General features: G+C 45.2%; 2 protein-coding genes across 2 annotated transcripts; one reads left to right on the top strand and one right to left on the bottom strand.

Annotated features, from left to right (window-relative positions):
* Window positions 1-30,071: 30,071 nt before the first annotated feature.
* LOC309357346 (eosinophil peroxidase-like) lies at window positions 30,072-54,578 on the top strand. Its single transcript, XM_081889473.1, has 14 exons — window positions 30,072-30,330; window positions 30,614-30,691; window positions 37,592-37,685; window positions 38,605-38,780; window positions 41,378-41,504; window positions 41,910-42,039; window positions 43,124-43,330; window positions 45,382-45,700; window positions 47,995-48,155; window positions 49,184-49,427; window positions 51,116-51,289; window positions 52,046-52,283; window positions 53,281-53,486; window positions 54,361-54,578. The coding sequence occupies exons 1-14, from the start codon at window positions 30,324-30,326 to the stop codon at window positions 54,378-54,380; spliced, it is 2,181 nt and encodes a 726-aa protein (XP_081745599.1). The 5' UTR covers window positions 30,072-30,323; the 3' UTR covers window positions 54,381-54,578.
* Window positions 54,579-55,807: 1,229 nt separating this feature from the next.
* LOC309357388 (myeloperoxidase-like) lies at window positions 55,808-71,373 on the bottom strand (the record flags this gene model as incomplete). Its single annotated transcript, XM_081889521.1, has 12 exons — window positions 55,808-56,982; window positions 59,268-59,505; window positions 61,417-61,587; window positions 62,136-62,388; window positions 63,936-64,096; window positions 64,555-64,870; window positions 65,951-66,154; window positions 67,402-67,531; window positions 68,293-68,416; window positions 69,321-69,496; window positions 70,449-70,545; window positions 71,298-71,373. 12 exons carry the CDS (start codon window positions 71,371-71,373, stop codon window positions 56,784-56,786), a joined length of 2,145 nt encoding a protein of 714 aa, XP_081745647.1. The 3' UTR covers window positions 55,808-56,783.
* Window positions 71,374-71,688: the final 315 nt, after the last annotated feature.

The raw sequence follows: 71,688 nt of genomic DNA, 5'->3' as shown, positions 1-71,688 counted from the left end.
GAAACCCTTTGAAATTGTGCACACAGACGTGTGTGACCCTATGCCAGTCAAATCGCTTGGAGGTGCGAGATTTATGCAAATTTTGGTGGATGATTTTTCAAGGGCTAGTTGGGTTTTCTTTCTGAAAGAAAAATCGCAAGCAGCTTCCATCCTGATGGATTGGATTGAAGAAGTCGAATGTAAATTTGACACCAGGGTACGTAAAATACAATCAGATTATGGTGGGGAATATGTGAACCACACGCTGGAGACATGGTTAAAAAGGAAAGGTATAGTTCATAGACTTACCAATCCCTATTCACCACAGGAGAATGCAGTTGCCGAAAGAAAATTTCGAACATTACAGGAAGCCATTGCTGCTTTGCTGTTTGATTCTGGACTTCCACAGCGTTTTTGGGCTGAGGCTGCACTGTATGCGAATTATACTTTTAACAGAGTGTACAATAGCACAGTAAGCAACACTCCTTACTTCATGCTATTTGGAAAAAAAACAAAAATTGATCATCTAAGAGTTTTTGGATGTTGTGCTTATGTGCTGGTGCCTAGGGCACAACGTAGGAAAGGCGATCCTAGGTCTAAAGAAATGTTTTTCTGTGGTTATCAAGCAAACACAAAAGGTTGGAGATTTGTGAATGTAGAAGGCAATCAAACGAAAATCACAATCAGCAGAAGTGCGGAATTTTGTGAACAGGATGGTTGGAATAAAATTCATGGAAATCCTGACATACTATTTGATGTGGTGAACAGTAACAATGAAACTCAGGCCCCAGGGCAGGTATTAGTTCCAGAACAGGCTGAGGAATTTGAGTCTGAGGACGAGGGTGAGAAATCGTCTAGTTCACCCAAGTCTGTAAATCAGAATCTTCTAGCTCTAAAAGTTCACCTGTACAGCAAGAGAGACGTGTAAAGTCAGAATCAGAAAGTTCTTCAACTACTAGTGACAAACAGGTGACGACTAGTGATTCTGGGTCAGAGGGGGAAACTGAAGGAACATCGCAGGAACTGTTAAGGCGTTCTAAGCGTACCAACAAAGGTAAACCTCCTGAAAGGTACCAAGCTATTAGTGTTTGGGCTGGTTTGGCAAATTGTGAACCAGAAAGTTTTGAGGAGGTTGAGCAATTACCCCAGGAGGAGGCCAGTAGGTGGCGTGAGGCCATGCAAAAGGAGTTGAATTCTATGAAAGAACTGGGTGTGTTTTCCATCACCAAACTGCCAGAAGTTACCAAGGCAGTAAGTTGTAGGTGGGTGTACAGGATAAAGACAACAGCGATGGGGAAACCAGAGTACAAAGCAAGGCTTGTAGCTCGAGGTTTTACGCAAAGAAAGGGGTTACATTATTCCAAAGTCTATGCACCCACTTCAAGGAGTGAAACCCTACGGGCACTATTAGCAGTTGCTGCTCAGAAAGGGTTCAAAGTGAATCAATTTGATGTCTCTACAGCTTATCTTCATTCAGACTTGGCTGAAGAGCTCTATATGGAGCTACCGCCAGGATTGAAAGTTGGTAAATAAAATCAGGTATGGAAACTACATAAATCTATTTATGGACTCAAGCAATCTGCTCATAATTGGAATGAGTGTTTGAATGACGTTTTGGTAAGCATTGGTTTTAGCAGGAGCAAGGCTGACAATTGCTTATATTCAGGAGATGCTCAAGAATCTTTGCTTGTTTATGTAGATGACCTGATTTATACTTCAAAGACACAAGAACAAGTAAAAAAACTAGCCAAAGTGTTAAATAAACACTTCAAAGTTAAGAATCTTGGTGATGTGAAGGTCTATCTTGGTGTTCAGATAGATAGGACCAAAAATGGCAGTTTTCTACTGAATCAAAAAGGCAAGATATTGCAAATGTTGAAAAAGTTTGGCATGACGGAGTGTGCAGGTGTTAGAACACCAATGGAAATGGGTTTTGTAAAAGACAATGAGTTCAAGGATAGTGCTGAATTCAAGCGTGCTGAAATCTTTCAGTCAGCACTGGGAAGCTTACTTCATCTTTCGCAATGGAGTAGACCAGATATTGCTTACGCTGTTAACTTACTCAGCAGAGAAGCTTCAAAACCTAGTGTAAATGCATGGAAAGGAATTCAAAGAGTGTTAAGATATTTACAATACACCAAAGATTTTTGCCTTGAATTATCTTCGGAAGGACAAGCACAGATTACTTGTTGGGCAGATAGTGATTGGGCAAATTTAAAGGATAGAAAATCAGTGTCTGGCTGTGTAATAAAATTTGGTAACTCTCTGATTGGGTGGAGATCCAAGAAACAGAACCTGATTGCTTTGTCGTCAACAGAAGCTGAGTTCTGTGCCTTATCTGAGTTATGTAGAGATCTAGAATTTTACAAATGCTTGGCACAAGAGATGTATGAAAAGGCCATCACTCCAATCACTGTATGGGGTGATAATCAACCGTGTCTTAAGTTAGCACAAAATGTGCAGTTTAAAGGTCGTACAAAACATTTGGATATCCGCTTTCAAAATGTTTGTCAAACGGTAAAAGCAGAAATTGTTAAATTAAATTACTGTCCCAGTCATGAAAATCAAGCTGATGGTTTTACAAAACCGCTTGGGTTTCAGCAGCATGAAAACTTTTGTGAAGAAATGGGTCTGAAGTAATTTTTGTTTTTTGTATTGCCAGCGAGAGGGGGTGTTAGGGTGTGAAACCTAAGACGCTGGCAAGTTAGCAATGTCATGTGACTTTAAGTAGTCAAGCTCGTTAAGTTGCTCAGTATATAAAGAGTGTTTGTTTTCTCTGCCTGTGGGGGCGTGAAGCAAAAATGTCCGAAAGCTCCGGAGGTGTTTCTGTTATCTTTCTGCAATAAACCTGTCTTTGGAAAGACAGGCTTCCCTGTGTTGTTATTTCTTTGCTGCTGAGACTTTGAAGCTTGTACTGCAACAAGAATCTCTGCACTGGACTTAATTAATGCTCTGCAAAGAGAGCTGTTGCTGGTGGCGCAGCGGAAGCGCTTACTGGACCAGTACACAAACTTCTTATCTTCTTCTTCTTCTTCTTCTTCTTCTTCTTCTTCTTCTTCTTCTTCTTCTTCTTCTTCTGTATTACATATCTTCATATTACAGCAAGAACTCCTGGATAATCTGCCTAATGTTTCTATTGCTCTAAGGATCCTTCTCACACTTCCAGTGCCAGTGGCAAGTGGTGAAAGCCATTTCTCAGAGCACAAACGTGCAAAACCTGATATACGCTCAGCAGTGTTGCTAAAGAGACTAGTTGGCTTGGCAACTATATCCACTGAACATGTCCAAGGAACATGTCCAAAGGAATTGGTGACGAAATTTGCAAAGGAATGGGCACACAAAATGAAACCGAATCTTTTCAGGGACATAAATTTTTTACATCACAAGTCACAAGTTATTCAATACGGTTTACATGCTGAAACATTTTTTTTTGTATTTGAGAAAGATAATCAACGATTGTTGCATTACTTATTCTTGCAATTTAAAATAAATTCAGCAGCTTCGACTTGAATGCGTTTTCAATTTTTCTACAAGACATTTGTTTTAGAAAATTGAAGTCACCAGTTATTTTGGAGGAGCGCGAGTCTTGCCCTGGATGCCTGGTACTGGCACTGCATGTACAGCCATACGAAGTAAGAATGCATTATCTAGTTCAGACAGTCAGTCAGTTTTATTGCACATAGCCAAAGGCTGCCGCAATGTACACAGAATCATTCAACAATTAAAAGAAAATATGCTGGATTAATACAAAAAACTTAAAACATTTATATTATCAAGACATTACCTACTCTAAACAAAGCTATAAAAGTACCTTAATATACAGGTTAAGACATTAAACAATTAAATTTGTAGGCTAAAATCGTCACATGGCCACTAATATATTAAAAATAATGTTAATTAATACAATGTGCAATTATATTTGGAGTTTGGTGATAAAGATAGAATATAGCTTGATGTAGATAGGGTCAAATAAATTCATCTCCTTTACAGTTGGTGGCTATCTTGGCTATATAATTTGCTCTAATTTTCCTAGCAGCAGTTGCAAAGAGTGCTACACGCCAGGTCACATACTTATCTGTGTCTGCAAGGAGCTATAAAATCATGTCAGAGGGGTTCTGGCCAGGGGATCATGTCATTATCTAGTTATAAATCTCAGTACATGATAATATATTATGTTGTATGTTGTTTTTCTTGCCTTTTTAAAAGAAAGAACTCAAACTGATGATGGAATGAGACATGGTTAGAGAAGGAGAAGCAGCTAAAAGACAGTGTTGCCATCTGAATAGAAAACACAACTTAGCCTGCTCTTGTGCTTTCAATGTGTAACATAAACAAAACCCCTGTGTTGCAATACAGAATAATCTGCTCAAATACAGCTGCAACATGTGGCTAATAAGTATGGTAAATGAATTATTAGTAGTAGTTAGAATATAATCCAAAATTTAACAATCATAAACTTCATTATGCTGGGAGTGTGCTCTGGTGACTAACCAGAACTGCATGTGCTACAATTGGATCCAGCCCAAATGACTTGATTATTGCAATTAATTAAATAAATTTTAATTTTAATTAAAGCAACATGTCTATTGCTTTAAATTAATTAAAGCAATGCATTGTTTTGGAGCAGAATCTTGCAGCAGAAATTCATGTGGGAACTCTAGCACTATGAAATAGCAATGGAAAGGTGCCAATTGAGGCTTGCGACAATTCCCTGTATTAAGCGAACATCCGTGCAATAGAATATGCTGCAAAGGTGGGGATATGGCCTGGGGGAAATGACTGCTGAGATTCCTAGCTCCATTCCTGGACAGAGCTTTAATCCGCCCAAAATGTATTATTACAGTCATACCTCAGGTTGAAGTAGCTTCAGGTTGAGCGTTTTTGGGTTTACTCTGCAGCGACCCAGACGTAACAGAACTTGTTACTTCCAGATTTCGCCCTTCTCGCATGCGCAGACGCTCAAAATGATGTTATGCGCATGCATGGAAACGGCGAATCGCCAGGTTAACCTTTTGTATAACTCTATGAAGGCCACCTTCAGGAGAGTTTGTATTAAAGAAAAATAATTGTAAAATAATCATAACTAAGATCAGCCACAGGTCCTCGAATAGACGATTTTTGATCTTACAGAAATGTACAAGGTTACTTACTGGCTCTCAACAATCTACGTACAGTGGTACCTCGCAAGACGAATGCCTCGCAAGACAAAAAACTCGCTAGACGAAAGGGTTTTTTGTTTTTTGAGCTGCTTCGCAAGACGATTTTCACTATGAGCTTGCTTTGCAAGACGGAAACGTCTTGCAAGTTTGTTTCCTTCTTCTTAACACCATTAATACAGTTGCGACTTGACTTCGAGGAGCAACTCATAGAACGCGGTGTGGTAGCCTTTTTTTGAGGTTTTTAAATACTTTGGTGATTTTTGAAGCTTTTCCAAAACTTTCCCGACACCGTGCTTCGCAAGACGAAAAAAATCGCAAGACGACAAAACTCGCAGAACAAATTAATTTCGTCTTGCGAGGCACCACTGTATAAGGAACGGGAATGTAAGAGGAGGGAATTAAAAGGCCTGGAGGTGAATTCATAGAATTGTAGAGTTGGAAGGGACCATGAGGGTCATCTAGTCCAACCCCCTGCAATGCAGGAATCTTTAGCCCAATGTGGGGCTCAAACCCACAACCCTGAGATTGAGATTCTCATGCTCTACTGACTGAGCTTTCCTGTTGGTTTCAACTGTGGTTAATTTATTGCATATAAAATAGTGTTTCGGATTTGGTGGGAAAGCTTCTTAGTTGATGGCTAACAGAATATGTAAACAGGAAAATACATCTAGAACAGCGGTTCCCAAATGTTTTCAAGCCACCATCCCTTGGTTTCTTAAATTTATCCCCCGTGCCTTCTACCCTTGCCAACAAAAAGCATTGTTCAGAAGAGCACTTTGCACGACCCTCTAAGGAAGATAATAACACAATTATAATTCCTTAAACTTTGACTTCAGCTCAATGTCATTTTGTAACTCAATCAGTTCTTCCTTCACTTCCTCAGTATCTGAAAATTGAATTATTTCATTTCATGATCGTGAATTTTCACAAATCCGAAGCAATGTTTTTTGACATACCCCTGAAGGTTCAAAATGATTTTCCTCGATTTCTCCTGGCTGGAAAGAGTTGTTGTTACTTGGGAACTCTGCTATTATTTTAAATCGACATGGGTTGCATAAGGTAGGGGCACATGCAGGTGTACGAAACATTTCTCTTCATTTTGATGCATGCCACATTATTATGTATAATACTTAAAGAAATTCCTTGACCCTCCTGCAGGGGTAGGCACCTAAGGCCCGGGGACAGAATGCGGCTCAATCGCCTTCTCAATCTGGCCCGTGGACGGTCCAGGAATCAGCGTGTTTTTACATGAGTAGAATGTGTCCTTTTATTTAAAATGCATCTCTGGGTTATTTGTGGGGCCTGCCTGGTGTTTTTACATGAGTAGAATGTGTGCTTTTATTTTAAATGCATCTCTGTGGGGCATAGGAATTCGTTCATATTTTTTTTTCCCAAATACAGTCTGGCCCACCACATGGTCTGAGGGACAGTGGACCGGCCCACGGCTGAAAAAGGTTGCTGACCCCTGACTTAGACCCTTAGATCCTTTTCATGTGTACTACTGGCAATTCAGGTGTCCCCCATCTTATATTTGAGAACCTGCAGTACTTCACCTCTGTCTTCACCCAAAAGGAAAGCAGTGTCCAACCTGGTGATTACAGAATAAATGATGCAAGGAGGAAACTGCAGCCCAACACAGGAAAAGTGGTGGCAAGGGAACAGCTTGCTACTTTAAATGAATTCAGAACTCCAGAGCCTGATGAGTTGCACCCAAGCGTACCGAAGGATACTAAAGGAGTTTGCGGGTGTAATCTTAGAGTCTCTGAGGTCCAGCTCCGAGGACCTTCCGGCTGGTCCCTCACTGCGAGGCCACAGGAAACAATGCAGAGGGCCTTCTCGGTAGTGACGCCTGCCCTGTGGAACGCCTTCCCATCAGATGTCAAGGAAATAAACAACTATCTGACTTTTAGAAAACATCTGAAGGAAACCTTGTATCAGGAAATCTTTTATGTCTACTGTTTTGCAGTTTTTTATTTATTTTTATTTTTTATAATGATTTTTATTGGTTTTTTAACACATATTTAACACAAACAATACACAATACAAAAACAAACAAACAAGTATAGTTTCAAAACCTTCTTTTCTTAAACCTTGTTCCTCCGACTTCCCCATACCTTCTCTTTCTGCATCTCTGTTTTCAAATTTCTTCAGCAAATCCTCACTCTCTGATTGGGTGGAGATCCAAGAAACAGAACCTGATTGCTTTGTCGTCAACAGAAGCTGAGTTCTGTGCCTTATCTGAGTTATGTAGAGATCTAGAATTTTACAAATGCTTGGCAAAAGAGATGTATGAAAAGGCCATCACTCCAATCACTTGTTGTTATTTCTTTGCATGAAAACTTTTGTGAAGAAATGGGTCTGAAGTAATTTTTGTTTTTTGTATTGCCAGCGAGAGGGGGTGTTAGGGTGTGAAACCTAAGACGCTGGCAAGTTAGCAATGTCATGTGACTTTAAGTAGTCAAGCTCGTTAAGTTGCTCAGTATATAAGGAGTGTTTGTTTTCTCTGCCTGTGGGGGCGTGAAGCAAAAATGTCCGAAAGCTCCGGAGGTGTTTCTGTTATCTTTCTGTAATAAACCTGTCTTTGGAAAGACAGGCTTCCCTGTGTTGTTATTTCTTTGCTGCTGAGACTTTGAAGCTTGTACTGCAACAAGAATCTCTGCACTGGACTTAATTAATGCTCTGCAAAGAGAGCTGTTGCTGGTGGCGCAGCGGAAGCGCTTACTGGACCAGTACACAAACTCTCTTTTCTTCTTCTTCTTCTTCTTCTTCTTCTTCTTCTTCTTCTTCTTCTTCTTCTTCTTCTTCTTCTTCTTCTTCTTCTTCTGTATTACATATCTTCATATTACAGCCAGAACTCCTGGATAATCTGCCTAATGTTTCTATTGCTCTAAGGATCCTTCTCACACTTCCAGTGCCAGTGGCAAGTGGTGAAAGCCATTTCTCAGAGCACAAACGTGCAAAACCTGATATACGCTCAGCAGTGTTGCTAAAGAGACTAGTTGGCTTGGCAACTGTATCCACTGAACATGTCCAAGGAACATGTCCAAAGGAATTGGTGACGAAATTTGCAAAGGAATGGGCACACAAAATGAAACCGAATCTTTTCAGGGACATAAATTTTTTACATCACAAGTCACAAGTTATTCAATACGGTTTACATGCTGAAACATTTTTTTTTGTATTTGAGAAAGATAATCAACGATTGTTGCATTACTTATTCTTGCAATTTAAAATAAATTCAGCACCTTCGACTTGAATGCATTTTCAATTTTTCTACAAGACATTTGTTTTAGAAAATTGAAGTCACCAGTTATTTTGGAGGAGCGCGAGTCTTGCCCTGGATGCCTGGTACTGGCACTGCATGTACAGCCATACGAAGTAAGAATGCATTATCTAGTTCAGACAGTCAGTCAGTTTTATTGCAAATAGCCAAAGGCTGCCGCAATCTACACAGAATCATTCAACAATTAAAAGAAAATATGCTGGATTAATACAAAAAACAAAATACAGGTTAAGACATTAAACAATAAAATTTGTAGGCTAAAATTGTCACATGGCCACTAATATATTAAAAATAATGTTAATTAATACAATGTGCAATTATATTTGGAGTTTGGTGATAAAGATAGAATATAGCTTGATGTAGATAGGGTCAAATAAATTCATCTCCTTTACAGTTGGTGGCTATCTTGGCTATATAATTTGCTCTAATTTTCCTAGCAGCAGTTGCAAAGAGTGCTACACGCCAGGTCACATACTTATCTGTGTCTGCAAGGAGCTATAAAATCATGTCAGAGGGGTTCTGGCCAGGGGATCATGTCATTATCTAGTTATAAATCTCAGTACATGATAATATATTATGTTGTTTTTCTTGCCTTTTTAAAAGAAAGAACTCAAACTGATGATGGAATGAGACATGGTTAGAGAAGGAGAAGCAGCTAAAAGACAGTGTTGCCATCTGAATAGAAAACACAACTTAGCCTGCTCTTGTGCTTTCAATGTGTAACATAAACAAAACCCCTGTGTTGCAATACAGAATAATCTGCTCAAATACAGCTGCAACATGTGGCTAATAAGTATGGTAAATGAATTATTAGTAGTAGTTAGAATATAATCCAAAATTTAACAATCATAAACTTCATTATGCTGGGAGTGTGCTCTGGTGACTAACCAGAACTGCATGTGCTACAATTGGATCCAGCCCAAATGACTTGATTATTGCAATTAATTAAATAAATTTTAATTTTAATTAAAGCAACATGTCTATTGCTTTAAATTAATTAAAGCAATGCATTGTTTTGGAGCAGAATCTTGCAGCAGAAATTCATGTGGGAACTCTAGCACTATGAAATAGCAATGGAAAGGTGCCAATTGAGGCTTGTGACAATTCCCTGTATTAAGCGAACATCCGTGCAATAGAATATGCTGCAAAGGTGGGGATATGGCCTGGGGGAAATGGCTGCTGAGATTCCTAGCTCCATTCCTGGATAGAGCTTTAATCCGCCCAAAATGTATTATTACAGTCATACCTCAGGTTGAAGTAGCTTCAGGTTGAGCGTTTTTGGGTTTACTCTGCAGCGACCCAGACGTAACAGAACATGTTACTTCCAGATTTCGCCCTTCTCGCATGCGCAGACGCTCAAAATGATGTTATGCACATGCATGGAAACGGCGAATCGCCAGGTTAACCTTTTGTATAACTCTATGAAGGCCATCTTCAGGAGAGTTTGTATTAAAGAAAAATAATTGTAAAATAATCATAACTAAGATCAGCCACAGGTCCTCGAATAGACAATTTTTGATCTTACAGAAATGTACAAGGTTACTTACTGGCTCTCAACAATCTACGTACAGTGGTACCTCGCAAGACGAATGCCTCGCAAGACAAAAAACTCGCTAGACGAAAGGGTTTTTTGTTTTTTGAGCTGCTTCGCAAGACGATTTTCACTATGAGCTTGCTTTGCAGGACGGAAACGTCTTGCAAGTTTGTTTCCTTCTTCTTAACACCGTTAATACAGTTGCGACTTGACTTCGAGGAGCAACTCATAGAACGCGGTGTGGTAGCCTTTTTTGAGGTTTTTAAAGACTTTGGTGATTTTTGAAGCTTTTCCAAAACTTTCCCGACACCGTGCTTCGCAAGACGAAAAAAATCGCAAGACGACAAAACTCGCAGAACAAATTAATTTCGTCTTGCGAGGCACCACTGTATAAGGAACGGGAATGTAAGAGGAGGGAATTAAAAGGCCTGGAGGTGAATTCATAGAATTGTAGAGTTGGAAGGGACCATGAGGGTCATCTAGTCCAACCCCCTGCAATGCAGGAATCTTTAGCCCAATGTGGGGCTCAAACCCACAACCCTGAGATTGAGATTCCCATGCTCTACTGACTGAGCTTTCCTGTTGGTTTCAACTGTGGTTAATTTATTGCATATAAAATAGTGTTTCGGATTTGGTGGGAAAGCTTCTTAGTTGATGGCTAACAGAATATGTAAACAGGAAAATACATCCAGAACAGCGGTTCCCAAATGTTTTCAAGCCACCATCCCTTGGTTTCTTAAATTTATCCCCCGTGCCTTCTACCCTTGCCAACAAAAAGCATTGTTCAGAAGAGCACTTTGCACGACCCTCTAAGGAAGATAATAACACAATTATAATTCCTTAAACTTTGACTTCAGCTCAATGTCATTTTGTAACTCAATCAGTTCTTCCTTCACTTCCTCAGTATCTGAAAATTGAATTATTTCATTTCATGATCGTGAATTTTCACAAATCCGAAGCAATGTTTTTTAACATACCCCTGAAGGTTCAAAATGATTTTCCTCGATTTCTCCTGGCTGGAAAGAGTTGTTGTTACTTGGGAACTCTGCTATTATTTTAAATCGACATGGGTTGCATAAGGTAGGGGCACATGCAGGTGTACGAAACATTTCTCTTCATTTTGATGCATGCCACATTATTATGTATAATACTTAAAGAAATTCCTTGACCCTCCTGCAGGTGGAGGGAATTCAGGTCAGAGCCAAACAGTACAAACTTAAAGCTTTTGCAGATGACCTAGTTCTGACAATACAGGAGCCAGAATCTAGCACGAAAAGAGTATTACAATTGATTCATGAGTTTGGTCAGGTGGCAGGGTTTAAATTAAACAAGCAGAAAACCAAGGTACTGGAAAAAAATTTGACGTCATTAGAATTGGAAAGGTTTCAGAAAGAAACAGGTTTAAATGTGGTTAAAAAAGTGAAATATCTAGGGGTAAATATTACAGCTAAGAATATGAGTTTGTTTAAAGACAACCATGAGAAATGCTGGTCAGAAATCAAAAGGGACTTAGAAAGTTGGTCCAGATTGAAACTTTCCTTGTTGGGTCGAATTGCTATTATAAAGATGAATGTATTGCCAAAAATGCTGTTTTTGTTTCAGACTTTACAAATTATGGATAAAATGGAGTGCTTCAAGAGGTGGCAGAAAGACATTTCGAAATTTGTCTGGCAGGGCAAAAAGCCCAGAATCAAGTTTAAGATTTTAACTGATGCTACAGAAAGAGGGGGGTTTGCCCTGCCGGACTTAAGGTTGTATTACGATGCAGCAGCGTTTTGCTGGCTGAAAGATTGGCTACTTCTTGAAAAAACTGATGTTTTGGATTTGGAAGGTTTTAATAATGCTTTTGAATGGCATGCATATTTGTGGTACGACAAGGTTAAAAGTCATAAGGCTTTCAAGAACCATATTGTTAGCAGAGCACTGTTCAATGTTTGGATAAAGTATAAAGATTTACTAGAGAATAAGACTCCAAGGTGGCTGTCACCAATGGAAGCAAAGGCCCCGAAAAGACTCAATATGGAGGCCAAATGGCCGAAATATTGGGAAATATTAGAAAAAGATGGAGATTCTTGGAGGCTGCAGAGTTTGGAAAAACTAAAAGACAAAGTGCGAGACTGGCTACACTATGCTCAGATTAAAGAGGTTTTTAAATCGGATAAAAAGATAGGATTCCAGGTGGAAAAATCGAAGCTAGAAACAGAACTGTTAGAACCTAAGGTAAAGGTTTTATCTAAAATGTACAACTTGCTGCTAAAATGGAATACACAAGATGAAACGGTTAAATCAGCTATGATAAAATGGGCACAAGACATTGGGTATAACATTATGTTTGCTGACTGGGAAAAGTTATGGACCACCGGTGTGAAGTTCACAGCATGTAATGCCTTAAAAGAAAATATTATGAAAATGATATACAGGTGGTACATGACCCCAGTCAAGCTTGCAAAGATATACCACTTGCCTGATAATAAATGTTGGAAATGTAAAGAACCTGAAGGAACGTTCTTTCACCTTTGGTGGACATGCCCCAGGGTTAAAGCCTTCTGGGAAATGATATATAACGAGTTGAAAAAGGTATTTAAGTATATTTTATGTATGCAACAACGGCAGCAAGGATATTGATTGCTAAACATTGGAAAACACAAGATTTGCCCACGCTGGAAGAATGGCAGACGCAACTGATAGACTACATGGAACTGGCAGAAATGACAGGCAGAATCCGCAACCTGGGAGAAGAAGCAGTGGAAGAGGACTGGAAAAAATTCAAGGACTACCTACAAAAATACTGTAAACTGTATGAATGTTAAGAAAGTGAAAGAGTAAAAATAAGTGTGGCATCAGGAAATCAGTTAAAAAGAATGTGAGATTATAGTGAAATTTGAGCTAAAGTTAATTTTTGAATAATATTATGTTTAAATCAAGGTTTCAAATTTTTGGGAGGCAAATTTAAAATGGGAAACATAATAACTGGAAAATACAAATAAGTATCTGAAATAAGGTGATAAATTGCTGTTCAGAACTTTTTAAATTTGGAAAGCAGGAACGAAAGATGTGAGGAAGTCCAAATAGTAAAGAAAGTAAGATTTGGATTAGGATATTATATTTTTGTTTTATTTTACATTTTCTGTATGCTTTTTTCTTTGTTTGTCTTTTCTTGTTCTTTTTTTCTCTTTATGTATGTTGAAAATTTTGAATAAAAATCTTTATTATTAAAAAAAAATAAGTATGTAAGCAAGATGCCAGATTTAGCTGAGGAGTGTAACATTAAACCCTGTCCAAATTTTCTGGATTGTTGTGCTTGTAAACATGCTAAGGTTAAGACATGTAACTATCCTAGATCTGATAGAGTAAGCAAGAAACCCTTTGAACTTGTGCACACAGACGTGTGTGGCCCTATGCCAGTCAAATCGCTTGGAGGTGTGAGATTTATGCAAATTTTGGTGGATGATTTTTCAAGGGCTAGTTGGGTTTTCTTTCTGAAAGAAAAATCACAAGCAGCTTCCATCCTGATGGATTGGATTGAAGAAGTCGAATGTAAATTTGACACCAGGGTACGTAAAATACAATCAGATTATGGTGGGGAATATGTGAACCACACGCTGGAGACATGGTTAAAAAGGAAAGGTATAGTTCATAGACTTACCAATCCCTATTCACCACAGGAGAATGCAGTTGCCGAAAGAAAATTTCGAACATTACAGGAAGCCATTGCTGCTTTGCTGTTTGATTCTGGACTTCCACAGCATTTTTGGGCTGAGGCTGCACTGTATGCGAATTATACTTTTAACAGAGTGTACAATAGCACAGTAAGCAACACTCCTTACTTCATGCTATTTGGAAAAAAAACAAAAATTGATCATCTAAGAGTTTTTGGATGTCGTGCTTATGTGCTGGTGCCTAGGGCACAACGTAGGAAAGGCGATCCTAGGTCTAAAGAAATGTTTTTCTGTGGTTATCAAGCAAACACAAAAGGTTGGAGATTTGTGAATGTAGAAGGCAATCAAACGAAAATCACAATCAGCAGAAGTGCGGAATTTTGTGAACAGGATGGTTGGAATAAAATTCATGGAAATCCTGACATACTATTTGATGTGGTGAACAGTAACAATGAAACTCAGGCCCCAGGGCAGGTATTAGTTCCAGAACAGGCTGAGGAATTTGAGTCTGAGGACGAGGGTGAGAAATCGTCTAGTTCACCCAAGTCTGTAAATCAGAATCTTCTAGCTCTAAAAGTTCACCTGTACAGCAAGAGAGACGTGTAAAGTCAGAATCAGAAAGTTCTTCAACTACTAGTGACAAACAGGTGACGACTAGTGATTCTGGGTCAGAGGGGGAAACTGAAGGAACATCGCAGGAACTGTTAAGGCGTTCTAAGCGTACCAACAAAGGTAAACCTCCTGAAAGGTACCAGGCTATTAGTGTTTGGGCTGGTTTGGCAAATTGTGAACCAGAAAGTTTTGAGGAGGTTGAGCAATTACCCCAGGAGGAGGCCAGTAGGTGGCGTGAGGCCATGCAAAAGGAGTTGAATTCTATGAAAGAACTGGGTGTGTTTTCCATCACCAAACTGCCAGAAGGTACCAAGGCAGTAAGTTGTAGGTGGGTGTACAGGATAAAGACAACAGCGATGGGGAAACCAGAGTACAAAGCAAGGCTTGTAGCTCGAGGTTTTACGCAAAGAAAGGGGTTACATTATTCCAAAGTCTATGCACCCACTTCAAGGAGTGAAACCCTACGGGCACTATTAGCAGTTGCTGCTCAGAAAGGGTTCAAAGTGAATCAATTTGATGTCTCTACAGCTTATCTTCATTCAGACTTGGCTGAAGAGCTCTATATGGAGCTACCGCCAGGATTGAAAGTTGGTAAATAAAATCAGGTATGGAAACTACATAAATCTATTTATGGACTCAAGCAATCTGCTCATAATTGGAATGAGTGTTTGAATGACGTTTTGGTAAGCATTAGTGTCACGGCCACCCAGGACGGGTCCCAGCTCACAAGAGACCTCACTCCGTTGCAGTTTATTTACAGGAAAAGTTTATTAAAGATTGCTGCTTCTCGTACAGTTCAGCATCGTGGCCGTACGTCTGTCACGTTAGACCGCTGAAGTCCCCTCTGACTCCTCCCCTCTTCCACACCAACTTAATAGCCTGGCTCTAGACCACCTCTTCCTCTCCTTTCTTTTCCGCAGGGTCTTCCTGCCCCCCTGGGTTCCCTCTCTCCGTGACTCGCCTGAGGCTGAATCCTCTGCCGCCTCTTCCCCCCTCCTTCTGGCTTTAGGGCCGGGCTCCTCCCCTGAGCTCTCTCCACTTCCGCGCGCCTCTACGTTTGAACTTGGCGCGCGTACGTTGCTGCTGACCTTTCTTTCGACCGCTACACCACCCCTTGTTCTGCTCTCCACCCTTTCCGGCTGAACACCTTGCTCCAACCCCCTTTCTCTGTTCTCTCCTAATCCTGCTCCCTCCGAGAGGCTGACGACTCCACCCCCTTTACTCCGTTCCGGCTGAGACGCCTCTTGCTGCGTCTGTCTTCCACTGGGCTCCTCTCCGCTTCTCCCTTCTCCTCCCTTTTGCTTGATTAAGGTAACCCCCTTTTGAGAATCCTCTGACTCGCTGCTCAGACTCGTGGATTCCCTCAGAATTCCGTCATCTTCTTCCTCATCCTTCTGCCCCTCCTCCCACTCGCTCTCCGTCTCCTCTGTCATCTCCTCCTCTCTCCCAGAAACCCTGACATCCATCCCCCCCTCGAAGCCCCCCCTTCCCCCCTCCCGCTCGCCGGGTGCAGGTTGAGGAAAACGTGGTTCTTCCGGGGTCGGTTCAGGATACAAGTTGTCCACTTCAACGTTCTCCTCTGTCATCTCCGTATATGTGTGTTCGAACTCGGGTTCCCCACCCACAGACATCACAGTCTCTTCCTCCATCACTGCTTCTCCTGGCGCTGCCTGCCAAGGACCTACCATCCATCTCTGACTCCATGCCTCCCTTGGCTGATCCACCCACCAACAAGGGCCTGTCTCCTCCCCCCCCAGTCTCGGATCCCTGGTCGGGCTTGTTTCGGGCGTATGGCCCTCGGGTGAGGAGAAACCCTCGAACGTGCTGTCTGACAAAGTGGGCGTGAAAAGCCAATCCTCAAAATACTCCTCGGGCATGGGCTTGTGCGGAAAAAGTGCATGGAACTCCTCCTTCAACAGGGGTTCGTCCAACGCGTAACCCGGCACCCAGCTATTGGCAGAGGCCGGAGTGCCTTCCCTGGCTAGAAAATATTCAACTCCCTCCTCCCCCCATCTCGAGTCCAGTATCTCTGTGACCTCGTTAAGAGGTTCTGGTCTTGGCGATTCCCCCCCCCAGGCGCCCTCCTACGTGGCTCTGGGAGTGCTCCTGACTCTTGAAACCTGTGTGGGGTTTTGTAGGGAGTGAGCACCGACCTATGAAAGACCGGGTGCACCCTGGAACCCTCCGGCAGGGCTAGACGAAAAGCCACCGGATTGATCTTAGCCTCAACTTGATATGGCCCTAGCTGCCTGTGTCCTAACTTCTTCTTGGCCAATGACCTGGCCGGCATCGCGTGGGCTGCTAACCACACCCAGTCCCCAATCTGGATGTCCTCTCCCGCCCTCCTGTGCTTATCGGCCTGCACCTTATACGCCTGTTTTGCCAGCTCCAAATGTCTCCGCAGCTCCTCGTGCACCTCTTGCAACTCCGCTGCAAACTGGTCGGCATCTTGAGGCCCCCCCCCTCCTGGTGCCGCAAATCTCGGGAAGGTTCTGGGATGACGGCCATTGTTCGCGAAGAAAGGCGTCACCCCGGTGGATGCGTGTTTCGTGTTGTTGTAGGCGAATTCAGCCATCGGCAGATAGTCCACCCACGCCGCAGGTCGCTGGTTGGCGTAGCACCGCAGGTACTGCTGCATGATCGCGTTGACCCTCTCCGCTTGACCGTTGGTTTGTGGATGTCTCGCCGATGTCAGGTTGATTTTGACGTGCAAGATGCCCAGAAGCTTTCGCCAGAAAGTGGAAACAAACTGGCGCCCCCTGTCGGACAAGACGGACTGCGGAAGTCCATGCACTCTGAAGACGTGATCGATGAAGAGCTTTGCGGTCTGTTCTGCCGTCGCCACCTTGGCACAAGGGATGAAATGCGCCATCTTGGTGAACAAGTCCACCACCACTAACACCGCCGTCTTACCTCTGGAGCTGGGCAGGTCCGTAACAAAGTCCAACGCTACCCTCTCCCACGGTTGCTGCGGTGTCTCCAGCGGTTCTAGCAATCCCGCCTGCTTCTGGTGCACTGGTTTGGACCTCTGGCAGATATCACACCTGGCGACGTAGTCCGCCACCTCTCCTCTCATCTGGGGCCACCAAAAGTCTCTAGCCACCAACTCCATCGTCTTCTCTTTGCCGAAATGGCCTGCACTAGGGGCGTCATGCAATTGTTGCAGAACCTTGGCTCGAAGATCGTCGGTGGGCACGTAAAGGGCACCCTTACGAGTCAAAAGTCCATCTTGCAATTGGAACTCATCGTTGTCTCGCGACCCTCCGCGTAGCTCCTCCATCTTGGACTGTGCAAACTGATCCCTTTGCAACGCGCGTCGCACCGCGTCCAGGTCGACTGCGATGGTAGCGCACGTCCACGCCTGCGGTGCGAAAATGTGCTTTGCTGCGATTGGAGCTGCTTCCTCCAAGTATTGCGGCTTTCGGGACAGCGCGTCTGCAATAACATTGGAGTCTCCTGGGATGTATTCTATTTTGAAGTCGAAATCCGCAAAGAACTCCGCCCAGCGCATGTGTCGCTGGGTCTGTAACTTAGCCGTCCGCCAATACTCTAAGTTCTTGTGATCCGTGCGGACTTGCACCGTGTGCTTGGCTCCTATTAAGAAGTGTCGCCACGCTTTGAAAGCTGCATGAATGGCCAACAACTCCCTGTCCCATATGGTATAATTGCGCTCCGTCTTGCTGAGCTTCCGGGAGTAGAACGCACCCGGTCTCCAGTTGCCTTGTGAATCCTCTTGCAAAAGAACGGCCCCAACCGCTCTGTCTGACGCATCGGTCTCTACCCGCATGGGTCTGCCGGGATTCACGTGGAGCAGCTGCTCTTCGGAGGCGAAAAGACCTTTAAGCGTCCGGAAGGACCGCTCCGCTTGTTCGGTCCAGACGAACTTCTTCTTCTTGGAACTGAGGGTGTCAGTGATAGCCGCCGTCGCGTTCGCAAAACCTTTAATAAACTTGCGGTAAAAATTGGCAAAGCCGATGAACCTCTGGACCTCTTTCCGATTTCGAGGGCTTTTCCAGTCCAACAGCGCTTGAACCTTAGCCCTGTCCATGGCCAGTCCCTCGTCGGACAACTTGTAGCCAAGGAAATCAACCTCTCTGACATCAAACTGGCATTTTTCCAACTTGGCGTACAGCCTGTGGTCCTTCAGCCTCTGCAGGACCTCCCTCACGTCCTTATTGTGATCCTCCGGCGATTCCGAGAAAATCAGGATATCGTCGAGAAAGCAGACACACTTCTTGTAGAGGAGACCTGCTAGCACGTGGTGCATAAATGCTTGAAAAACGTGGCTGCCATTTTGGAGACCGAAAGGCATGACTCTGTATTCGTATGTGCCCAGAGGGGTGAACATGGCGGTCTTCCACTCATCTCCTTTCCGGATGCGGATGAGATTGTAAGCTCCACGTAGGTCCAGCTTGGTGAAAATCTTGCCCCTCCTGACGGTCGCTAAAAGGTCGTCAATCTTGGGCATGGGGAAAGCTTTGGGCTTAGTCAAGCTGTTTATGAACCTGTAATCCACTATAAGCCTTTTTTGGGGCGTGTTTTTCTTCTTCACAAAGAACACAGGGCTGCCACCCGCTGCTTTAGATTCCTGGATGAAACCTCGCTTGAGGTTATGGTCTATGAACTCCCGAAGCTCTTGCATCTCGTCTTCCGACATGGAGTACAGCTTGGCAGCAGGCAGTTGCGCCCCTGGCACTAAATCAATCGCGCAGTCGTAAGGTCTGTGAGGCGGCAACTTGTCAGCTTCCTTCTCACAGAAAACCTCCAAGAAGTCCTGGTACTTGTGAGGCACTGTTTGCACCATACCCAGATGCAACTGCTGCTCGGCTTCTCCTCCCTGATCGGTCTGAAAGCAATGCTGAGCACAATACGATGAACAAAAGGTGATCTGCCGCTGGTACCACGCAACCGCGGGACTGTGCCTCTCCAGCCAACTCATGCCTAACACGATGGGTGTGTCCGATAAGTGGGTGACATTGAAACTAATAAGTTCTCGATGGTTGCCAATCTGCATCATCATGGGAGGGGTTTGCTGCACCACTTGCCCCCCCAGCAACTTCCTGCCGTCTACCGTGACCACGTTTAGAGGCGTCGTTGCAGGCAGGAGCGCCATGTTGTGCTGCTTAACGAACTGCAGTCCCACGAAGTCGGCGTTGCTTCCCGAATCGATCGTTATTGGAACCTCGAGGAGTCTCCCATCAGGCAACTGGAGTGTTGCTGTGAGCAGAACTGCCGGTCTGGGAGGCAAAGGGTCCACGCTCTGCAGTGATGCTGGGGGCTTGTCTACAGATCCGCCTGGCTGAGCCCCAGTAGCTCTGCTTCCAGCCAGGCACTGTCGTTTCCCTGAAGCTGCTCCCCTGGTTGCACCTCTGCTGTTACAGTTGCCAGTGCTGCAGTGTGCTTCTGGAGCCTCTGGGGGCACTCTTTCGCCATATGGTGCGCACTGTCACAGATGTAACACTTCCTGGTTCCTCTAGGAGGCTTCGCTTTGGCTGCACCAGGGACAGGGCTCTGGGATGGCTTCTGAGCCCTAGCACCACCAATCTCCATTGGCTCCTCGCTGTCCTTCCCCATTGGCGAGGGGTGCGCACGGCTGAAATCCCTGTGCACAAAAGGGAGAGTCCTCGCTTGCGCACGCGCTTGGGGCCCGTCCTCCTCGTGCCACGGACGTCCCTCATGTCGAATTCCAATAGCTAAAGCCCGTTGCACCACGTCTTCTAGGGTCTGGGGTCTGTCCCCCCTAGCGATCTCATCCTTGATGGGGGGGCTCAATCCCTCCCAAAAAAGATCTCTGACCGGCTTACTGTCCTTTGGCCAATCTAAGGCGGTGAGCAATGCAAAAAATTTAGAGTGGTATTGGCGCACAGTCGCTTTCCCCTGCCTCAGCCCGTGCATTTGACGGCGCGCAATGTCCACATCCACAGAGGATTGAAAACAAGAATCCATCGCTTTGATGAACGCAGTTGAATTGCGACGGGCCGGTCCATCTTCGCGCCACAGATTGCGTAGCCAAGCCCTGGCCTCCCCATGCAGGTGCGAAACAATGAACCCCACTTTCTCCTCCTCATCTTTAAAATCGTGACGGAGTAAATGCAGTGCATATACGACGTCCGCTCTGAAATTGGGATAGTCTTGCAAGTTGCCATTAAAATGCGGAACCAGGGCACCCCCCCTCCGTCCAAGCGCAATGCCCTCCGCTCTGGAACCTGGGGCCCCCGCCCTGTCCGCGTGTTCCCACCTTGCCTGCAAATCCTGGCACGTCTTCTCCAAGTCGTCATTCTTCTTCTGCGAAGCAATGACTGCCGATGTGAGAGCGGTAACCTGATCCCGCAGTGCAACCAGCTGCTCCTCAGCGCTCATGGCTGCTCCCGTTCGTGAGCTTCGCAAAAAAAATTTTTTGCTTTCTGAGAGGGGACTTACTGTCACGGCCACCCAGGACGGGTCCCAGCTCACAAGAGACCTCACTCCGTTGCAGTTTATTTACAGGAAAAGTTTATTAAAGATTGCTGCTTCTCGTACAGTTCAGCATCGTGGCCGTACGTCTGTCACGTTAGACCGCTGAAGTCCCCTCTGACTCCTCCCCTCTTCCACACCAACTTAATAGCCTGGCTCTAGACCACCTCTTCCTCTCCTTTCTTTTCCGCAGGGTCTTCCTGCCCCCCTGGGTTCCCTCTCTCCGTGACTCGCCTGAGGCTGAATCCTCTGCCGCCTCTTCCCCCCTCCTTCTGGCTTTAGGGCCGGGCTCCTCCCCTGAGCTCTCTCCACTTCCGCGCGCCTCTACGTTTGAACTTGGCGCGCGTACGTTGCTGCTGACCTTTCTTTCGACCGCTACACCACCCCTTGTTCTGCTCTCCACCCTTTCCGGCTGAACACCTTGCTCCAACCCCCTTTCTCTGTTCTCTCCTAATCCTGCTCCCTCCGAGAGGCTGACGACTCCACCCCCTTTACTCCGTTCCGGCTGAGACGCCTCTTGCTGCGTCTGTCTTCCACTGGGCTCCTCTCCGCTTCTCCCTTCTCCTCCCTTTTGCTTGATTAAGGTAACCCCCTTTTGAGAATCCTCTGACTCGCTGCTCAGACTCGTGGATTCCCTCAGAATTCCGTCATCTTCTTCCTCATCCTTCTGCCCCTCCTCCCACTCGCTCTCCGTCTCCTCTGTCATCTCCTCCTCTCTCCCAGAAACCCTGACAATTAGTTTTAGCAGGAGCAAGGCTGACAATTGCTTATATTTCAGAAGTTCAGGAGATGCTCAAGAATCTTTGCTTGTTTATGTAGATGACCTGATTTATACTTCAAAGACACAAGAACAAGTAAAAAAAACTAGCCAAAGAGTTAAATAAACACTTCAAAGTTAAGAATCTTGGTGATGTGAAGGTCTATCTTGGTGTTCAGATAGATAGGACCAAAAATGGCAGTTTTCTACTGAATCAAAAAGGCAAGATATTGCAAATGTTGAAAAAGTTTGGCATGACGGAGTGTGCAGGTGTTAGAACACCAATGGAAATGGGTTTTGTAAAAGACAATGAGTTCAAAGATAGTGCTGAATTCAAGCGTGCTGAAATCTTTCAGTCAGCACTGGGAAGCTTACTTCATCTTTCGCAATGGAGTAGACCAGATATTGCTTACGCTGTTAACTTACTCAGCAGAGAAGCTTCAAAACCTAGTGTAAATGCATGGAAAGGAATTCAAAGAGTGTTAAGATATTTACAATACACCAAAGATTTTTGCCTTGAATTATCTTCGGAAGGACAAGATTACTTGTTGGGCAGATAGTGATTGGGCAAATTTAAAGGATAGAAAATCAGTGTCTGGCTGTGTAATAAAATTTGGTAACTCTCTGATTGGGTGGAGATCCAAGAAACAGAACCTGATTGCTTTGTCGTCAACAGAAGCTGAGTTCTGTGCCTTATCTGAGTTATGTAGAGATCTAGAATTTTACAAATGCTTGGCACAAGAGATGTATGAAAAGGCCATCACTCCAATCACTGTATGGGGTGATAATCAACCGTGTCTTAAGTTAGCACAAAATGTGCAGTTTAAAGGTCGTACAAAACATTTGGATATCCGCTTTCAAAATGTTTGTCAAACGGTAAAAGCAGAAATTGTTAAATTAAATTACTGTCCCAGTCATGAAAATCAAGCTGATGGTTTTACAAAACCGCTTGGGTTTCAGCAGCATGAAAACTTTTGTGAAGAAATGGGTCTGAAGTAATTTTTGTTTTTTGTATTGCCAGCGAGAGGGGGTGTTAGGGTGTGAAACCTAAGACGCTGGCAAGTTAGCAATGTCATGTGACTTTAAGTAGTCAAGCTCGTTAAGTTGCTCAGTATATAAAGAGTGTTTGTTTTCTCTGCCTGTGGGGGCGTGAAGCAAAAATGTCCGAAAGCTCCGGAGGTGTTTCTGTTATCTTTCTGCAATAAACCTGTCTTTGGAAAGACAGGCTTCCCTGTGTTGTTATTTCTTTGCTGCTGAGACTTTGAAGCTTGTACTGCAACAAGAATCTCTGCACTGGACTTAATTAATGCTCTGCAAAGAGAGCTGTTGCTGGTGGCGCAGCGGAAGCGCTTACTGGACCAGTACACAAACTCTCTTTTCTTCTTCTTCTTCTTCTTCTTCTTCTTCTTCTTCTTCTTCTTCTTCTTCTTCTTCTTCTGTATTACATATCAATCAATCAATAGATTTTATTGCATTAGCCGTGTGGCCATAGCATGATATACATAGAAATAACAACATAAAATGGGGGTGGGGAGGTAAAGGTAGATTTGTCCTGGGCGAATACTTAAAGAAAAAAAAAGAAAAAAAGGGATAACAAAAGTGACAGGGGATTTAAAACATTGAGTGACCGATAGTACAAAAACAAAAAGACAAAAAAACTGCTGAGGCTGGAGGAGGATCGTTAAAGGGTCCTTTAGCTCCTCAGATTTGTCCTAGCTCCATTGTCCTTGTACAATAAGGCTACTTGGAACTTCGTTCGATTGTGCGGCGTATCGACTGCAGCTGTGGTGTTAAAGAAGAAGTTACTGCCGCTTTCCTCTTCATCACACTGAGCAGGAAGTTAGCTGTCATCTCGGTTATCCAACAATCAGAATTCTGCAAAAAAAAGGGACACTATCCAGGGCTGGATTGGGAGATGAAGCTTGTTCACGAGAGGAGTTAAAAACCGAGATCTTTCATCTGTCCAGTTGGGACAGAAGAGCATTACATGTTCCATAGTCTCCAGAGCCGTGTCATTACAGGTGCATGTTCTATTTGCGATGGGAACTCTGGAATAACGACCCGACAGAACTGCTGTAGTTGAGACGGGCACAGGTAAAGGCCCTTCGCTTAGCCTCCGAAGAAATTGTGAAGCAGTATAGAGGGATCCCTTCAGGGGGTGGAATAGCTAGGGCTAGGCCTGAACACGGCCCTCTTGCATGGGCAGCTGTGTTAGAGAAGTCAAGTTGCTGTAGCTTCTTTTTAATTGGAGGTAGGGCCGCCGGACTGATACACTCTAAGTTAAGAACAGTTTTGCAATTCAGATTGAGAAGAGAGCGGAGTTTGAGGTTAATTGTAGTTTTCCAAGGGGAGTTATGAATATCTCTTAGGATCAGATTGGAAAAACCACCTCTAATTCGAGCATCCGATGCTAATAGGTGGGAGCTATAGGAAATGGCTCGGCTCCATGCTCGTTTTACAATTGAGGGCTGGGCGAACTCAAGTCGTAGGGCTGCACCTGAGACACATCTCGGGACGCCGGAAAGAGATCTCAGAAACATATGAAGTGGGCGATCCAAGTTACCTGATATTGCTGTAGTCCATACTTCACAGCCATATAATAATTTAGGGACAACTTTGGCATTAAATATTTGAATTGCTGCTGGAAGGTGTTTGCCGTCCTTCTGGTGGTAAAATCGGACAATGGCATTAGAGGTCGTGGTTGCAGCGAGAAAGGCAGATTGTAGATGGGTGGTCCAGGAGAGATTATAAGTGAATATTAAGCCTAGATATTTAAAGGCTTTTACCTTTTCTAAGTAGCCACCTGTGATCTTAAGCGGCTCCAGCTTGAGTTTGCGGGAACGAGTGAAGTGGAGGACTTTCGATTTTTTATAATTAATATTAAGAGCTTCCGCCTTACAATAGGCGATAAATGCATTAACTGCATTTGCTAGGTCCGCAGCTGTTCTGGATAAGATGACGGCATCATCTGCATAGAAAAGGGAAGCAACGGGGTGGCCTGCTAAGTGAGGAGGATACTTAGATGCTAGCTTCAAAGGGGAAATTGCATCATGAAGATAGAGATTAAACAGTAAAGGGGCCAAGAGACAACCTTGTCGGACGCCCTTGGCCGTTGGAAATGGAGTGGTAAGGGAGCCGTTGGGACCACTTCGGACGCAAGCTGTGGTGTTTGAATAAAGGGAAATAATTAGGGAGAGGAGGTGCGGATCAATTCCCAGATGGGCAAGTTTGGACCATAATCTCTGCCTAGGAATGGAATCAAAGGCGGCCTCCAGGTCCATGAAAGCGGCAAATAGGTGGCCTTGCCTTGGTGCAGTGTATTTACTGGCAAGGTGATAGAGAGTTAGACAGTGGTCCATGGTTGATGCTGACTTTCGGAAGCCAATCTGTTCTAGCGGTAGAATGTTCCTCTCCTGGACCCATGAAAGAAGTTCTTCCAGTAAAACAGCGGCAAATATTTTCCCCGGAATAGATAATAAACTGATGGGGCGATAGTTCCTAGGGATGTTTGGCTGGCCGCCTTTGAAGATCGGAACTATTATAGCTTCTCTCCAGGAGTCGGGTATGTCTAGGGCGGAGGAGATAGCGGTGAATACAGGAGTCAGCTGTTCGCTCCACCAAAGAGGATCAGTCAGGAAAAGGTCCAACGGGACCATGTCTGGGCCGGGGGCCTTATTCCTTCGCATGGACATTATGATGTTGAAGATGCGAGTTGAGGTAAAGTTTATTGAGGAAGTGGGACTAAGAGAACAGGGACAGAGGTCCGGCGGGGATTGAAGGAGATCTGTAAGATGATTTGGAGAAGCGAAACTGGTTGAATAATAGGCAATCCACTCATCAGCGGAAATCTGGGTAGCTGAATTGAGTGGTGCCGAAGGTCTAACTAAGCGCCAGAAGGAGCGGGAGTCATGCCTCTCTACAGCCGAACGAAGAGTGGACCAAGCCTCAAGGATGTGCTGCTGTTTCTTGCAATGAATCATGTTTCTGTATGTCCTTTTAATATCTATGAGCTTTGCACGGGTTTGGGGGTCGTTGGAAAATTTGATGATTCTGACCATTTTCCTAATTCGCCTTCTTAGGGCTTTACATTCCTTGTCAAACCAAGGTGATTCAGAGAAGAGGCGTTGGTGGATAGGCGAGGTGGTGGTTGTGTAAGTTGTTGAGAAAGCATCGATTAATTTCCGGTATTGGTCAGCGGGCAGAATTGGGTTAGAGGGAACTGCAGACATATCAAATGATTTTTGTATGTCCAGGGCAAGAGAGGAACTGAGGCTTGTCCATTTCTTTGTTTTGTATACAGGGTGGCTTTGTGCCGTGGAACTATAGTTTGAGGGGGCTGAAAATGGCTCTATTGGGTTTAACAATAGAGTCAATGGAAGGTGGTCACCACCAAAATATTCAGCCACTTCCATTTTTGTAGAAATTGAGAATAGCTCCGGCGTCAATAAGATGTAGTCTACAACACTGGTTCCCCGGGAAGTGATGCACGTTAACTGCTGCGAGGACAAGGGAGTGATGTTACCATTCGCGATGCAGAGATCGTTTTCCATGGCCAATTGGGCCATCAGCCTCCCCGACGCATTTGTTATAGGATCAAGAGAGCATCTGTTTCCCCAGGGGGGCCGCAGGGGATTGTCCAGGAGTGCTGCGGGAGATAATATATCATCGTCGTTGGGACCTATTCTTGCATTAAAGTCGCCTAAGAGGATTTGAGGAAGTCCTGGGTTAGTTGTTTGAAGATCATGAAGCCAAGACAAGAGTTCAGACCACCTTTCATTGCGGTCGAAATCATTAATTACTGGGGGCAGATATACTGTAGTTATCAACCATGGACTTTTGGTCTTTGGAAGATGGATCTTTATAGTGAGAAAGTAAGGGGAATATTTAATTTCCTCGCAAATAGTGAGGGATAAGCTGGTTGAAATAAGACAGGCGAGGCCAACTTGGGGGCGACTCCTGTTGGTTAGTTTACGAGCACAGGAGCTAAAGGAACAATAATTTGGGAGAGCGATACTTTGTTGGGACCAAGTTTCTTGGAGGCACACAATGTCAAAAGAAGAGATGAAGTTTATTGCCTCAGGATCCATTTGCTTTGTCGCCCAGCCGTTAACATTCCAGGAGACAATTTTAAGGCTCTGGGATGGATTGGATGCGTCTTTCAAGGAAAGAACTGCTTTTGCTTGATTTGTGAGTGAGGATTGAGTCTGTTTATATCTAACGATGTCGAATTTCCGCGGAGATAGGGAGCCGGCTGGTGTTTGCCTCTGGTCTGATCTTTGTCAATTATTTCCCAAGGTGCTTTTAGGGATTACTCCTTTATGAGCCGGCCCATTGCTCTCCATACATGGCAAACTAGCCAAGTGTTCTATAGTTTCGGCTGTTAAGTGTTGAATACTGACATTAGTGGTCACCGGGCCTTTGAAGTATGCTATCTCTTTCCGTAGGTATTCTTCCAGTACCTGATTGTGGCCTAATTCTGCCTCGTCTAGGTACCTAGGTACAATTGGATCCAGCCCAAATGACTTGATTATTGCAATTAATTAAATAAATTTTAATTTTAATTAAAGCAACATGTCTATTGCTTTAAATTAATTAAAGCAATACATTGTTTTGGAGCAGAATCTTGCAGCAGAAATTCATGTGGCAACTCTAGCACTATGAAATAGCAATGGAAAGGTGCCAATTGAGGCTTGTGACAATTCCCTGTATTAAGCGAATATCCGTGCAATAGAATATGCTGCAAAGGTGGGGATATGGCCTGGGGGAAATGGCTGCTGAGATTCCTAGCTCCATTCCTGGACAGAGCTTTAATCCACCCAAAATGTATTATTACAGTCATACCTCGGGTTGAAGTAGCTTCAGGTTGAGCGTTTTTGGGTTTACTCTGCAGCGACCCAGACGTAACAGAACATGTTACTTCCAGATTTCGCCCTTCTCGCATGCGCAGACGCTCAAAATGATGTTATGCGCATGCATGGAAACGGCGAATCGCCAGGTTAACCTTTTGTATAACTCTATGAAGGCCACCTTCAGGAGAGTTTGTATTAAAGAAAAATAATTGTAAAATAATCATAACTAAGATCAGCCACAGGTCCTCGAATAGACGATTTTTGATCTTACAGAAATGTACAAGGTTACTTACTGGCTCTCAACAATCTACGTACAGTGGTACCTCGCAAGACGAATGCCTCGCAAGACAAAAAACTCGCTAGACGAAAGGGTTTTTTGTTTTTTGAGCTGCTTCGCAAGACGATTTTCACTATGAGCTTGCTTTGCAAGACGGAAACGTCTTGCAAGTTTGTTTCCTTCTTCTTAACACCGTTAATACAGTTGCGACTTGACTTCGAGGAGCAACTCATAGAACGCGGTGTGGTAGCCTTTTTTGAGGTTTTTAAAGACTTTGGTGATTTTTGAAGCTTTTCCAAAACTTTCCCGACACCGTGCTTCGCAAGACGAAAAAAATCGCAAGACGACAAAACTTGCAGAACAAATTAATTTCGTCTTGCGAGGCACCACTGTATAAGGAACGGGAATGTAAGAGGAGGGAATTAAAAGGCCTGGAGGTGAATTCATAGAATTGTAGAGTTGGAAGGGACCATGAGGGTCATCTAGTCCAACCCCCTGCAATGCAGGAATCTTTAGCCCAATGTGGGGCTCAAACCCACAACCCTGAGATTGAGATTCTCATGCTCTACTGACTGAGCTTTCCTGTTGGTTTCAACTGTGGTTAATTTATTGCATATAAAATAGTGTTTCGGATTTGGTGGGAAAGCTTCTTAGTTGATGGCTAACAGAATATGTAAACAGGAAAATACATCTAGAACAGCGGTTCCCAAATGTTTTCAAGCCACCATCCCTTGGTTTCTTTTCATCCCCCGTGCCTTCTACCCTTGCCAACAAAAAGCATTGTTCAGAAGAGCACTTTGCACGACCCTCTAAGGAAGATAATAACACAATTATAATTCCTTAAACTTTGACTTCAGCTCAATGTCATTTTGTAACTCAATCAGTTCTTCCTTCACTTCCTCAGTATCTGAAAATTGAATTATTTCATTTCATGATCGTGAATTTTCACAAATCCGAAGCAATGTTTTTTAACATACCCCTGAAGGTTCAAAATGATTTTCCTCGATTTCTCCTGGCTGGAAAGAGTTGTTGTTACTTGGGAACTCTGCTATTATTTTAAATCGACATGGGTTGCATAAGGTAGGGGCACATGCAGGTGTACGAAACATTTCTCTTCATTTTGATGCATGCCACATTATTATGTATAATACTTAAAGAAATTCCTTCACCCTCCTGCAGGGGTAGGCACCTAAGGCCCGGGGACAGAATGCGGCTCAATCTCCTTCTCAATCTGGCCCGTGGACGGTCCAGGAATCAGCGTGTTTTTACATGAGTAGAATGTGTCCTTTTATTTAAAATGCATCTCTGGGTTATTTGTGGGGCCTGCCTGGTGTTTTTACATGAGTAGAATGTGTGCTTTTATTTTAAATGCATCTCTGTGGGGCATAGGAATTCGTTCATATTTTTTTTTTCCCAAATACAGTCTGGCCCACCACTGAAAAAGGCTGAAAAAGGTTGCTGACCCCTGACTTAGACCCTTAGATCCTTTTCATGTGTACTACTGGCAATTCAGGTGTCCCCCATCTTATATTTGAGAACCCGCAGTACTTCGCCTCTGTCTTCACCCAAAAGGAAAGCAGTGTCCAACCTGGTGATTACAGAATAAATGATGCAAGGAGGAAACTGCAGCCCAACACAGGAAAAGTGGTGGCAAGGGAACAGCTAGCTACTTTAAATGAATTCAGAACTCCAGAGCCTGATGAGTTGCACCCAAGCGTACCGAAGGATACTAAAGGAGCTTGCGGGTGTAATCTTACAGTCTCTGAGGTCCAGCTCCGAGGACCTTCCGGCTGGTCCCTCACTGCGAGGCCACAGGAAACAATACAGAGGGCCTTCTCGGTAGTGACGCCTGCCCTGTGGAATGCCTTCCCATCAGATGTCAAGGAAATAAACAACTATCTGACTTTTAGAAAACATCTGAAGGAAACCTTGTATCAGGAAATCTTTAATGTCTACTGTTTTGTAGTTTTTTATGTGCTGTAAGCTGTCCAGAATTGCAGGGTATAAATAATAATTTATTTATTTATTTATTTATTTATTTATTTTTATTATTATTTTTATTATTATTATTATTATTATTATTTCTATAATCTTTAAGGATTATTGAAGAATAGATGAGGTCCCTGCAGACTGGTGACTGGCAAATGTCCCCATCTTCAACAAGGGGAAGAAGAAAGTTGTTGTTAAAGGTAGGGGATTAGCCACTGTCTTATCCAGATGCTTTCATATTCTCAAAACAAGCTCTTTCTTTCCTTTCAAACAGATTCACCGTTTCCCTTAAAATATCCCTTAACAAGACTTTACAAAATTAGATGACAGTGCCAAATTGGCACAGCTCAGTCCCAGGAAGCCTTTGGTGAGGAAACACTCTGGGACACAGAGTTACTCAATTCCGGTGGCGAAGCCTGCAGAGCATCATGTATCCCGGCTGCAATTGTCAATCACACTCAGCAATTAGTTTTGGGGAGCAGTGAGGCAACACCCCAATTCCTGCGGCTCCAAATGACCTGGGAGCAACCCTCTGGCCACAGACTGGCCTCCCCCACAGCTGGGCAGAGCTTGAAATCTGCATTCCTGGAACAATGCATGGTGGGGCTTCATACAGCAGTCAGTGCATCTCAAGAGGGTGGGGCGGAGAAGGGGGTGTGGCCTTTCCTCCACCAATCCAGCTCCTGCGGACAGTTCCTCCTGCCATCTGAGGGGGTGTGTCCAGGTATAAAAGTGTTGGTGTCCAAGCCACCGATGAGCAGAAGCATCAAAGATGTCAGGTGAGTGGTCCTTACCCCTCCAAATGCTTTCTGGTCCTAAATTCTAGGCGAGTCAGAAAACTAATCTCCTATTTCAATGATAATGCTTTCTAAATGTTATACAAATCTCTGCCTGCTTTTGCTCTTTTGGGTGGGGGGGGGAGACAAATGTTGGAGCAGGTGGGGCTTTCACAGGTCTGCTAATGAAAAAACAGTCATGCACTGAAGGAAACTGCTCTTGAAACATTTTAATTTCCCCCCCCCCCAAATAAAATTGTCCTCTTTCTTTCTCTCGCTCTCCAAGGTGCACAGCTGCTCCTTGTTCTCCTGGGATGCCTGGTGGCCACGAAACCTCTTCAGGCAACAGATCTTCCTCTCCGTGGTAAGGCCCTTGCTTCTCTTTTTGCTATTGCTTTTAAAAATAATTATATTTGGAGAGTGTTCTGGGTTTTGTTAACCCACCTATCCTCCCCCCCCCGCCCCCTTAACAGGACCAGATCAAGACATTCTGATGCCCTAAACTATTTCAAGGTTAAGAGGCCCCCATAGCAGTATCTTTTAAAGTGCATTATTGGGACAGAAAGCACAATGAAAAATAGAACATTGATATTTGCATATACAAGCAGCAATCTCACTGGAATACTCATCTTGCAATAAGTCCATTTGCATTTGAGAGGCTTTTAAATTAAAATTGTACCTGGAGATTTCTTGTTTAGTATGTAGCAGTGTAGTCAAAGATTCAATAAAGAGCATCTGCAGGAATTATTTGCTAGAAGGGATATGGAAGCTGTAAAAAGGCATCTAGATTTTCTACCATCTATCCCATTGTAAAAACTGAGCTCGAAATAGATAAATATTTGCCTGAGATTACTGGTACTTCCCCTTTGCTTTGCACGGCGTTTAAGGTTCCAGACAATCAAAATTAACTTTCTGGATGGACGATACAAAAATATCCCTAGAGAACAGCGATTCCGCATCTTTGGGTGCCAGTCAGTGGAGGAAACCAAACACTATATGCTATTTTGTAAGCTGTATGAAAATCTAAGGGCTAAATACTTAAAGAAATTCCTTGACCTTCGTGCAGGGGTAGGCAACCTAAGGCCCAGGGGCTGGATGATGCCCATTCACCTTCTAAATCTGGCCCTCAGATGGTCCGGGAATCAACTTGTTTTTACATGAGTAGAATGGTCCTTTTATTTTAAATGCATCTCTGGGTTATTTGTGGGGCATAGGAATTCGTTCATATTTTTCTTCAAAATATAGTCCGGCCCACCACATGGTCTGAGGGATGGTGGACCGGCCCACGGCTGAAAAAGGTTGCTGACCCCTTCTTCTTGTCACCCTCAGTGACATCAACAAAATCAAGTATCTGCTGTGTTGCTCGGTCAAACCAGTCATGCTCAGTGCAGCAAAGTTTGCCATAAAAACGTCCCAACTCAAGAAAGTCCTTGAGTCCACTTTTGTGCTCTGAGATAAGAGTCACCCATGTATACATGCTCTACACATTACAAGGATTTTATCACAAATGTTTTAATTTGTTTCTGATATTCTTTGTTTACATCTTTTCTTCTTTTTCTGTTGTTGTTGTTTTTGCTGTAATCTGTATTTGATTGACCAAAAAAATTTGTTGTGTTGTTATCTGTTTGTTGCTTAGCATATAAGACAACTCATTTCTGTACAGATTTATAAACCCAACAACAAATATTTCTGCAGCCAGTAGGTGTGTGTGTGTGTGTGTGTGTGTGTGTGTGTGTATATATATATATGCAGGTTTAGGTGTCCTTGGGTGTCTTCCCGTGTAAAAGTTGGGGTGTCTAGGCGACGTTTCGACGAGGTCTCACTCGTCATCTTCAGGCTGGTGCTTTCGGCTTCTTGTTACTGGAACAGAGCAGGATCTCAGTGTTTGAGTTCCTATAAATACTGTTGAGGGGGTGTGGTGTATAGCCTCCAATGTTCTGGGCAGAGAGGAAGTTCCCAGGCTAGTGTGCCTTTTCTTCTTTTGTTCCTTAATTACTTGAGGGATATCCTGAGTGATTTCTTGAGTGATATCCTGAGTACCACTTAGGTGGGTCATTAGGTGTGGATTAGTTGCTAAAGTCTTTGTGTCTTGACCTCTTGAACTTTGTGAAGAGTTTTTCTGAGAAGATGGCTGTACTGCACTTAGTTGTGCTCTGGCTTGGCTTCGTGTATAGGGGCGAGCTGTGGTTTTGTGGCTTGTGTCAGCCAGATCTGTGTAGGGATTGCAGGGGGGTGCAGCATCCGGAGGTGCCTCCATGGTTTGGCTACTGGATGGTGTCTGTAATTTATCTGTGGAGAGGGTCTGGGTTTGGGTCTGGTGTGGTTGATTGGTGATGGCGTTCTGTGTGCCTCTGGATCTGGTGTCAGTTTTTGTGGGGAGGGCTAATTTCCAGATGTCTGGCAAGCGGGATGTGTCGTCACGCTTGTTCATGTTGTGAGGGTGTTTCTCTATCTCGATGGCTTCCATGATTATTCTCTTGTGGTGATGTTCCATGTTAAAGAGCAATTTGGAATCTGCAAAATTAATTTCGTGTCCTGTTTCTTTCATGTGTTGGAAAAGAGAGGAAGTTTTTTCTTCTTTTTTGACGGCATTCTTGTGTTCTGCGATACGTGCATTTATTCGTCTGTTTGTTTGTCCAATGTACGTGGCTGGGCAGACTTTGCAGGGTATTTCATAGACCCCTTGGTTTTCCAACTGGATTTTATCCTTGGGGTTTCTGAGGATATTGGCTATTTTTTGGTTGGTGCAAAAGGCTGTTTTGATATTGTGTTTATGGAGGATTTTGCTAATTTTATCTGTAGTGCCCTTGATATAAGGAAGGAGGGCCATGCCATTGTTTTCTTCTGTGTCTTGGTTTTTGGGGGGTGTTTCTTTTTGGATTAGCTTCGTAACCCTGTTTTGCTGGTATCCATTGGCAATTAACACATTTGAGAGATTCTGTAACTCAGTTGTCAAGTGGTCTTTGTCAGCCAGGCATTTGGTTCTGGAGATGAGAGTCTTGGCTACGGAGTTTATTTGTGCAGGGTGGTGGTGTGATTGTGCATGTAAGTAGCGGTTGGTGTGTGTTTTTTTCCGGTAGATAGTGTGTCCTAGGGAGCCATCCGGTTTTTTGTAGATTAGGACGTCAAGGAAGGGAAGTTGGTTGTTGGCTTCTATTTCCATAGTGAATTGTATTTTGGGGTGTAGGCTGTTGAGATGTGTGAGGAAGCTATCCAGTTGTATCTCTGGATATGTTGTATCTCTCTTCACACAAGTGCCCATTAATGAAGCCTTGACAGCCATTCAAAACAAATACAATCCCCCCGAATACATCTTGGACCTGACCAACCACTGCCTAACCAACACGTACTTCATCCACAATGGACAAAGATACAAACAGATAGAAGGAGCACCTATGGGATCACCCCTCTCACCGGTCATCGCAAACCTGTACATGGAACACTTTGAAACCAATGCTTTAGACAAGTCAGAACACAAACCCAAACTTTGGCTCAGATATGTTGACGACACCTTTGTAATTTGGCCACACGGGAAGGAAAAACTGGATAGCTTCCTCACACATCTCAACAGCCTACACCCCAAAATACAATTCACTATGGAAATAGAAGCCAACAACCAACTTCCCTTCCTTGACGTCCTAATCTACAAAAAACCGGATGGCTCCCTAGGACACACTATCTACCGGAAAAAAACACACACCAACCGCTACTTACATGCACAATCACACCACCACCCTGCACAAATAAACTCCGTAGCCAAGACTCTCATCTCCAGAACCAAACGCCTGGCTGACAAAGACCACTTGACAACTGAGTTACAGAATCTCTCAAATGTGTTAATTGCCAATGGATACCAGCAAAACAGGGTTACGAAGCTAATCCAAAAAGAAACACCCCCCAAAAACCAAGACACAGAAGAAAACAATGGCATGGCCCTCCTTCCTTATATCAAGGGCACTACAGATAAAATTAGCAAAATCCTCCATAAACACAATATCAAAACAGCCTTTTGCACCAACCAAAAAATAGCCAATATCCTCAGAAACCCCAAGGATAAAATCCAGTTGGAAAACCAAGGGGTCTATGAAATACCCTGCAAAGTCTGCCCAGCCACGTACATTGGACAAACAAACAGACGAATAAATGCACGTATCGCAGAACACAAGAATGCCGTCAAAAAAGAAGAAAAAACTTCCTCTCTTTTCCAACACATGAAAGAAACAGGACACGAAATTAATTTTGCAGATTCCAAATTGCTCTTTAACATGGAACATCACCACAAGAGAATAATCATGGAAGCCATCGAGATAGAGAAACACCCTCACAACATGAACAAGCGTGACGACACATCCCGCTTGCCAGACATCTGGAAATTAGCCCTCCCCACAAAAACTGACACCAGATCCAGAGGCACACAGAACGCCATCACCAATCAACCACACCAGACCCAAACCCAGACCCTCTCCACAGATAAATTGCAGACACCATCCAGTAGCCAAACCATGGAGGCACCTCCGGATGCTGCACCCCCCTGCAATCCCTACACAGATCTGGCTGACACAAGCCACAAAACCACAGCTCGCCCCTATACACGAAGCCAAGCCAGAGCACAACTAAGTGCAGTACAGCCATCTTCTCAGAAAAACTCTTCACAAAGTTCAAGAGGTCAAGACACAAAGACTTTAGCAACTAATCCACACCTAATGACCCACCTAAGTGGTACTCAGGATATCACTCAAGAAATCACTCAGGATATCCCTCAAGTAATTAAGGAACAAAAGAAGAAAAGGCACACTAGCCTGGGAACTTCCTCTCTGCCCAGAACATTGGAGGCTATACACCACACCCCCTCAACAGTATTTATAGGAACTCAAACACTGAGATCCTGCTCTGTTCCAGTAACAAGAAGCCGAAAGCACCAGCCTGAAGATGACGAGTGAGACCTCGTCGAAACGTCGCCTAGACACCCCAACTTTTACACGGGAAGACACCCGAGGACACCTAAACCTGCATTCCTGTACCCGTGAAAATCTACGAAAGCATATATATATATATATATATATATATATATATATATATATATATATATATTGTCATATCAGAATGGTAAAGTCTGATTTGGAGTATGTTTTCCTTTTAAAAATAGCAATTACATAAACTTGAAATTTAGCAAACGAAACAAAAAAATGTGTTTCAGGCCTCTTGTAATCTGGGTCCTCAGTTGGAAGTTTTCATAATTTGTGCAATAAACCCAGCACTGCTCCCAAACAGCCTGAAACATTCTGCAGAATGGCCAGGGATAAATCTGTCAACAGAAGAATTTCAGTTGCTTCAAGGATACCTTCAGATTTCCTGTGTGTTGCAACCTGTAGCTGCCAGAAGGCCTGTAATTCGACCTGTTTCTGAACAATGTGTGCAAATACCTGCTGCATCAGTCCTGCTCCCCTGCTCCCCCCCCCCCAAATCCAGAAATTGTGTCATGTTTTCTCAGGGGACTCCACTCTTTTTTGTCGCTGGAGAACATTTTGCTATTAGAGGGAAGCCTACATAGTTGAAACGCCCCATGAAATGAAACACAAAAACATCCTTTGAAATTCCCACTTCTCTGAGTTTTGCAATGCATTTCTGCAATGCGGTTTGTCACTGGATCACTTTGCACCAGCTGTTCCTCTGCAGTTTGAGTTCTGTTTCCCTCCCCGCCCACCATGGAAACAATTGCAACCTTCTGAAATCGTTCTAAGCTGTGCATCCTGTATTTGCTTACGGGACCCGCCTAGCAGCAGGTTACAGTCTGCCAGAGCGATGAGTCCTTCGGATCCTCTCCAAACCTTCTGTGGCTTAGCTGCTGCCCTTAACTGGAAATTTGCTTTGTATGCTGCCTCTACACTGCAGTGTTTCCCAAACTTGGGTCTGCAGCTGCTTTTGGACTACAGTTCCCATCATCCCTGACCACCAGTCTCGCTAGTGAGGGATTATGGGAGTTGTAGTCCAAAAACAGCCAGAGACCCAAGTTTGGGAAACTCTGCTCTACAGCATCCAAGAATCCGGAGAACTGTCATTCTGTAATGGAGTTCTGGGGACCTGTATAACAGAGAACTGTCTTGCTGAACCACAGTTCCCAAGATTCTCTGGGAGAAAGCCATGTCTAAAATGGCCACCTTTTAAACTGGACCCAGCTCCTGTGCTTTGAATGGGTTAGCAGGCGATGTTACTTCTCTTTGCGCAGGGAGAAACCTCGCCTGCTGATTATCAGGCTGCTGTTAAACTCCTTAGAGCAGACCAAGACATTTTTTCCTGCTCAGCTGGCAACCTTGTCAGCATAGAACAGCTCTGCTCAGAGAGCTACGCTGATCGCTGATCTGCTCCCAAGTCAAGTCCAAGGTGTTGCCATTAGTATGTGAAATACATTCTTACAAAGGCAGAATGGGAATTATGTGGCACTTGTACAGTGACGGTGCCTGCCTGATTTCAATAGGCAGGGAGTTCCACACTAAATGATTGAATTCTTACAAATGCAGTACAGGTATTATGTGTCACCTGTAACTGTGCCAGTTCCGGAGATCAAAGAGCTTGAGTGGGCATATGTGGGGTATGGCAATTTTGCAGGTAAGCTGGTCCCAAAAGCTTTATACATGTACAGTGGTACCTTGGTTTTCAAACAGCTTAGTTGTCAAACAAATTGGCTCCTGAACATCGCAAACCCGGACGTAAGCGTTCCAGTTTGTGAACGTTTTTCGGAAGCTGAATGTCCGACGCGGCTTCCAATTGACTTCAGGAAGCTCCTGCAGCCAATCAGAAGCCATGCCTTGGTTTCTGAACGGTTTCGGGAGTTGAACGGACTCCCAGAACGGATTAAGTTTGAGAACCAAGGTACCACTGTATACTAATAGGACCACCTTGAACTTTGCCTGGTATCAAATTGGCAACCAGTACAGCAGGACCGTGCAGAACCGGGGGCAGCTGGGTACACTTGCCCTGGGCCTCGGAGGGCTGTGTTGTTCTGCGCCCCCCCCCCCAGGGCCTGCCAGACTTACACAGTCATGCCAAGAACAGGACTCCCAGACCCAGGCCTCAGACAAGCTCTCTGAGCCCAGGTATCACATGCTGACAATCATTCACTCCTGTTAGCAATTATGCTGCAGCTTTTTGTTTTAAGTGGGAGGTGCAAACGACACCCCTTGGTTTTAAATGGAGGCATTTGATGCAAGATTCTCCTCTTGGACAAACCCAGACTAAGGGACGCTCTCTCTCTCTCTTGTTGCAGCCATTGGGAAGATTCTGGACACCTCAGACCTTCTGAGGAGTGTGGAAGAAGCAAAACAGCTGGTCGAAGATGCCTACAAACGCACCCAGCAACGGTGAGGGATGCGTCTCCTCCCTTCTCCACACAGCCACAGTGGGTTTAGCTGTGACTCCAGCATAGCAGGGGGTTGGTTTGGATGACCCTTATTGGTCCCTTCCAACTCTACAATTCTATGATTCTGCGTTTCACAGGATGGTGCTGATTTACATGAGAAGGATCTGGGTGTGGCCACGATGGCATGGTCATAACGCCGCTGTCCATGAGCAAACTGGGTGCCTAAGGTTGCCAGCTCTTTTCCTGGCCCCTGCTCCTGTGCATTTAACAGCAGTGGTGGCAAAGTGCTTGTCCTTTACTCCATACTGCATAAAGATTCAACCACTAGTGTTGACAGACCACATAATTGTTAAAAGGAGAAGTGGACAACTCAGGCTGCTGTTAAAGGTGTAGGAGCAGGTAAATTGACAACCTTACTGGTTCTCTTCTGCTTTCTCTCCCGATTTCCCCCAGTTTGCTGGAGAGTTGCTGCATTGTGTTTCAGGTGGAAATTCGAGCAGAAATCCTTCACACACAGGAGAAGGCTACCCCTCCTGTATATCTGCTTGCCATGCCCCTGTCAAAAAGGCACAGAAGCCCTGCAAGATCAAAATGATGCAATCAATAATCAATAAAATCACATTAAACTATCATTTAACAGAATTTCTGTGCCACTTAATTTTAGACATGGTTGGAGGCTTATTATGAGATAAGCAGAAAGTCATTATGGTATTGTGCTTGAAATAGCCATGATGGCAGGAGCTAAAGTCTTACAAATAAACTTTTCTGGCTAGTTCAGCAATAGAATCCTCTATTAGAGTCTAACCCTCACTTATTACAGGAGACCAAGAATTAGGAGGTGCTCAGGGCAATATAATGAAATGTGCTTTCAAGTGCTGTTGCGTGACAAAGCTTCACTCAACTGTTTTCCGACCCTCCAGCTTAAATGAGAAGCTGCAGAGAGAGAAGGTCAACCCCACAGATTTCCTGGTCTCCTTCAAGCAGCCCATGGGAAGAACCAAGGAGGCGGTGAAAGCAGCCGACACCATGCACGTCACCTGGGCCCTCTTGAAACAGAAGCTGCAGCCGGCAATCCCCAGGGATTTCAACATCACAGGTAGGTGATGGAGGAGGAACCAGGTGCACTTCTTGTTTCAAGATGAACCAGCCTATTTCACACACTGCCCGTCAATGCACGAGATCCAGATTTCAGTTCTGCAGCTAATCTCCAGCTAAGTTGTGTGTGCGCAATTGCATACGCTAGGCCAAAGTGTGCAAAATTATGCACACTTTGTTTGTTTATATTAATTATCACATTTATTTCCCACCTTTTCCTCCAAAGCAGCTCAAGGTAATGTACATGGACTTCCTCCCTCTCCATTTCATCCTCCCAACAACCATGTGAGGTTCATTAGGCTGAGAGGCAGTCTAGAAGATGGAGTTTAGACAGCAACCAAATAACACAAGTTCCTATCCCAGACAGCCATTTGTAGAGAATCATGGAATTGTAGAGTTGGAGGGGAACCTGAGGGTCATCTAGTCCAACCCCCTGCGATGCAGGAATCTCAGCTAAAGCATCCATGACAGATGGCCACCCAACGTCTGCTTAAAACCTCCAGCGAAGGGGAGTCCCCAACACCCCCTCCCGGAGGGAGACCATTTCCAGTCTGCAGTTTATGCTCATCAACACGTTTGATAGTGTGAGGGGAGTCCTCTGATTTCTTTTTTAGCTGTAATATTGCTGTCAGCTGAAAAAGAGTCTTTAGGCTCCAAACCTTGCGCCAATCTTGTATTAATTAGTCAACCCCCCCCCCAAGTCCTGTTGCAGGGGGTTGACCCTCGGGGTCCCTTCCAACTTTACAACCCTATGATTCTGTGATTGCCATTCTTTATTGCACCAGTTTGTCAAAGAAGCACTTGCGTTTTGTGGAACAAAATTGCTTACAGAAAGCTGTGTGTCATGAATAACGAGAACTAGAATGCCGGTGGGTTTTCATGCGGCTTACTTAAAAAAAAAAATAAGTCACCAACTGATGTGGACATGTAGGGAACTGAACTTGCGGCTTGGAAAATCAGAAATTGAGAGAAACTGAAGCTGGCGTGTTTACCATTTCCCTAGTGTTGGGTAGCCCCCACTCCCACCCCAGGCACGTCTTAGAAACTACTTGAAAGGGATCTGCACAAGCCACTTCAAATCAAATTTTATTAAACGGTCACAGACCAGATTGACTCGTACAGCTAGTCAGCGAAACATAACACCGGAAAAAACAAAGGACAATTTCAATACAAATTAGGCCATAACAACAATTTAAAATTGGACAACATGAATAAAATTAAGTATTTGCCACTTCCATTTTCCCAGACTGGGGTTATGAAAGGGTGCCGGCCACAGGTCACGCGAAAGATGCTTAGTCAATGAGGCACAAGAGCCTGCTTTAGAAAGAGGAAACAGGACCAAACATGGGTGGTTGTTCAATCCATTTTCTCCCCTGGTGGAAACAAATGTATATGAAATACATTGTTAATCTCAAGGTATGCTTTTCAAAAAGCATTTTATCCATATATACATACACACACACACACACACACACATATACAGTGGTACCTCAGGTTAAGTACTTAATTCGTTCTGGAGGTCCGTACTTAACCTGAAACTGTTCTTAACCTGAAGCACCGCTTTAGCTAATGGGGCCTCCAGCTGCTGCTGCCGCGCCGCCAGAGCACGATTTCTGTTCTCATCCTGAAGCAAAAAGGATAAACTCCAGCTTCTTTAACTATGAACCCCAAAATCTGGGATCGCCTTGAAACTGGTGCCAAAGTTCTATAGTCGTTTTGTAGCAAAAAAAAACCCACAAACAGAGTAATTGATATGTCAAACCTGGGTTTGTAGTTAACACCCCCAAACCCAACATTGTCTGATCCCCTCAAAACCAGCGCCAAAGTTTTGTAGTCGTTTTGCAGCAAAACCCCCACATTTTGTGTGCCCCACAAATGGAGTACTTCATATATCAAACCCAATGTGCTTTTTTAAAAAAAATGTTTTAATTGTCTGTTTTACTGAATGTTTTTATTTGTTTTTAGTTTTTATCTGTTTTAATTATCAGGTTTTTTAATGCACTTAATATTCTATTCTCTGCCTGCTGGTCTATGACTGTAATAAACTGATTGATCGAACCCAATGTGCTTTCTGCAAAACCTTTGCCATAGTTCAGCATCGTTTTTGAGTGAATCAGATCATGTTGTTTTTTTAGGTGTTAACTGCAAATCCCTGGGTTTGAAGTATGAAGCACTCTGTTTGTGAGGCACTACAAAACATGGGGTTTTCACCACAAAACGAATACAAAACTTTGGCACTGGTTTTGAAGGAATCGGACAACATTGGTTTTTGGGTGACCCCGAGACCCCTGTGTTTGATGTATCAATTACTCTGTCTGTATACGAGTTGCTGAAACCCACAGGAAGGAGAATTTCTGTTGCACTCAGGTCTTGCTTGCAAATTTCCCATAGGCCTCTAAGTTGGCCTTTGTGAGAACAGGATACTAGAACATTGGCCTGATCCAGCAGGCTCTTTTGATGTTAGCATCACAAAATTCTGATCTGGGTTTATCAGCGGAAGAGGAGTAGTAAATCTGTTCAGCTCACTTAAAAACATGAAACGAATTAAACCCTTGCGTGTCCCTAGCTGAGACCTCTTCCATCTCCTTCCTGCTACAGATGTTCTCAGTCCAGGTCAGATGCAAACTATCTACAAGGCGTCTGGCTGTGCCAAGCAAGAACAGAGCCCATTGCAGTGTGATTTCAATAGCCCTTTCCGGACTATTACGGGAGAATGTAACAACAGGTAAGCTTCTATATCCAGCATGTCAGCTGTTAAAATCCCAGCCCAGCCATGAACTCATTTGGTGAGCTGCTCACAGGCAGGACCATAGTTCAGTGGTATAGGCAGCACATCTGCCCCGCGGACAGGAGGTCCCAGGGTCAAACCCTGACAGCATCTCCCAGTAGGACTGGGGAAAAGGCCTGGAGAGCTGCTGCCAATCAGTGTAGACAATATTGAGCTAGATGGAACCATAGTCTGGCTCCATATAAGGCAGCTTCCAAAGTTCCCATTAACAACGGAGGAGAAAAACCATGAACTCCCCCCTAAGTGGGATTTAAATGCAATAAATAAAAATAGGATTCTCTCTCCCCCCCCCTTTGCTGCTTTTTAAAAATGAATTTCTGTGGCCCTTCTGGAACATTCCAGGAGGATTCCTACCTTAGGGGCCAACAACCGCCCTTATGCCCGGCGGCTGCTGCAAGAGTACGAAGATGGCATATCCCTCCCGCGTGGCTGGACGGAAAACAAGACATATTATGGATCCCCCCTGCCCTTGGTAAGGAGTCAACCCCAACTGTGCTCTGCTTCGCAAAGCGGATTTCTGAACGGTTGCTCAGAACGGGTCAGGGTTTGAGGAAAAGAGAAGGGATGATTTTTTTTCAAATCAGGATGGAAATCCACAGCATGACAACAGGAAATGGGAACAGAAGATACAAAATGGGTGAATTAATGAATCCATAACAAGAAAATAACGATGGAATATTATTTTAATATACGATCACAGCGGAGAGACTCTTTTGTGGACAAAGGCAGAAAGACATATTGTTGTTTAGTATGGAGGAATAGTTGTTGAAGTTATTGGAGATAAAGTTGATATGTTTGATTACAGAAAAACCATTGCTGACACATTTATTAATAACAATAATTAGAGAAGCCCTTTTGGACTTTTTGTGTGGAAAGTAAAATGAATTAATTTGAGATATTTGGGTTAATAAGTATTACTGCCTAACAGATAGTAGATCAGTTGGATATCATTCTGGAGTGAAGGTTTTGAATAATTCCTTTTATGTAAGTGACAGACAGAAGATCAGAAGCCTTTTTTATTTTATTTTATTTTTGAACATTTTACTTGGGTGTCCTCTGGGCCACTTTTGGAGCCCAAGCGGGGGGCAGGGAAGGATTTTAGGGAAAGAGGGGGAAGGTGGCAAAGCAGATAGGAAAGTGGCCCCTATCATAATGCATGTTATAATCTGTGTTCTTCTGTCATAGAATCATAGAACTGTAAAGTAGGTAGGGACCCCAAGGGTCATCTAGCCCAACCCCCTGCAATGCAGGAATCACAGCTATGAATTTAGCCTGGTAACAAATCAGCAGGCAGTGCAGATCTCTGAGCAGTGGTGCTATAGGCTGACAAGGTCTCACTCCTGCCAGCAACTGTGCTGCCGCATTCTGCCCTCGCTTTAGCTTCTGAACTTTGACTGCCGGGGTGTTTTTGGCCCCTTCAGTGAATCTGGATTAGGGTGAGGCCTTTTGGGGGTGTCCAGGCTCAGGGTCCGCAAGTTTACAACCATCAGCCTTGGCGCTTGGAATCGGCAACCAAGATCTGTTCCTCTGTTATGTCTTGGTAACGTCTGCTGCAGGTCCGGGACGTATCCAACCAGATTGTCGCCTTCAACGACCAAAGACTCACCGACGACCCATCCCGATCGGTCATGTTCGTGCAATTCGGCCAGTTTGTTGAGCACGACTTGGATTTTGGGCCCAGTTCCACGGGCACTTTCACCTACATCAAAGGAGCAGACTGTGAAAACACTTGCGCAAAGGTACCCCCTTGCTTCCCCATCAAGGTGCGTAAAAGTCCAGGATTCGTTCTACCCTTTTCCAGAAACGCAACCTGTCTGATACAGGAGTCCAGGGATCCCCGACATGGCACCAACGGGATCCAGTGGGCCTGCCAGCACCTCCCCTGTGTCACCCACGAAAGGTCTCTCTAAATACAGTGGTACCTCGGGTTACATACGCTTCAGGTTACAAACTCCGCTAACCCAGAAATAGTACCTCAGGTTAAGAACTTTGCTTCAGGATGAGAACAGAAATCGTGCTCCGGTGGCGCAGCAGCAGCAGGAGGCCCCATTAGTTAAAGTGGTGCTTCAGGTTAAGAACAGTTTCAGGTTAAGAACGGACAGCCGGAACGAATTAAGTATGTAACCAGAGGTACCACTGTATCCCCTCCAAAATCCACAAAGAGCAAGAAACTCTTTGCTGTTCCTCCTCGCCTCCTGCTTGCACAGACTCAGCTTCTCCTACATGGCATGCACGTCCTTAAAAACGATAAATAATAATAATCCATAATTGAAACACAGCACGATTTCACTGGGTGCCAGAATTGGACCCCTACCCTCCCTTTTTGGTCTCTGAACAGAGGAGAGGTGCAAAGAGCTTCTCTCTGGGGGCTGAGGGGGTGGGGGGCACACGCCAACTACCATTTTGTGGCTCTGCCACTTTTTGGGGCCCTTTTAGATGTGGCAGCGGGTTGTTTTCTGACTGTGTGTTAAATTTTATTTTATGTTTGTATAAAAATATACTTGTAGATCACAATTTCATACAACGTATCAAAGCGGCTTCTGCAACAATTTTATCCGTACATATAAAAAATGTTATAAAAAAACCAAGAAACAACTCAATAGGTAACTGTTCCAGAAAATATTTTTTATATTTTTTAACTGTCCATGTAGGGTATTTATTTTTATTTTTATTTGTATTTTGATTGATTGATGGGTTAGGCCACACACCCTCCCCAATGGCAGCCATTTTGTGACTGGCCCCCAGGATGCTCCTCCCCTCCCCCGCCCACCACAATGCCAAATGCGGCAACCGGCCTGTAAAGTTTGACAACCTCAGGAATTTCATCTCTCTCGAGCGGAGACTTCATGGCGGTTGTTGCAGGGACTGGTGTTGAGCTTAGACAAGGCTTGGACACCTGAAGGGAAGCCCCACCAGGCCTGTGCAGAGGGGGTGGGCAGCCAAATACACTTGCCCAGGGCCTCAGAAGACTAAGCTGGCTGGGGGGGGGGCACCAGGGACCAGCTGCTATTTTGTTTGAGTTTATAACTTTATTCTAACAAGACTCTGCATGGACCTGCCCCCCACCCTGTGTGATCTCAGATTATTATTATTATTATTATTATTATTATTATTATTATTATTATTTATACCCTGCCCATCTGGCTGGGTTTCCCCAGCCACACTGGGTGGCTTTCAACAGAATATTAAAATGCAGCAGTCTATTCAACATTAAAAGCTTCCCTAAACAGGGCTGCCTTCAGATGTCTTCTAAAAGTCTGGTAATTGTCGATCTCTTTGACATCTGGTGGGAAGGCGTTCCGCAGGGCGGGTGCCACCACCGAGAAGGCCCTCTGCCTGGTTCCCTGCAACTTGGCCTCTCGCAGTGAGGGAACCGCCAGAAGGCCCTCAGAGCTGGACCTCAGTTTCCGGGCAGAACGATGGGGGTGGAGACGCTCCTTCAGATATACTGGACCGAGGCCGTTTAGGGTTTAAAGGTCAGCGCCAACACTTTGAATTTTGTGTGGAAACGTACTGGGAGCCAGATTGAAGGTCACATACATTATTATTATTATTATTATTATTATTATTATTATTATTATTATTATCCAACCTTTCCTCCAAGGAGCTCAAGGTGGTGTACATAGTTCTCCTCCCCATTTTATCCTCCCAACAGGGTTGTGTGAAGTAGCCTAGGCTGAAAGCCAAACATCACCCCCATGGCCATTGTGGGGAGGATTCGAACCCAGGCCTCCCAGGTCATAGTCTGCCACTCTAACCACTAGACTGGCTCTCCATTCCATTTTTAAAAAATTATTATTTTGTGGGGCTGCAGATCCCTCCTAATGACCCGGTGAAAGACCCCAAAGGCTGTATGCCCTTCACGAGAACGGCCCCCGCCTGCAACGGGGGCTATGCCATGCGCAACCAGATCAACGCTCTGACGGCCTTCCTTGACGCCAGCATGGTCTACGCCAGCGAAGTCGACTGGGCGAGGCAACTGAGGAACACCTCAAGCAACCAAGGGCTGCTGGCTGTCAACCTGAACTACACAGACAAAGGGCTGGCCTACCTCCCTTTCGGCAACCCGCCAGGCTTCCCAGAGCTCTGCAATAAAACCAACACGACAGCAAAAATCCCCTGTTTCTTTGCAGGTAGGTCTGTTTATTTTTATACTGAATCAGACCCCTGTTTCACACTGATTGGCAGCAAGGGCTCTCCAGGGTTTCAAAAGAGGGGATACTCCCACCCTTCCTAGGACCTTCTCCCTGCACAGAGCTATGGTCATGTCCTTTAAAATAAACCAACATGCTAGTCCTCATGATTCTAAATGAAGGGCTGATTCCTCATGTAAGGCAGATGTTCTGTCACAGAGCTCTGGTCCTTCGGCTAAAGACCAAGTAAGATTCCGGTCCTCATTGTTCTTGATTTGAAAAGGAAGGTATTTTCTACTGAGTCAAACCACAAGTCAATCTAGCTCAGTACAGTGGTACCTCGGGTTACATACTCTTCAGGTTACGTACGCTTCAGGTTACAGGCTCCGCTAACCCAGAAATAGTACCTCGGGTTAAGAACTTTGCTTCAGGATGAAAACAGAAATCGTGCTCCAACTGTGCAGTGGCAGCAGGAGGCCCCATTAGCTAAAGTCATGCTTCAGGTTAAGAACAGTTTCAGGTTAAGAACGGACCTCCGGAACGAATTAAGTACTTAACCTGAGGTACCACTGTATTGCCCTACACCAGGGATTGGCAAGGTTTACCTCGCCTGGGCAGGTTCACTCCAGTGGAGATCCCTCTGTGGGCCAGATCATGCGCGTGCCCGCAATTTTCAGCAATGCAGAAGTGAATCCCTGCATCGCGCTGGTTTAGCACAATGCGCGTGGACTCACTGAGCAGGCAGCTTGGTTCGGGAGCAGCTTGTGGGCCAGTTAAAGGACCCCCATGGGCCTTAGGTTGCTGACCCCTGCCCTACACTGACTGGCAGTGGCTCTCCAGGATTTCAGGCAACCCTACCTGGAGATGACATTGGGGATTTGAACCCAGGACCTTCTGCATGCAGAGCAGGTGCTCTCCCACTCTGCTATGCTCCTCTGGAAACCTGTAAGGAACAGTTGAGGGAGCTGGGTATGTTTAGCCTGGAGATGAGAAGGCTGAGAGATGTTAGGAAGCCATCTTCAAATATCTGAAGGGCTGTCGTCACATGGAAGGTGGATGGAGCAAGCTTGTTTTCTGCTGCTCCAGGGGGTAGGACCTCAACCAAGGGATTAAAATGGCAAGGAAAGACATTAAACATTAGGAAGAACTTCCAGGTGGTGGTAGATTTTCAACAGGTCTACCTTGGACACTGGTGGAATCTCCTACCTTGTAGGTTTCTAAACAGGTTGGACGACCATCTGCCAGGGATTCCTTAGCTGTGGTTCCTGCTTTGAAGGGGCAGATAACCCATGGGGTCAGGCATGCTTAATGGGGACTCAAAAAAGGGCCTTTAGGCTCTCAGTGGCTGCTTCCAGACTTTGGGATTCCCTCCCTAGAGAAGCTAGACTGGCTCCTTCCTTCTTTTCCTTCTGCTGGCAGGTGAAGATTGTTTTATTCTGCCAGGACTTTGAGGACTGGCTGTTTTTTAAGGGAGGACTTTTGATAGTGCTGTACTGTTTTTATTATTTGCATTTTAATATGAATTTTATATTGTTTTAATTCTATTAGAGTTTAATTACCTCTTTTTGTTTGGTTTTTGCTTTCTTACTTTTTTACCAAAAACAAAAAAGGCAAAGAAACAAAACAAAAACAAAAAAGACTTTAATTACCTCTTATTGATTTACCTTTTATATATTTTTGGCTTCTTGTCTTTTATCTGCATTGTTTCAATTTGTATAAACCACCTTGAGTCCCTGTCTGGGGAATAGGTGGGATATAATAATAATAATAATAATAATAATAATAATAATAATAATATATGGGTAGATAGTTAGATAGATGATAGATAGATAGATGATAGATAGATAGATAGATAGATAGATAGATAGATAGATAGATAGATGATAGATGATAGATAGATAGATAGATGATAGATAGATAGATAGATGATAGATAGATGATAGATAGATAGATAGATAGATAGATAGATAGATAGATAGATAGATAGATAGATGATAGATAGATAGATGATAGATAGATAGATAGATAGATGATAGATAGATAGATAGATGATAGAGAGATAGATGATGATAGATGATAGATAGATGATAGATGATAGATAGATGATAGATAGATAGATAGATAGATGATAGATAGATAGATAGATAGATAGATAGATAGATAGATAGATGATAGAAGAAGTCTTGCTAAAATGCTGTCCCTGCAGAGAGCCTGTGCTTTCCAAGTTGTTTCTTACAAGCACAAGGTGGCTGGTTGGATCTAACAACGCTTCCTTCTTCTCTGGGGTCTTCAAGGGGACAATCGTGTCAACGAGATGCCGGGTCTAACTGCCTTGCAGACGCTCTTCATGAGGTTCCACAACCGCATGGCCTCTCAGCTGAAGATGCTGAATCCGCACATGGATTCAGACACCATCTACAACATAGCCCGGAAAATCAATGGAGCAGTAATTCAGGTACTGGTTGAGACAACAGCCCTGCGACGCTAAGAATGAGGCCAGGTCTTGTCAAGATGCAAGGCCGGTTTGGAAAAGCCCCCACTGTGTTCAGTCCAGACTACTGATGTTCATGAGTTTGGGATGGGGTGAGCTAGTTGTGGAGAGGTATGGCGGGTGGGGGAGATTCTTATCTCTCTTACCCACCAAGACCAACCTCAGTTCATGTGGGATTCTCTTGGAATAACTAGGTCAATCACCTACTGAAACCCTTTTTGGTATGCAGAGTGAGCGGAGTTTAAGCTTGACAGAAAGGCAGTGTAGTGTAGTGGTTAGAGTTTCAGGCTATTTTGACCTGGGAGGCCAGGGTTTAAATCTCTACTCTACCTGGAGCCAGTCACTGCCTCCCAGCCTAATCTGCCTCACAGGGTTGTTGTGGAGATGAACTGAGGAGTGGAAGGGCCTGTACACCATCTTCAAGCCACATCCCAGTGACATGGACTGGCTAGATGCAGAGGAAGGGTTGGAGGCACCAGCTGGGGAATCCCCAAGGGAACCCCCAGGAGAAGAAGGCTCAGAGCCTGGGGATTGTCAGTAGGATGGCAATGAGCGGTCCAAGGGAGAAGACGGAGCAGACTGGGAGGGCTTGGTGAGCAAGAAGAGTCTGTGGCAGAAAAAAGCCCAGGATTAGAAGCAGAGGCAGGAGAGGAGACAGTCTGGCTGGTGAGGAGGCATGGGTGTCTCTCCTTCCTGCTACTATAAGCTCCCTTCCTTGCCCCCGCCCCCAGTCTCCCAGGACCAGAAGAGGCATGAAGCAAGAGGAGCCAAGTCAGACACACAGGCGCAGTCTCATATTGCTTGGGAGAAACCCTGGAGGGGACTTAGGCAGCTGTGGGAAGGTGGTGACCCTCAGTCCCTGCAACTGCCTCACTGGGACAAGACCTCCTGGGATCACTACGCCTGTGCTGTTTTGGTTTCTTTGAATATGTTTTAAGGGAGAACCTCAGTGTCTGTTTCTCGTCACGCTCTCCTCTGCTTCTACATTCCAGAAAATCACCTATAGCGAATACCTGCCGGCCCTCCTGGGTGACGCATTCCCTCGTTTTGTGGGTCGCAGCACGGGCTACAATGACTCCGTGGACCCGCGAATCGCCAGCTCCTTCACCAACGCCTTCCGTTTTTGGCATGCCTCAGTGCGGCCTGTGGTGTTTCGCTTGGATAGCCGCTACCAGCTTCAAAGTGAGACCCCTCTGGAGAAGGAATTTTTTGCTTCATGGAGAATCCTTCAGCAAGGTATGTCCCTCTTGGGCAAGGCCAAGAAGAGGAGGGGGAAGGCGGTGCAAACCTCCGGGGCCCTGAGGTCCGAAAAAGGTCCTGGGGCCCAACCATGTTGCATATGGTTTATGTCATTCTTAACAAAATAATGTATTTCATGCTCAATGTACATGCCATTCTGAATAATGACTTGCAGACTACAGACTTGTGCTTTGACTGTACGGCAGTGCAGCCTTGTCTTATTATGTGCCATCACATCTGTATGTTTTTGTAAGGGAAGACCATGCAACTACAACAAAGTTGTTGTGCGATACGCATTGTGTTGTGCTACACATACAAGGTTAACGTTTAAAGTGTATCACCAGCTCAGCAACTAGTTTGTGGGTGCTTATATTATTGATATTAGTCATTAGGATCTTAATACAGTCGTACCTCGGAAGTCGAACAGAATCGTTCTGGTAGTCCATTCGACTTCCAAAATGTTTGGAAACCAAGGTGCAGCTTCCGATTGGCTGCAGGAAGCTGCTGCAGCCAATCGGAAACTGAGTTGGATGTTTGGGTTCCAAAGAATTTTGCAAACCAGAACACTCATTTCCAGATTTGCAGCGTTTAGGAGCCAAAATGACTCGCAAGGCATTCGGGATCCAAGGTATGACTGTACTGGGGAAGGGGGTTGGCAAAATATTTCTCTCCAATTCCACTCTCAGCAGCCCTTTTCTGCAGCCCAAAGTGCCCTTGGGGAGTTCTGTGTCAAAAGCCACCCTCTAATTCCTCCAGAGTTTTCTTCCTCTGTGAAAGAGGCTTCTTTTTCTCCCCCCCCCCCATGAGCCCTGTAGAATATGCAACTCCATCATCTGGTCCTTCCCCCATCACATGGTAGTTTCTGTATGATTTTTCCATCTATCTCAGATTGCAGAAAGCCCATCGATTGAGGCTAGGGTACTTCTCCCCATATGTGCCAGCCTGTACACTTAGCAGTGCAGGAACCTCCAGGCCACAGGCCAAATTTGGCCGGCAAAGGTCCTAGTTTTGATGCACATGGCGAATCTCCCCAAAACACATACCCTCCTGCTCCACAGCTGAGATTGTGTGTGACATCAGGAGTGAGCAAAAGTGAGGTCCCGATTCTTCCTCAGTAAGCAGGGCTCGCTGTCAGGATCTCCCTTGAGCAGTTGAGGGCATTTGCTTCCTCTGTTTGCAGGAAGCAAACTGGAGTCAAATCCCTTCTTTCAGGCCAGCTTCAAAGGGGCTTGCTGTAGCATCAATCAGTGGTTAAACCCTGCAGGATAGCTCAGTTGGTAGAGCATGAGACACTTAATCCCAAGGTTGTGGGTTCAAGCCCCATGTTGGGTGAAAGATTCCTGCATTGCAGGGAGTTGGGCAGTTCTCAACCTGTGGGTCCCCAGATGTTGTTGGACTACAACTCCCATCATCCCTGAGCTCTGGCCTTGCTAGATAGGGGTGATGGGAGTTGTAGTTCAACAACATCTGGGGACCCACAGGTTGAGAAAGGCTGGGCTAGATGATCCTTGTGGTCCCTTCCAACTCTAAAATGTGCCCTGCTTGCACAGCTGCAGGCAGGTTGTGGTCTGGAAATACAGTAAAGGCTACAGGTGCAGCAGGTGGGGGGAGATGGAGGTCCCTCAGGCAGCAGCTAAATGTGCCTGTGAGCCATAATTTTGCAAGCAGATGTTTTGTTCTTCCAGGAGGTATTGACCCGCTTATCCGAGGCCTCTTGGGTAAGCCAGCCAAACTGGTGAGGCCGGACCAGTTGGTGGTGGATGCTCTCAGGGACAAACTCTTTGAACAGATCAGGAATGGCAGTGGACTGGATTTGCCCTCCCTCAACATGCAGCGAGGCCGAGATCACGGCCTCCCAGGTAAGGCAAGCAGAGCCTGCACAGATGTTGGAGACTGTTGCTCAATGACCAGCTGGTGCAGAGAAATGTCTGAAAGACTCATCGGCCAGCCTCAGTCCCCTCTTGAGAAACTCTCAGGAGATGGGTATGGGAGGCCAGTGAAGACAGAGAGACTCTGAACCAAAGAACCTAGGAAGAGCCTGCAGGATCAGAGCAATGGCCCATCTGGTCCAGCATCCTGTGGCCCCGCAGTTGCCCTGATGATTGGTTGACAGATGGGAAGCCCACAAGCAGGAGCTGAGCAAAACAGCCCTCTCTTCACATCCCAACGGCCGCCTTGTGGGATATAACCAACGTGTTTAACTCTAATTAATGCACGAAGGGGTTAAGACCATAGAGTAAACTGTCCTGTCAGGCTTAGCTAGGTCACACACCCCACCTTGGCAGGAAGCGCTATGGAACTCTTTGTTCCCCTCTTTCCACAATAGCTATGCTCTGTCTCCTCCATCAGAAGCAGGATGCCTCTGAATATCAGTTGCTGGAAACCGCAGGTGGGGAGGGTTGTTGCTGTTGCGTTCCCATTTCCTAGCAAAAGTAAACTTTCTGACGGACTGTATGCCAGGAAAGGGGTCCCACCCACTTGGGTTGGCTGCATTACAACAACAACGCCCCTCTAAAACCCCACTCCGCTCTTCGTTGCCTCTGCTAGAGTGCCTCTTTTGCACTTCAGATGCCTTGAAATGAACCCAGCTTTTGATATTGGTGCTCGTCCTGTAGGTTACAATGCCTGGCGACAATTGTGCGGCCTTTCCCAACCCCAGAATGAGAACGAACTTGCTGCCGTCATCCAGAACCGCGATGTGGCCAAGAAGTTTATGAGCCTTTACAAGACCCCCAACAACATTGACCTCTGGGTTGGGGGCGTAGCAGAGCCTTTGGTCCGGAATGGCAGAGTTGGTCCTACCTTCGCGTGCATCATCGGAGACCAGTTCCGAAGGACTCGGACCGGTGACAGGTGAGCAGGCAGAGGAAGCCCAGAACCTCTGTGATTTTCTCTTTCAATCGACTGGTCTTCCTAAGTAGCTTATGTACACTCGTCACTTTCCTTCTAAATTAAGCAGAAGCCATTTCATCACATAGGCAAGCAAATTACAGCCCATAAACTCTTGGCAAGCCCAGCAGGAGATGGTTATTTTGTTTTGCTTTTCATTTATTTTCATAAAATCTACACAAAACAAAACAAAAAACCCTCAAAGTGGTTTACAAAAAAAGGGGGGGAATTAAAAACCATTCTTTAAAGCATATGAAAGATAAAATCAGCAATAAGTGAAAAATAGATTAAAATATACTGCAACATTCCACATGTCTGTGTAGGCCTGTCTGAACAAAAATGCTTTTTTAGAAAATATTGTTCATTTTCTTGTTACAAAATTGTACACACTTAATAATAAAACATGACACGACTATCGAAAATGGGGTCCAGTCAGTGATGTGTGTGTGTAAAATACTAAACATATTATTTTACGGTACCTAGTCATGAGGTAATTACAGTAATCTATAATAAATACCTTCCAAAGCTTTTACAAATTTTGGGCCAGATCCAAATTTCTTAACTACTTCCATTAAATAATTAGGTTCTATGCAATCAAATGTTTTAAAAATATCAAGTATGAGGCTTGCTAAAGTGGATGATGTTTTCCTGCTGAAAGGAAGAATGTTTTTTAAAAAATCCTAATTGAATCAGTAATTCTTCACCCTTGAATAAACCCAGATTGGACTGGGTGTGTGGAAATGTCAATAAATGTTTTAAATCTATGGACCAGAATGACCAGAGAGGTTTTATAATCTAGATTAACAAGGAGATTGGTCAGTATGACTCAGCCTTGGTAGTGCCCAGTGATATCTGATCCCCACTTCTAGATGGGCCCTTTATGGTCTGATCCAGCAGGCTCTCCTTTTGCTTTCATGGTGCCAGGTGCTAGGGCACTGACCCCTTTTCTCTTTCCCCTCAGATTCTATTATGAGAATCCTGGCGTCTTCACCCCATCGCAGCTCCAGGCCCTCAACAAAGTCTCACTGGCTCACATAATCTGTGAAAACACCAACATCCATGAGGTGCCACGTAATGTGTTCCGGGCCAACAGTTACCCCGGGGATTTTGTCCGCTGCAGCACCGTCCCAAGGCTCAGCCTCTTTGCCTGGAAGTGCACTTGTGATTGTGAGTCTGTCAATGGAGAGGGATATGTGGCAGGGAGTCCCACAGGCTCCCACTGCAACTAAATGCTTGCTGGATTTGACCACGGGAGCCTTGGTCCTCCACCTTCCACTTCCTCATTTTCCAAATGCTTGGAGTTTACAAGGGCGTAACTTACTATCATGATCACCAGTGCTTTTTTTCTGGTGGTTCTCAATGGTACACAGAACCGGTATCTCTATCTATCTGTCATGTATTTATCTAAAATAAAGGGTCAAAAGCCAGTGTCAGGTACGCTGGCAGGCAAGGGAGTTTCCCCCTCTCCTCCGGTAGCTTCCGATAAGAAGTAACGAGCCTTTGTCAGGTTTATAGTCTGTTGTATTTACAACAACATACTGAGAGCAACATCAGGCCGCCCTCCCCACAGATGGCAGTTACTCACTCTGAATCCTATCCCCTTCCACAGCAAGAAGCGCACCACCAGCCACCTGTCCCTCCCCTGAGTTTCCGTTGTTCCTGGACCCTTTCAGTCCTCCACGTTCTAGAGGAGGGAGGGACTTCCCCGCCACTCTTGATTTAAGAATCTCCCAAAGGCTCCCTCCCTCCTGGTTGCCTAGCTACTATCTCAAAACTGTCCATCTCTTCCCCCAACTGAGCAGCCTCTGAATCTGCTAGTCTCCCTGCTTCTGGGAACGTGTAAGGTGGGGAGGAGATCCTCTCCCTCCTCCCCTGTCAGAGGCTGCTCTGTCTGTGCCTGCATTCCTTCATCTTCGGAGTCAGGCCAGTCTCTGGCATCTGATTCAGACCAGCCCCTGACAGCCAGGGCAAAGAAGTGCATCTTCAGCATCTCTCTGGGGAGGGAGCTCCTTTAATCCTCTTTCTCCCCTTCTTCTCTTAGCTGCAGATGGCTCTTGTTGAGGACGGAGCTCCTGTGGATCTAGACCTGGGACCTGCATCCCTAAGAAAGAATAAAGGCCTTCGCTTGGCTGCAGTTGGATTCCTTCCCCTGCTCACGTCCCACCTGCTGTTTTGGAAATTCACAGGGGCAGAGGGTGTCTTACCCAACCTTGCTTTTCGCGACAAAGATCCAGAATAAAGCAGTTGCTGTGTGATAGATCCATTTGTTTCCACCTCAACGAGACATGCACGATGTTGCTAAATTACAGCTACCTGGGTGGTTGAAATGGCTCGAAATAAGTTGGGTTTACGGTTATGATTATGATGGCATGAGGCTGTTTTCTGTCTTCAGAAAGAAAACTCTCAGTATAGACACTTTTTCAAAACGAAAAATATATTGGGAGCAGCTGATACAGATACCCCTAAATGGTCAGTGGCTGAAACTTGAGGGCGGGGAGGTTACTACCAAATGGGTTGACACTATGCTCAAAGGACAATTGTTGCAGGTCTACTGCACAGGGATGGCCACCGACTTAGATGGCTTTCAAAGATGATGGGACCAATTCATGGAGGAGGAGAGGCTTATTGGTGGCTACTGGGCATGATGGTTCTGCTCTGCCTCCACAGTTTGAGGCAGCAGTGCTTCTGAATAGCAGTTCCTGGAAACTGCAGGAGGGGAGAATTGCTCTAGTGCTAGGGTCCTGCTTGTGGGGTTTCTGAGTGCATCTGGTTGGCCACTGTGAGAACAGGATCCTAGGCTATTTATTTTATTGACTGAGTTTGTGAGTCGCTTTGTCTTGTCTAGGGCAACCCAAAGCAAATGGAAAGCAACCAACCAGACAGAACAAAATGAAAACAGAAACCCACACACTGTAGATACATTAAAACCAAATGGAAAAAAGAAATATGTTGAAAATATCAAACCCACTTCTAAAAGGCCACAGAGAGTTAAAGGCCAAAGGCCTGTTTATAAAGGAAAGCTATTGCCCGACAACAACCTAAAGATGTATAATGATTTCTCCAGGCAAGCCTCCTTGAGGAGAACAAACCTGATGGACTAGATGAGCTATTGGCCTGATCCAGAAGGCTCTTATTATGTTCTTATGGTTCTGGGGCCATTAGCAGCTTCCTGTGTCTCTTTGTTCAGAAAGCACAGCAATAGAGGATTGTCCATTAGGGCAAGTGGGGCACTGCCCCACCACCTCGGTCTCCCCTTGGCCAACCCGCCCCCCCACCTGCCTGCCTTCTTACAACCAGCCCAGAAGGTGCCACTGAGTATCATCTGATTAGTCTCAGTGTTACTTTCATAGAACTTAGCAGAGAGTAGGAAGATGAAGATAAGCCTAGAATTAGTCAGCTGTGCCTGTCATTGGCTCTGGCGCCACCTACTGTTGGGCTCCCTGCCTTCCGTCCAAGGGCACCAGTCACCCTGGAGACACAGATTACAGTTTCATATATATATCTGGGGGGGTTTTTTATTAGTATTGATCAGATAAGTCTCACAACTCCATCATTAAAAAATAAATACACATCCCGGTTAGTGCCTATACAATCACTGAAATGAAATCAGAATATGTGTTGCACATCGCTTTCGAAATCCAGCTATGTGACAATATGGAAAGGAAAGAGAAAAGAGCAAATTTTAAAGTCGGATGAACGGCTCATTCCATCAGAAAATCCACAGGGCAATACTTCACTAGGCCAAACAACAATGTTGCAAAAGGGCGCGCAAGCATTCAGATTCTGAGTTCTGCCTAGTCAAGAACTCTAAAGAACAAAAAAAAACCCCACCTTGCTATTTTGTGATATCTTGCTTAATTAAAATATCTGGCTGGTTGTGCTGTTTTCACATCCCAATGGCAGATGTGAGTGTCACAAATCCTTGAATGGTCATTGCTGGATTTGGCCCCAATCTACCCCAAATAGCCACCTCAAACTGACCTTCCTTCATCCCAGAGCCCAAACCACCTTCCCAGAATGTCAGGAAATATGAATGGCAGAGATGAATCCCAGATTTTGGCCCAGGGATGGCAAAGAGGCATTTTGAGAGTTTGTGGCAGTGGACTACAAAGGTCCTTCACTACAGCTTTTTAAACAGAGGTTGGATGGTCATCTGCCAGGGGTGCTTCAGCTCTTATTCCAACATTGCAAGGGTGTGGACTGGATGAACCTTGGAGTCCCTGCCAACTGAACAATGCTATGATTCACTATCTACAGGATCTGAACTCCAACCCAACTGGGAGTCTCGCTCAGGAGACAGGTCAGTTTTCATCACTCTGTGACCTGAAGAAGGTCACTATGCATTCTGGAGTGGTTGTGATACTCGCAGGGCTGAGTCCCAGCTCACATTAACTTTCTGGCATTCTGGCAGGTTTGCAATGTCTCAACCCACCCACCCCAAAACTTCCCCTTCTTGCTGCCAGTCTATTCTTTCCAAGCAGACAAATCCAGTCCTCCAATTTCGTGGCATTTCATGAAATCGCTCGGGTAGTGGTTCATCTTGAAAACATCGTGGGGCACCTCCTGGATGTGGGTGTTGTCACAAATGATGCGGGAGAGTGAGGCGCCGCTCAGAACCCGCCGCTGCCAGGGGGTGAACACCCCAGGATTCTCCCACCAGAATCTGCAACAAGCAAGGAGGAAAGTGTAGAGGAAGAGGTTGATTGGCATTTGTCCTGGGACATCAAACCCCGTCTAATTGGTAACAAGGGTTGTATTCTAACCTGAGTAATGCTAGAAGACAGTTTCATTTTAGCAAACGCTTCCAGGGTTTTATCCTTTAAACCAGCAGCTCCCCAACTTGCATCTTATGGAATCCCGCCACCCTGCAGGGGGTGGTACTGCTCGCTTTGGGAACCACTGGTTTAAATCACAGGTGGGCAGTCCTCAGCCAGCAGGCCAGATGTGGATCTCTAGACCTTTCCCTCTGGCTCTCAGGGTGCTCCCAGGTCATGCCCCGCTTTACATCTCCCTGGAGGGATTTTAACTGACTGGGTCTCATCCTCAAACTCTGAGAATGCCTGGATTGTTTGCCTGGGTGGAGGATGGAGACGACAAGCACATGCAGAAGCCTCTGGGTTGTACATGGCTGCGGCGTAGCCTACTGTACAAAGGTAACATTCACACCCACTGTCTCCAACCACTTTTGCCTCTGGCCTTACTTAGCACTGGTATGTACCCCACACCACCCCGAGGTTAGCAAGGAGGAAATGTGACTCTCAGGCTGAAAAGGGTCCGCCACTCCTTGAAATCTTTCAATGCACCTGCTACGTTTTTTGACTTGTGGTATTTTTGACTGTTTTCACTAACGTTATTTGAGATCCCCAGAAGAGATCAAAGGTCCCATTGTCTCACACCTGGTTTCCTACAGCAGCTAGCCAGATGCTTAGAGCATTCCTTTGCCATCTTGGTGCCCTCCTGATGCTGCTGGACTCCAGCTCCCATCAGCCCCAGCCAGGGTGGCTGTACGATGCTGGGGCTGATGGGAGCATTGCTATCAGTCACTGTAGTAAACACTGAAGTAGACAGGTCACAGCATAAGGAAGCTTCTTATCAATCCTAAGGAGGAACAAAGTTGGGGGGGTTTCTGGGGATCAATAGAGGGCCCTTGTCAAGTACCAACAATGCCTGCACTCCTAGAATGAAACAATGAACAGGGTGATGATACAATGACTTCTGCAATCAACACAGGATAATATCACCAAGGAAACTATCTGTAAACAAACAATAAACCCCCATAAAAATGGCAAAAGCAGCTTCTTTCCCTAAATATTTTTTATCTTAAACAATAGCGAACTGTTAGGCTTCGGGAAATTCTATCCTTCCCATGGTGGCAGCAAGAAGCAGAGAAAAACAAAGAAGAGTTCTTACTAATTTGTTTACTCATCACAGTGAGAGACAAAGGAATGCAGTCTATCTCCCGTTAAAGGCGTTGCTCCAACTGAACGCCTCCCTGCTCCCTTCCTAGCAACAGCACTTCCGCTTACGGTGCCCCCCAGGGGCTAATTGTCTCTGAGACCTTTGCTCTTGCAATGAATGGCATGTTCTGGGAGAAGGGGGGCCAGAAATGCTCTCCAGTGATAACGTGTCAGCTGGCTGCTCTGACTCCCCCTTCTCTTCTCCCAGCACCTCCCAACTCTTCTGTTCGCCTGTCTCTGAGCTGTGACCTTCCTCAAACCACTGCTGTAATTCAATACTGCCTCCCTCTTCTCTGGAAGCTTCGGGAGAAGGGGGGTGGTCCCCACCATTACTCCTCAGTCTTGTCCCCCTCAGTCTAGTCCCTGAAACAAATACAGTGAATAAATAGCTCACCTGTAATATATCAGTGGTTCAGTGCTCCTCTCCTCTCTTTCCAAATAACTTTTATTTTGAGGAATTGCAAATGCAGGAATAAAGACTAAACCAGGTTTAGCAAATTGAAGGACATTGTCCTCTTTCCATGCTTCTCCTAAGGAAGCATGCAGATGGAGACAGATATATCCCTGCTTTAAGTCAGCCTAAGTCTTCTGTTGTATATTATTTACTACAAAGCTCGATGACTAGGCTCTTTAGCGACAAAACATCGGATTACCGGAATGACATCTGAGCACTGAATCACTGGTATATCACAAGTGAGCTCTTTATTTACTGTGTTTGCTATTGTTCAAGAAATAAACTATTTGGGAAAGAAACTACTTTTGCCATTTTAAAGGACATTTATTTGTTTGTTTACAATGGTGATATTATCTTGTGTCGATTGCAGCACTCCTAGAATGGCACACTGAGCCCCGCAAGAAAATGGCCACCATCCTCCTTGCTCCTCGCAGATCCCCTTCCCTAAAAAGGGAACCTGAGTTCTAATTACGCCCCAAGCTCTGTCACAAAGCTATCACAAAGAGAAATGATATCCTCAGAGGGCAAGTAGCTCACCTGTCTCCGTCCCGGGTTTTCCGGAACTGGGTCCCGATGAGGCACGCCAGAAGGGGCCCGACCCTCCCATAGGGGACGAAGGGCTCAGCCAGGGCCCCGATCCAGATGTCAATGTTCTCTGGTGTGCCGTAAAGGTCGATGAACTTTTTTGCCAGCTGGGAATTGCCCATCACGGCAGCGAGATCAGCCTCGTCACTGGGCTCTGATAGGCCGCAGAACCGCCTCCAGGCATTGTACCCTGGTGGAAGCAGAGCAGGGAAGGGTTGTTAGTCTGGCTGGAGGATGGGTTAATGGGAATCAGAGCAGCCAAGTGCCATGGGAGTAAGAGGAGACTGGGGTAAAGAAGGGGGGATTTCAGAAGAATTGCCTTCCTTAGGAACATGGGCCTTCCAAAAAATCAGACCCATGCTTCATCCAGCTCATTATGGTCTGCACTGACTATTGAGCAGGGAGAGGACGGGGACAGGGAGTGAATCCACACACCCATTTCCTCTCAGCTGCTTAGCCACCTCCTTTCCACAGGCAGGGCCTTTGCCAGCCAGCCTGCCCTCCTCCTCAACTACTGCCACCAGACAAATAACTGAAGGAGAAACAGCTTTCCAGCAGCGTCTGTTCCAGCTTCTAGCAGGAGGAAGGCTGCTTCTCTTCACAAAACAAAACGGCAGTGGCATCTCTGCGAGAACCATCCTGAGATTGGACCTCCAGTCCTGAGCCACCTGTTGAGGACCAGTGCACTGTTGTAATGGAAAGGTGGTCAAACGTTCTTCCGCAGTACTGACAGTATTGCTACAAGGATGTATTTGTGACTGACCACAGTGTGGCACAGTGCAACCCACTGAAGGGAACCGATTTTTTTACACCAAACGGTATGCTGATTGTTCTGAAGCTAGAATGCATTTATCAAGCATCTGTCTTAGAATCGTTCCAACAAAAGTGTATAAATTGCTGAGATCGCTAATACGAATGAATTATATTTGGAGATCGAGGATTTCCCCAGATTGTATAATACATTTGCAATGGAAACGCGCTTCATATTAATGGGGGATTTTAAACACTTCAAGACATTATTTCTTCAAATGTGCTTAAGGATTTGGACATCTTAGGCTATTATTTTTTCCCCAACCTGCTCAACTAGCAGCCTACTCAACTCCTTTTTAAAAAACTTTTTTTTTAATTAGCTTTTCAAATTTTACAAATTCTTTTAAACAAACATCAGAACATTTATCTCATACCCGCTGACTTCCCATCCACTTCTTTTCTTTCTTTATTAAGCTGGTATATTGCTTATATTTTACCCATTATATTCCGTATTTTTCCATGTATAACATGACCCCATGTATAAGACAACTCCTATTTTTCGGAGCCCTCAACAGTTGTTGAGCTTCTTTTGTAAGTTTGCTGAGCTGTTGAGCAGCTTTTCGACGATCCCCCATTCTGGCTGACGGAACTGGTACCGTAATACACCACATACTGGCACTCACCAAATACTCTTCCTAAGCCGGGATGAGCAGGTAAACAGCCTCCTCTCTGACATTTCCCTGCTACTGCCACAGCACCAGCCCTCTCCTGCTTAGCATATTAACCCGTGTATAAGACGACCCTCAATTTATCATTAAAAAAATTCAGAAAAAAGGTCGTCCTATACATGGAAAAATACGGTATGTTGATTATAAATTATTAAACTACTACTTCTTATCTGCTGCTGTACTTCAAATCCTGCATACATTTTAACATAACCATGATATTTTTTTCAAATATGCTACAAAATACTTCCATTCTTCAATAATAAAAAAATCATTCTTCATTCTGTTCTTTAATTCTCACAGCTAGTCTAGCCATCTCATAATATTCCATCATCTTCATTCTTCTTTCATTGGGGCTTACTCTTCTTTCCATTTGTGTGCGCGGACAATCTTGCCCCCATCATAGCATACATAAACAAATTAAGCAATTCCTTCGGTCCAATTATACCTAACAGAAAGGCCTCAGGTTTCTTGGGAATCACCCAACTCCTATCTCTGTAAAGACATTGCATTCCTAAGTCTCCTGTTGACTCTCCTCCTCACAAAACCACCCTGGATCTCCTCACTCACTGTTTAGCACAAGAAACCAAGGACAGGGTCAAAAACATCAGGACAGGCTCTCCTACCTGGCAGGCCATGGTCTCTCCCCCGCTGGAGGTTCAGGGATGCCAGATCAAGGCCGATGAGCTCAAGCTGCTCAAAGAGTCGCTCCTGGAGCTCCTCCACCATCATCTGGTTCTGCTTCATCAGCTTGGCATGGTCAGCCAGGAGGCCACGGATAAGAGGGTCAATGCCACCTGGAAGAGAAAGGTAGTGGTGGCCCTGAAGACGAGGAACACTCAACCCAAGGTTTAGGGTGTCCTTTTATTTTTATTTTTTAAAGAAAGGGGATGGTTTTTCCACCTTCAAAATCATCAAACAGCTCTTACCATTATAAACTTGTTTCTAATGTTTCATCAGAATATCCTTTTTGCAATTTGACTCCATTGGTCCCCTCTGGAGCAGCAGAAAACAAGCTTGCTCCATCTTCCATGCAACAACCCTTCAGATATTTGAAGATGGCTATCATATCACCACTCAGTCTTCTCTTGTCCAGGCTAAATATACACAACTCCCTCAACTTGTTCCACACAAGGCTTGGTTTCCAGGCCCATCATCATCTTGTCTGCCCTCTTCTGCACACTTTCCAGCTTGGAGCAACCTTATATAGAAAGTTCTTCATAAAAGCCCACCCTTGCTCTTTTAGGCTGTGCTGTGACCCCTGTTTGCCCTTACTTTGTTCCCAGGAGATTTCTGTTTCCCAGACAGCCCAAGAACCCTGCAGCACTAGGAACAAAAGCATTACCTTCCATTACGATTCTCCATGAAGCAGAGAAGGTGAGATGAAGGAGGACATTGGAATATGGGACAAGGGGCTTGAAGCTTTGGTCCAGGCGGGGCACAAATGGGGGAACAGAACCATGTCCAAACCGGAAGGCCAGGGAGAACACGTTTGATACGGTGGGGTCCTCAGAGTCATTGTAGCCTCTGTACAAAGGCAACTGCTTGTTCATCTCATTGCCCAAGACGAGGGGCAGGTAGTCTCTGAACGTGATCACCTGCAACCAAACCAGGAAAGATTCCACTGCTATTTTTTGGTTTTTAAAATATGTTTTATTGATTTCAAACTTAAACAACAGTTACAAAATAACAACAATTAATTAAACCACCCTAGCTTCCCAGAGTGCAAATTGTCCTGCAATAAAGACATAGCTTCTGTCCAGCTTTAAGTTTTCACAAGCATTACTATTTTTATTTATTAAAATTGAATAGAAATGAACACAATGTGTGTGTGTGCAAGTGTGTGGCTATGGGTGTTTAGTGGCCACTTTACAAAGTTTGAAGGTCAGGCTAATATGGGACTCATATGAGCAACTGGAGTTACATCTCAGGCATGGTTTTTACATATGCAGTACAACCGCATGTTACACACATTTAACCTGTGCTATTTCAACCAAGGTGGTTGAAGGCAGGCTGGTTGAAATCATCCAAGTTCAATCCCAGCAAGGCAGAGAACTTTTCGCAATGGGTCTGTTTGTGTTACCTGAAGAGCTTTTAAGCTCTCTGACTCACTTGCTGGGTAAGGCCCACTTGGCACACAGGATCTGAAAGCACAAGGGATTCTGTCTCTCTCCCCCTCACCCACTAGCCATGAGGGGTGTTTGGGAATATGCGATTTTTGTGTATATGCAGAAGCCTTGAAACCAAACTTTTGCGTTAAGATGCAACCGTACTGTAAATCCAGCCCTTTCCTCCAAACAGCTCAGGACCTTGGAGAGTGACTGAGGTGGGGGTTCAGCACCATGGACAGCACTGCTAAGCCCAGGCATCCAAGTTGTCTCAGCAGAGGTCCTGGAGAAACTGGCAGAGTTTTATAGCCTGGCCAGGTAGTCGCTGGCTAGAGTCCTGCACCCTAAGTGCCTGGAGGTCCCTTATACCAGGATTAATCAAGGATCCTGATGTTGTTTTGGCAGGCCTGCTTTACAATCAGAGTGGCCTCTTTGCAGCCCCACCTTCTGAAATGAATGACATCCCCTACCGATATATCAGATATACCAGAACCACAAAAGGTTTATGTTTTTGTTGTCATTCCACTGGAGTATGGAATTCCAAATGGAAGTATTGGCGCCAAGTTAAGTACCACATTGACAAAGGATGGCTGGGAAACTATACCCAATGCACTGATAAATTTTGGCTTTGGGGTTCCCACAATGCCTCCTACCAGGGCAGTACTACCTCTTCAGATTTGTACCCATACTTTCCTCAGTATTCGGTTAATTTCACTGGACATGGGTCCATTTGTTCTGGCTGGATGATTAAAGATCCTAACCTTTGGTTTCTATATGATGGATTGGCAACAAATTTCCACCCAGGAAATTTCCAGTGTGTCGGCGTGGGGGCATTTACCTTTCCGGTTACGGTGGAGGTCAATCGCCAGGTACCCCACCTTGCAAGCAGACGGAAAATGGCAGCCCTAGGTGAGTTTGTCTCTAAATGTGAGCTGAATTAAATTCCTCCCTTTCACCTTCCCTGAAGGCATGAATGAAGCTGGAGTGAAACTCCATTTTGAATGAAGCCGGAAGGAAGAGCTCATTTGTCACCATACCTGATTCACTGCCCCAATAATCTTCCGAACTTCCTGATAGATCTTTTCCCCATCCCAGTGGGGGTTCAGCGCCTTCAGTTCCCTGGCCAATCGGTTATGCTCCCGGACAAAAAGAGTGTGGAGAGCTGTCAGCCCCAGATTTTCAGTGACACGTTTATCCCCTGCAAAATTAAAGAAACCATCCCTCTAATTTCAAGCTGATTAAGCTAGAAAATGAATCAACACTCTTTTATTGCTGTGTGAAGCCACAGGGAGACGGGAAGGGCAGAAGGCAGGGAGCCCCACAGCAGGTGGTGCCAGAGCCAATGACAGGCAGAGTCAATAATCAATCCCTCTTCGCGGGAAACCCTGGGAATTACAGCTCTGACAGGGGAAGAGGGGTCTCCTAATAACTCTCAGCACCCTTCATAAACTACACTTCCCAGGATCCTTTGGGGGAGGAAATCCATGACTGTTTAAAGTGGTATCATGGTGCTTTAAACATATGGTGTGCATTTGGCCTAACACTTGATGCCCAGATCCATCAAAACATAGGAAGTTATCTTATCATTGGTCACCTAGAGTACTACTTTTTACACTGACTGGTGGCTGCTGACCATGCCCTGGTGGAAAGACATACCTGCATTGAAACATGGGATGTTGGCAGTTCTGTTTGTGTAGAGGCAGATGCTGTTTGAATTGCTCTCGAAAGGAAGGAGGCCCAGACCAGCGTCTGTGAAGTTCTGGTTGAGCGCCATTAAACCCAGAGAGTTGCTTTGGTTCCGGAGGCTTCTTGCCAAAGGCTCCTCACTCCCATACACCATGCTGGCATCCAGAAAGGACGTGATGGAATTGAGCTGCTCGCGGATGAACGTCGTGGGGTTGCAAACAGGGGTGGTCCGGATGAAAGGCATGCAGATGCCTGGCTTTGTAATCCGCGGGTCTCCAGGTGGAATCTGCAGAAAACAATCCCACAATTCATTTGTTTTTTATTTATTGCATCTATACCTCCAAGAAGCTCAAGATACTGTAGTAGACATGATTCTTCTCTCTTCATTAATCCCTACAACAATCCTGTGCGGTAGGTTAGGTGCAGAGACAGTGACTGGCCAAAGTTTTGTTTTGTTTTTTAGTTTCCAGAAGGAAGGAAGAAAAATAATCACACTCCCAACAAGTTGTTTTTTAAAAAGAAAATGTTCCCACTGATCCAAGTATTGTGGGAGGGTGGTAGGTGATGTTACAGGCATTGGCCAATATGATGACCAGGGAACTGTTCCTCCCATGCAAACAGCGGCACATTTCTCCTCTCCCCATGGGCTCTGCTAGATATTTTAAAAACTCAGCCTGCTCAGCCCCATGGCACAAGTGGGCAAATGAAGTTTGTGGGTCACTCTTGGAAACACCCGATAAGAACGTGTAAGAGCACAAGAATAGGCTGCTGGATCAGGCCAATGGCCCATCTAATCCAGCATCCTGTTCTCACAGTGGCCAACCAGATGCCCCCAAGGGAAGGCCGCAAGCAGGATTTGAGCACAGGAGCAGCACTCTCCCTTCCTGTGGTTTCTAGCGACTGGTATACAGAAGCATTAATGTCCCCAACTTTGTAGGCAGAGTATCACCATCATGGCTAGTCGCCATCAATAGCCCTCTCCCTCCATGAATTTGTGAAATCCTCTTTTAAAGCCATCCATGCTGTGTGAAGAAGGACTTTTTCCTATCTGTCCTGAACCTTCCAACATTTGCGATGTGCACTTTGCTTTGTGTCAAGAGCTATGTGATAACCCCTATATTTCAGACAGCAGCTCCCATCAGCCAGAATGCCTGTTACAATGCTGGGACTCATGGGACCACAGTCGAGCCGGCTGATGGGAGTTGTAGTCCTAAACACCGAGAAGGTGCCATGTTGTCAAAGGCTGCTGGGAGCTAAGAGTTCAAAGAGGACAGAGGGCCTGCAAAAGACCTGACTCCACTCCACCCCAGGAAAACACATACACCTGTCTCACCTAAGAATCTCTTAACACCGAATTTTCCATTACCTTAATCGGGAAGCAGGGGGGCGCGTAGTTGCAGCTGGTGTCGCAGTGGACGTCCTGGTTCTGGATGCTGGTTTCAGTCATGGGGGCTAAGTCCATGTCATGGTCGACCCACTGGCCCCAGTGCATGAACGCCAGCGAGCGCTCCTGGTCGTCCGTGATCTTCTCGTTGGGGGTGCCAATGATCTCGTTGGATACCTGCCGCACCTATGGTGGAGCACCCAAGGGCCACCGGAGGAAATGATGCAGAGTGTTCAATCTGCATAGCCTCAATGCTAAGTGCTCTGGCTCCAACAAGGGAAGCCAGAAGAGGAACTGTAAGCAATGTGCAAGCAACAACAACACACACACACACATGTGGCAGCACTCTGCCATTCATGCCACTGCCAAAAAGTACACTAGAGGGTTTGTAGGGCATGTTAATAAGACTTTGGGGCCATTGTATAGTGGGGATGGAATTCAATTTCTAAAAAACTAGGTACTATTAGAAGCCATGTTGGTAATAGCCCGACACGGGGAAGCATCAAAAATTCCTATTCAATTCCATTGCTTTATCTGAATGCCTGGCCAGACATCAATGCATTGTCTGGGGCGAAGCCAAATCAGACAGTTTTGACACAGACTGGTCCCCATTTTCTTATTATATAGATAAGGAGAGTTGTACACAACTCCCACGACTCCCTCCTCTTTGTGGTTGGACTATATAAAAAGGTAAAGGGACCCCTGACCCATTAGGTCCCGTAATGACCGACTCTGGGGTTGTGGTGCTCATCTCGCTTTATTGGCCGAGGGAGCCGGCGTACAGCTTCCGGGTCATGTGGCCAGCATGACTAAGCCGCTTCTGGCGAACCAGAGCAGCACACGGAAATGCCGTTTACCTTCCTGCCAGAGCAGTACCCATTTATCTACTTGCACTTTGATGTTCTTTCGAACTGCTAGGTTGGCAGGAGCAGGGACCGAGCAACGGGAGCTCACCCCATCGCGGGGATTTGAACCGCCGACCTTCTGATTGGCAAGTCCTAGGCTCTGTGGTTTAACGCACAGTGCCACCCGCGTCCTGATTGGACTATATAGACTGATCTTAAAAGCTGTATCTCAGTCATTTGTTTTTTATACAGAATATGCCCTGTGTATAGTTTTTGTTATGATCTGTGTGGTTATGTCTTAGTTTGTAGATATGTTTACGATAAATCGATGAAAGTGATTGGCTCAAACTTCAAATTGCCTAGAAGCAGAATATCTCATTTTGGTGACAGTGCAGGGATTTGCTGTATCAAATGAGAGTAATCTCCTCTTATAGGTGTTGTCCATGTGGTGACAGACACCATGCTCTCCCCCCCAGAAACCCCGAACGATTGGTCCACCACCTCAGCCACCTCTCTGAATCCACCTCCAACATGGCTGTTCCTCTATAATTTGTCCCAGAATCCCAGAATGACTTCTCCAGCTCTTACCAGTGGGAGGGGGTGTCCATTATAAAGCTGGCCCTGGATGAGACCCTTGGGAAGAGACACACCATCCTCATACTCTGCTGGGAGCCAGCGGGCATAGCCATGGTTAGACATACCAAAATGAGGGTGCTTCCTAGGGCGGGGGGAGAAGCGCATTAGTTTGGAACTCTGCCCCATGCGTGAAGGCTCCTCTGGAGGCAGGCGTGCTTTGAGGGATTAACCTTTGCAAATCCCAGTCCAAGGTGAGCTCTGCACTCCTCGAAATCACATGCAGGCCAGAACTTAGCCACGCAACAGATTTCTCTCCGCCTCTAAATGTGGCGTAGCAGCAAAGTTCTGGGCGGTTAAGAACATATCAAGAGACATATTTAAATGCCTGCTCTGAGAGATGAGGATCTGCATGGGGAGAGTGGGGAGAGAAAAGCTTTTTGCCATCTCTCGTGACCCTAGAAATCATGGACTTCCAATGAAGCTGAATGTTGGGAAATTCAAGGCAGATGAAAGAAAATCCTCCAACGGTCATATGGAAGGGCTGTGAGTTCTAGTATTATGAGGGAAGGAGAAAATCTTTCTTCTGTCTGCTGTCTCCATGCCATGCATGATTTTATGAACCCCGACCATGTCATCTCTTACTTGCCTTTTCTCTTAACTAATAAATCCCAAACACCGCAACCTTTTTTCACAGGGAAGCCACTCCATGCCCTTGATCATTTTGGCATCCTTTTTCTAATTTCCTAATTTCCTTCAACACCTTCCTTTGGCCCAGGTTCCTGGATGACCTCTCCAGCTCTTACCAGTGGTAAGAGTGGTATTTCCCCTCAGATGAGGGAGAACCTTTGACCTGCCTGCACCCCCCCCCCAAATAAAACCATTTTCCAGCCAGCTTCTCCTTACCGATTATTGCATTCTCCTGTGATGGTCCGATAGGGGCTGTTTTGTGGGCACCGGACTGGGCGGATCAGATAGTCACAGCCAGTGGCTCTGGTGATCATATCTTTCTGCTGGATGCTTAGCACATCTAAACAAGATATCCGATAAGGGGAAGAAAAGCAATGGCATTTGTCTTAGAAGCAAAATTCAATGAGAATCTACCTTCAGCGGTCTAACCCACCCCACCAAGTATGAGAGGTAAGGCTGCCCACTTGTCAATCACCTGACATCACAAGGGCATCATTTACCAGTGTGGTTTGAAATAATAATAATAATAATAATAATAATAATAATAATAATAATAATAATTTATTTGTACCCCGCCCATCTGGCTGGGTTTCCCCAGCCACTCTGGGCGGCTTCCACAAAGACCAAAAATACACTAATATGCCATACATTAAAAACTTCCCTGGACAGGGCTGCCTTAAGATGTCTTCTGAATGTCAGGTAGTTGTTTATCTCTTTGACATCTGATGGGAGGGCGTTCCACAGGGCAGGCGCCACTTCCAAGAAGGCCCTCTGCCTGGTTCCCTGTAGCTTTGCTTCTCGCAATGAAGGAACTGCTAGAAGGCCCTCGGAGCTGGACCTCAGTGTCCGGGCAGAATGATGGGGGTGGAGATGCTCCTTCAGGTATACTGGGCTGAGGCTATTTAGGGCTTTAAAGGTCAACACCAACACTTTGAATTGTGCTCGGAAATGTACTGGGAGCCAATGTAGGTCTTTCAAGACCAGTGTTATGTGATCTCGGCGGCCGCCCCCAGTCACCAGTCTAGCTGCCGCATTCTGGATTGAAATCAAGCTGCACAAGCAAAGAGTCAGCAGTTTGCAGGCACCAACCATCAGCTGAGCAGCATTGCCTTTAAACCCCCCTTTTGGCCAGCTTTTACCTGCCTCAGGTAAAGTGGGTGTGGCTTGGCTAAACCTGCCTCGCAGGCTGAAAGTTCACCCCCACCCCAACTGTGCTAAAGCTTTCGCACGGGGATTCACGATACCTGTGATGTTGAAGTGACGGTGCCAGACCTTCTGCAGTTTCTGCCTCAGGAGATCCAACGCCGTTTCCATGTAACTCGCCGCCCGGATTGCAGTCCTGGTCCCCGCCACCGGTTCCTTTAAATGTCTCAGGAAGTCGGAGGGGGTGAGATGGGGGTTTCTCAAGTTCTCCTTCGCCCTGGAAAGAGAAGCACAGAGGAGATGGCAACAAGGAGACGGGGGACCTTAATAGAAAGTGCTCAGAAGTGTCACAGCAAGCCTTCCTAATGGCGAACCTAAGAGCCTAAAAGAGCTTTGCTGGATCAGGCCAATAGCCCAACTAGTCTAGCATCCTGTTCCATCCAGAAACCCACTAGCAGGATGCAAGCTCAAAAGCACCCTCCTCTCTTGTGGTTTCCAGCAACTGGCAAGTTTGCTCCCTTCAGTTTTATTTTTTAAACTACAATGGTACCTCAGTTTTACGAACGTAATCCATTCCCGAAGACCATTTGACATCTGAAATGTTCAAAAACTCAACAGCCAACAGCTAGACCTCAGGATATTGCACTCAGAGGAAACCATGTGGCACGTTCGACTTCCAAGGCGTGTTCGTAAACCGAAATGTTCGTCAACGGAGACATTCGAAAACCAAGTTACCACTGCATGCTCTTTCTAAAATTATTTGTTATTAATGATGCTGTGCCAACTCCGGCAATATATGAACGGATTGCTTTTAGATGCAGATTGTGCATGGATAAATACAAGGATATTTGGGATCCATTCATAAAAATCATAATGACTTGTTAATAATTTTACATTTATTGGATTAATTGTATGTACTTATGTACAGTGGTACCTCAGGTTACATACGCTTCAGGTTACAGACTCCGCTAACCCAGAAATAGTGCTTCAGGTTAAGAACTTTTGCTTTAGGATGAGAACAGAAATTGTGCTCCAGCAGGAGGCCCCATTAGCTAAAGTGGTGCTTCAGGTTAAGAACAGTTTCAGGTTAAGTATGGACCTCCGGAACGAATTAAGTACTTAACCCGAGGTACCACTGTACTTATATACCCTAGAGACATACTCCACTAATGATGACTGAAAGGGGAGGGAGGGAAGATTTAATGCAGATTTACATGAAGGAAGCTCACCTCTCCCGGTACAACTTGTATGCTTGATCCACCAACCGCTTGGCTGTGTTGATGCTGAATAAAATGTCAGGACCAGTCAATTTCTCAGAGGCCAACGCTTTAAAAGAGAAAACCAAAAACATCAGCTCAAAGGGCCCCTAAATCCAAACCAGGGCAATCAAATTTCAGCAGCAAGGTATACAGATGGCACGATGCAGCGACTGTCCAGGACAATCTTGGCCAATTCAGTTTACAAAAAATTCTCCACCCCACCACCTGGCATTTTTCACCAGCCCAGCCTTCCCACAAATGTGTGTGTCAAATCATTTGCACGACACTCTGAGAGCCTGTTCCACAGGACCAAACATAAAAAATAAAATAAAAATCTGCTTTCCTGGTCACCTTGAAAATACTCTCAACTCACCAAAGGCGAGTGGCTATTTGCAGGCCTTAAGCTGAGATGCCCTCTTGGAGGTTGGTTCCTATCCACATACCAGGTTTTGACAGAAAAGGGGTTCAGAGAGGCACCCTCCCCAACCCAATCAATCATGGATCGCCTTGAAGATTTTCATAAATTCACCCCACCCTGTCCCCAAAACGATGCACGAACTCTACAAGACGTGGCCCTTTAGGCCCTTTCCAAAGCTACAATTCTGTGATTATATGAAAAATCAAAGGCAACTTCCTAGAAATGAGTTCCATGCACATACTTTTAAAAACTCTTTTTCTGGGCTGCTGTGAGCAATCATGGAGTATATAAATATTGTGAAATTAAAATAAAGGAAAATAATTATTTGATTACATTCCTTTTCCAGCTTCCCCCCAGAAATATTCCCACCCTTGGAAGAGGCACAGGATTTGTTGTGTTACCTTCTGAGGAAGATTCGGATGCTGGCAGGAATCCGAAGGCCACTAAGAGGCTCAGGAGAGAAAGGGCTCGCTTCATCTCTGCAAAATAAAAGAGGAACGGGTGGGTTTTGAGTAGGGGAAATAATAAAAATGTTCTTTTAAAACCCTGCAAAAGTCATTCCAATGGAGGCAAAGGAGAGAGCCAGTGTGGTTGCAGTGACTTGACTGCTGGACTAGGACTTGGGAGGTTCAAATCCACACCCTGCCTAACCTACCTTACAGGGTTGTTGTGAGGGTTAATTGAGGAGGGGGGAAAGCACCTTGAGCTCCTTGGAGGAAAAGGTGGAATATAAATGCAATAAATAGGACCAAGGCTTGTCGCCTGTGTTACTCCTACTCAGAGTAGACCCAT

The sequence above is a fragment of the Podarcis melisellensis genome (assembly GCF_964234715.1).
Source record: "Podarcis melisellensis genome assembly, chromosome: 15".
NCBI lineage: Eukaryota > Metazoa > Chordata > Lepidosauria > Squamata > Lacertidae > Podarcis > Podarcis melisellensis.
Note: the sequence above shows the minus strand (reverse complement) of the source record. Positions and strands in the feature narration are given on the sequence as shown.

Coding starts and splice junctions, on each gene's coding strand:
- LOC309357346 (XM_081889473.1), top strand. Junction 30,692..37,591: donor AACAGATCTTCCTCTCCGTG/GTAAGGCCCTTG, acceptor CTCTTGTTGCAG/CCATTGGGAAGATTCTGGAC. Junction 53,487..54,360: donor CTGGAAGTGCACTTGTGATT/GTGAGTCTGTCA, acceptor TTCTTCTCTTAG/CTGCAGATGGCTCTTGTTGA.